General features: G+C 45.1%; 1 protein-coding gene and 1 pseudogene across 1 annotated transcript; both read left to right on the top strand.

Moving 5' to 3' along the window:
* The first annotated feature begins 30,514 nt into the window (after positions 1-30,514).
* CAT (catalase) lies at positions 30,515-66,500 on the top strand. The gene is made up of 13 exons (XM_056136040.1): positions 30,515-30,666; positions 43,631-43,802; positions 45,028-45,138; positions 46,357-46,487; positions 47,314-47,418; positions 48,450-48,575; positions 49,027-49,218; positions 52,794-52,946; positions 56,628-56,766; positions 61,035-61,165; positions 62,844-62,951; positions 64,850-64,933; positions 65,795-66,500. Exons 1-13 carry the CDS (start codon positions 30,601-30,603, stop codon positions 65,858-65,860), a joined length of 1,584 nt encoding a protein of 527 aa, XP_055992015.1. The 5' UTR covers positions 30,515-30,600; the 3' UTR covers positions 65,861-66,500.
* Positions 66,501-69,775: 3,275 nt separating this feature from the next.
* LOC130017334 (uncharacterized) lies at positions 69,776-70,009 on the top strand (annotated as a pseudogene).
* Positions 70,010-72,089: the final 2,080 nt, after the last annotated feature.

Here is a 72,089-nt window from a genome sequence, read left to right as displayed (position 1 = left end):
GCCCAGGTCTCTGAGGTATATGTTAATGCAGGAAGAACAGTGGAATCAAAGAGATGTGCCCGGAGCTGGAGGTTCTTCGTCCTCTTAGCTATTTCTTCCACGTTCTTGAAGGCGTTCCAAGCCGCTCTCTTCCTCCTGCGCAGCTCGGGTGCCAGATCATTTGTCATGTTGACCTCTCGACCTAGGTACATATAGCTGTTGCATTCAGAGATGGTCGTTCCGTTGATTGCGAATGGGGTGTCAGGAACGAGGCTGTTTCTCATAAACATTGTCTTCGATATGTTGTGTATTCGATATGCCAAAACCAGTAACTACAACTGGTCTCATTCACTTTTCACTATTTAAATTTTTTTTTATTTATTAAAAAGAGGCAATTATCCCCCCCTGCCCTGTGACATTCCATTCTTTTTGCCTTTGCTGCTGTGATGACACTTGGTGGTAGTGGTGGTGGTGTGGATACAGTGGGGCTGAACTCAAAAGTCTCCTGGGCATGGGCAGGTGCTCTGCCACTTACTGAGCTCCTCCCCCTTATTTTAATGGAAGCAACATTGCATCAGAACCTGACACAAGCTTCAGGTTTGCACAATTAAAAATCAACATGTGAAGGGCCAGATCAATCATACAGTGGATAGGGTGTTTGCTTTACATGCAACCAGCCAAGGTTTGATCCTTGGTACCTCATAAGCTATTTCTTTTGGGGGGGGGAGATATATCCCCCCAAAAATCAAATTTGTTTGTACAATGTTAAGCTCATCCCTAGAAGCCCATTTTGCCCAGTTTCCACATTATGAGGGTTTTCTTATTAGTGGATTTAACTTTGAAAAGGTGCTAACGTTTCAGAGAATCATGAAGAAGCTTATTCAGAGACGGTTGATGTAATCTATGTCGTGCCCAGTTCAGCTTCCATCACAGTCTTCTCGCACCCGGCCCCCAGCCTGCTTTCTTTGCAGTCTGCTGGGATTCCTGAAAGCCTCTAACTGGTTTTCCAATCTTTTCCTATCTCCTATCTTAGCACTTTTCCCCAAGTTTATAAACTTAATATAAACAAAATATAAACCAAATACAACATTTAGAAGCCTGGGCTTCCTGATTTATCTACCCTAGAATAACTTTCATCAATCCAAGCAAACGGAGTGATCCTGTACTCTCCAAATAATATTTTACTCTTTTCCTGGATAACTTCACACCTATTCTTACCTTTTGACTTATCTATGGGCTCCAAAGTGTTACAGAATCTAAAAAAAAAAATCAGATTAAAATTTAAAAAACAATTTATGTGGGACTGGAGCAATAGCACAGAGGGTAGGGCGTTTGCCTTGCATGCGGCTGACCCGGGTTCGATTCCCAGCATCCCATATGGTCCCCTGAGCACTGCCAGGGGTAATTCCTGAGCGCAGAGCCAGGAGTAACCCCTGTGTATCGCTGGGCGTGACCCAAAAAGCGAAAAAAAAAATTTATGTGATAGGACTGGCTCTCCTTGGAATTGAACTCACATACAAGGCTCATATCAGCTTCCCAGGCTGTATTAGCAATTAGCTTTTCTCCCTCATAACTCAAGATTTTGTCTTGGGTCCTGCCAAGCCAGTTTCATTCTTCTATTGGACTGGCTATTCTAGGAGAGGCTTCTCAGTCAATGTAAATATTGACTTGCGCCCTGCATTTTGGAAGGGACACACCCTGACTATACACTCAGGGATCACTGCTGGGGAGGTTCAGAGGGACTTATGAGGTTCTGGTTCTGGCGATGGAGAACCCAGGTTCCCAGCCCTGCCAAAAAAAGAACCCAGGTGAGCTGCATATAAGGCAAATGTCTTACCTCTTTACTAATCCTCCTGCCCTGAATTTTTTATGCCTTTTCTTCTTTGCAGCTCTCTCTCTCTCTCTCTCTCTCTCTCTCTCTCTCTCTCTCTCTCTCTCTCTCTCTCTCCTGAGCCCTGAAGAGCACTTATTTATATTTGCCTTCTTTTCTTTATCTTAACTGCCTCTTCTGTGATCTTACTTCTACTTCCTTCCTGATTGTTAGTTTCTTAATTCAGTCCTTGTGAATTTGTTTTTCACTTCTGTGGGCTACTTAGACAGTGTTTGACAGTTAAGTTTTTTCCCTTCCTGGAATGGTTTCCTTTCTATATTAGATGACTCAATGTTAGATCAGCTTGCCTCTGCATGTCTGATGTTTTGAGTTTGTGATGTTTGATAAAGGTATAATTTTAGATATCTTATTTTATGGACTATTCTGTTAACTATTAAGGGAACTGGAATTATGGTGGGGTTTTTGTTTTAATTGTTCAAAGGAATTTATTGAATTTTATATTCAACACCAAAGCGTCGAAAGTCAGATGGGCTGGACACTGTAATGCGATTTGGAGATGACCACTGGACCAGAGCCGTTACTGAATGGATTCCACAGGATGTTAAAAGATTGCGAGATGGTCAGACTTCGTCGTCAAGATCCTGAATGATCGGTTTGAGACTCTTTGTGTTCCTGGAGAGAGCAGATGCCATTGAACTACATTAGTACGCAACAGGGACAAATGGAGACATTATTGGCACCCAATCGAGCAAATCGATGAGTAACGGGATGTCAAGTGATCAAGTGATTAAGTGATATTCAACACCAATCCTACCACCATTACACCTTCCCACAACCATTATTTCTTATTTTCCCAACCATCACCCAAGTCTGCCCCAATAGCAGACCTTAATTAATTGATTTTATATTGCTTGTTATGATTAATTTGCTAAAAATTGATCAAAAAGGATTTCCTTAGAAGAAAGTTCATGAAGATTGTTGCATCTCACCCTGGAGCCATTAAGCTTTTGTATATAGTACTGACCTGTAACAGAGTAAGCCTTATATGTTAATATTTTCTTGATCGAGATTTGTTGCCTTCTACTTTACATCCCACCCAGTGTGGTGTGCTACTCCTGGTTATCAGTGATCACAGAATAGGAGATGTCACGCAGGAATTCTAAAATTTTGATGGGGTGATACAGCTGGGGTTAATTTTTTATTTTATTTTTTATTTTTATTTTTATTAGTGAGACAACATGGGGTGTTGACAGTTGACAGTTGTAGACTTATAGATTTTGTGCTTGGGTTTCAATTATACAATGATCAAATACCCATCCCTCCGCCAGTGTCCATTTTCCTCCACCACGGGTCCCAGTATCCCTCCCACCCCCTCATCCCCCCATCCAACCCTGCCTCTGTAGCAGGGCATTCCCCTCTGTTCTCTCTCTCCTTTTGGGTGTTGTGGTTTGCAAAAGAGGCATTGAGTGGCAATCATGTTTGGTCTATAGTCTACTTTCAGCATGCTTCTCCCATCCTGGGAGGATCTTCCAACACCCTTTATTTGGTGCTCCCTTCTCTATCTGAGCTGCCTTTTCCCCTAGCATGTGTGGCTGGCCTCGAAGCCATGGAGCAAAATTCCTGGTACTAATCTCGGCCATTCTTGGGTGTTAGTCTCCTATTTTGTTACTTTATGTTCCCCAGATGAATGCAATCTTTCTATGTCTATCCCTCTCTTTCTGGCTCATTTTGCTTAGCATGATACTTTCCATGTAGTACCACTTGTATGTAAATGTCATGACTTCATCCTTTCTAACAGCTACATAGTAATCCATTGTGTAGATGTATCAAAGTTTCTTTAACCAGTCATCTCTTCTAGAGCACTCAGTTTTTCTTCCAGATTCTGGCTATTGTAATGTGATGGTGACTTTGGGATCTGGAAGCATCTCTGTAGCTTGCTGATCTCTTTCGAGATTTATTTATGAGTCTCTGGATCATGGCATGGCAAGTTTTTAATAAATCCAGTACTACAGTGAAATTGATACAGCTCTTAAGGAAAATGCCTTTTGGGTTATTATTGATTTTGGCTGGGGGGGAATCACACCTATAGTGGTGTTCAGAGACCATAGCCACTTTGGGGGCATTCAAAGGCTACCAGAGCCATCCAACCAGCTCCAAACTGTGCTGAGGCTCATAGAGCTATGGGGTTGAACCCAGGACTTTGGGCATGCAAGACACATGCTCCTTGAGTCTCATTATCTGCTCTGGAAAACTCTTTCTTTAGGTGGGAGTTGGGAGTCACACCTTGTGGTGCTCAGAAACAGCTAGTCCTGATGTTCTCAGGAGTCATTCCTGGAGGTGTGCAGGGGACCATGCATGCTGGAAGCTGACCCAAGGTATCCTGCATGCAGATCAGGTGTTGGGCCCTTTGAACTATCTTCTTGCCCTGGAAAGTGTTTTCTTAACCTCTTCTCTTGGGATATCTCTATTTCCCCTTCTCAGGTTGAAGAATGCCTAGAGTAAACAGGCATGTAAGTTATTATGGAACACATGTAGCCATTAAAAATAAGAATTCAGGGCCCAGAGGTATGACTTAGCAGTAGAGCACTTTCCTTGCATACATGAGACCTGGGTTTCATCTGTGGCTTTGCTTTTTAAAAAAATCATTATTTATTGACATAAAATGATGTTCATTAAATATTAGTAAGTGGAAAGAACAACTTATGCTATAATATAGAAAACTATTTATATATAATGTATGTGCTAGAGTGATAGCACTGCAGATAGGGCATTTGCCTTGTGTGCGGTTGACCCAGGTTCAATTCCTCTGTCCCTCTAGGATAGCCCGGCAAAGCTACCGAGAGTATCCTGCCCTCTAGGTAGAGCCTGGCAAGTTCCTTGTGGCATATTTGATATGCCAAAAACAGTAACAGCCCCCTCCCTTCCTTTCTCTCTCTCTCTCTCTCTCTCTCTCTCTCTCTCTCTCTCTCATTTTCTTTCTTTTTCTCTCATTTTCTTTCTCTCTTTTTCTTTCTCTTTCTTTCTTTCTTTCTTTCTTTCTTTCTTTCTTTCTTTCTTTCTTTCTTTCTTTTCTTTCTTTCTTCCCTTTTATTCATTTCCTCCTGGCTCTGCTCAGGGCTTACTCCTGTCTCCACACTCAAGGATCAATCCTGGCAGGCTCTGGAGACCATACAGGTGCCGGGGACTGAACCCACGTCCAATACATGCCTCTGTACTGACTCTCTGGCCCTATACTTTCTCTAATTTTCATTTTTCCTCCTCACTCCCTCTTCCCCCCCCCCCTTTTTTTTATGAAGGTGTACTTCACTTACGCCTCTCTCTTAAGTTTCCTTTGCTTCCTCATAGCCCCGTGCCCACTTCTGCCTGTGCTCGGGCCCACTCTGTGGCTTGAACTCTTTCTGGAAGATCCACTTAGGTCCCGAAATTGTTTCTTTCAGTTCTACAAGACAACAAAAGAATAGCATGTCCCATTTAATTTTGATTCAGTCTTCTCTGCTCCACATTCCACATTTCTAATATTTTGGAGGGAAGATTTATTTGCTAAAAATATTGACCCTGGTGACAATGTTTCAGCTGCTTTTCATTTTCTACATAGAGCCACAAACCCAAGCAGAGGGACAAAATAGGTGTGGAGTGTCTGAGCCACTGGGCACGGTGTGGGTAGGGCTATCTAAAGGTCCGTATGCAAGAGAAAAATCTGTTTTTATTTGTCTTTAAAAATAGGACTTGTCTTTTCTTCTTTTTTTTGCTTTTTAAACTTTGACACAGAACAAATAGGACTTTGCTTTGGTTTCACAATTTATGTGGCTGACTTCATAGACTATCATGTTTCAGGTTGTATAATATTTTTGACAGTTGCAAGTAATATTTTTTACATCTTTAGGGCTTAGGGCTTTCATATTGGTATATTTGGAAGGGGCCAAATATCCAAGCAAAGCATATGATTTTTTGGGGGGGGAACCAACAAACCACACATCTTCCTTGCTCCCGGCCCTACACGATGCATTTGATTTCGTGAAATAATTCAGGCCAGAGTCAAATGAGTCAGAACTTCACTGGCAAGTGAAAACCAGGCTTTCCTTTGAGACCATTAGGGAATTATAATTTTGCAATGTTCCTGGGCAGGCCTTTGCAAAGTGTTTCAATGTGGGAATAATAATGCAATACCTGCGTCCAGGGATGTGACATTAGATGGTGGAGTACATGACTTACCTGTATGGGCCCCTGGGCTTGATCCCTGGCACCATATGCCCTCTGGCCCCCTGCCCCCTCCCTGGCTTTGGCCCTGGTGATCCCTGAGCAGCCCTGAGGGAGTGCCCCATTACCAACCAAATACCAAGCTTATAGAAGCAGCTCTGCTTTCAACAGGGCAACTAATACAACTCCTTAAAGGGGGTGGGAGTGGGGGTAAAAAGCACTGGGAGGACGGAACGTCTGCAAGGGCAAAATTATCCTCTTGGAAGCAGTACTCTGATGGAGTTTGAGAAGGTGTGGCATGGTTTTTCCAAACATCCTGTTTGGGTTGCTGAGATGCCGGTTTATTGAGCGTGAACTTAATGGAGCTCCAAGTCTGTAAACTCTAGTCACCAAGTTAAGTTCTGGGGGGTGCTAAGGGTTTGGATGTACTCTTGATCAGTTAGGGATTGACTTCACAACCGCCCCATCACCTCCCTACTGACCAGGTTTGTGTGGCATTAGTTCCATGCATCCTGGCGGGCCCCCGTTGCTAAATTCTTCTGGCTCTGTGATGATCCCCACCCCATCCCCACTCCGGGAAAGGGAGCTCCTGTAGCAGGGGGAGTTTGGGCACTGTAACACTGTCCTCCCGTTGTCCATCGGTTTGCTCGAGCAAACCCAGTAACGTCTCCACTGTGAGACTTGTTGTTACTGTGTTTGGCACATTGAATACGTCACGAGTAGCTTGCCAGGCTTTGCTGTGCAGGCGGGTGAGATACTCTTGGTAGCTTGCCAGGCTCTCCAAGAGGGGCAGAGGAATCGAACCTGGGTCGACTGGGTCGGCCACGTGTAAGGCAAACGCCCTACCCGCTGTGCTATTGTATTGGACCTAGCTGCCTCCTCCCCCGCCCCCCACCCCCCTTCCCAGCATCGCCTTTGTTTTGTTCAGATTTCACTTTAGGACTGACTTTGACCAGGGTCACATGGGTATCAGAAACTCAACCGCTGAAGGTATGCTTGTGGTTATAAGTAGGGTGTTCTCCCCACACATACTTAATTAACTGCAGATTTAAGACTCTTGTTGTGGGCGTTCCTGCCAACAGAACTGTCTATGGAATCCTCTCAAACCTAACAACGTGGTGTTACAGCAAGATAGAGCATGTTTCAAACATCACCAAAGGCGGCCATGAACATCAGGTTCTATTTTGAAGACAATGGCTGATATTTCTTAAACTAATGTCAACCAATTACGCAGCAACAAATGTTCATTGTCAAGTAATTACTTACCATAGGATAATAATGGAAGACAAGCTGATAATACCTAGTCCTTGAGTATTAATGGATGTATGCTGGTTAAAACAAGACCTGTGAGTTGTGTCAAACGACCTCAGGGTTTTGGAGCTATTTTGATAATACTAATAGCTTAGATCTTATAATATATACAAGAATAAGAAATATAATATGGTTTCTTCTCTGTGTAGCCTCCTCGTTGGTGTTTACAGTTATCTCATCACATCAACACATGTCTTTGTGTCTTAAATTGCTCCTCCTAAAAGAAATTGCAATATTGTTACACAGCTGAAGTTGAATTTAATGGTTGCCTCTTCTTTCTTTTACTCCCTCTTGCTGCTTCTTCATCCCCCAGAAGGCCGGAATGAAGACTCATTCAGGATCTTAGTCAGTTACTGAATAATTAGGATCTCATCTAAGAAAGCGTTTCTATATAACACCTTTTTGGAATATGTTTACATCTATAAGGTAAATTTTTACCTTGATGTAGTATTAAAATTGCAGAAACAGGGGCTGGAGTGATAGTACAGTGAGGGGGGGGACGTCTGCCTTGCACGTGGCTGACCTGGGTTCAATCCCCATCATCCTATAGGGTTCCCCCATGCACTGCCAGGAGTAATTCCTGAGGGCAGAGCCAGGACTAACCCCTGAGCATCACTGAGTGTGATCCAAAATAGCAAAAAAAAAAAAAAAAAAAAAAAAAAAAAAAAAAAAGCAGGACATTATCATTATGCTACAGACAGAGGCCAGGAAGAGCGATCAGGGTACTAGAGAGTCTGCCTTGTTTGTGCAAGGCGTCAGGTTCAGCCCTCAGCAGTACATGTGTTTTTGAGGGATGTGGGAGTGACTCTGGCAGTCTCAACTCTGCTCATCCTGTGCAGCATTACTTCACTGGACCCAAGCATTGAACTATCCTACCCTGTGGGAGAATATCGCATGACCCTTGGCCCCTCAGAAGACTTTTCGGGAGCCCTCCCCCAGAGGATGCAGATTAAGTTTACCTCTTAACCAGAGTACTCCCTGTCTGATCAGCTCCCCTCTCTAATTTATTCTATTTAGATGCGCATACATGGACAGGGGTCCGGGAACTCTTGACACTTTCTCTCCTCTCCCAGGACCTTTGTACGCAGTGAACACGCTGTGTCTCTGATCTTCCTTAGGTGGAAAGGCTTCTGTTCTTTTTCTTTTTTGATCTTGTTATTTTGAAATATCAGACCATTTCAATTGTAATTGGTCCCTTGATTTGAGTTTGATATGGTCTCAGGATTGGGTCCCAGTGAGGCACATTCTGCAGGAATACTCCAGAAGTGCAGCTTCTTATCAGGGATTATAACTAAGTGGGTAAGGGGGGATATATTCCCTTCTTTTTACAAAGACATATGAGAACCTTTTGAAGTCCTAAATGTTTAGGTATTTAAAAATAAACCAAGCCTTTTGGTGACGGCATCAGAGCCAGCAGTTACCCTGGGGCTGAAGGCGTGTCAGTATCTGTATATTTATTTCCCAGCTAGAGTCTTATGGCTCTTCATGCCAAAACAAGAATCATGAGCCCAGCTGGACTCTGAAAGATGTTTTTCATTTCTCCGAGACAAGAGGCCACGCATAGGTGGATGAAGCCCACACCAAGGGCTCAGAAAGAGTCTGGGTTCCTCAGGAAAGCACCTCCAGCTGGGGCTTTTATCACCTCCTGTCTCTGGGCAGGGCCAGAGGTGAAGTCGGGCCTCAATCTACTGCCTGGTGCTGTGGGCTGGGCTGAGACAGATAGCAAGAACCACTCAGGTTCCAAACTCCCAGTTCACTGGGAGGGGCAGATAGCACAGTGGTCTGAGAACATGCTTTGCAGGAGGGAGGCCATGGTTTGATCCCTGGGAATGATCTCTGAATACATACATACACACTGTAGGGAGTGACCTCCGAATCCATAGCTGGTTAATAACCTCCAAGCACCGTCTGGGTGTGGCCAGGAAACAAAGCAAAGCAAAAACTGAACCAAACCACTCATGCACCGCCTCCACCCCCAAAACAAAACAAAAATGAAAACTCCTCGTTTGCTTTCCTGCTCTGACTGGGGGTGCTTGTAGGTGGGAAGTTGTGAGCAGGAATTTAAAAGGCCCTTTTCGTCTCTTGCCCAGGAGATGGCAACAGCAAAGGCAGAGACAGAAGTGGTTTGTGTCTAATAGAGTCCTGGGCCCTAGCTCTGGAGAAATGAGAAGAAATATAAAAAGATATTAGCAACAATGACATAAATAAGGTAAAAAAGATAGTGACACTAAAAGCAGGACAGATGTTCAGAAAAGTTTTTTCTCCTCTCTGACAGAGTATTATAATGGAAAGACTTGGAGTAGAAAGTATAACCGAAGCGTTGTTATTCTGTTTCCAGAAATAGCTCTGGCATTGCAAAAGTGGTAGCTATTGCATTAAGCTCTAAAGGAAAGGAGGAGAGGTTAGCTCCATGTGAAAGTTGGAGATTCTTATCCAAAATACGAAGGCACCAAAGTTATTCTCAATGACAAGGACTTTTTTCTATTAAGACATGGTGATTTTCTTGGAAAATATGTAGACTGAAATAAATTGCTATTATAGTGATGCCATGTGATCATTTCCTTGGTGCCCTGAAATCTTCCAATATCTCTCTTTTTATTTTTTATTTTTTGGGCCATAGCCAGGGATACTTGAGGTTTGCTCCTGGCTCTGTGCTCAGGGAGCACTCCTGGCAGGAATCTAGGAATCATATGGGGTGCTGGGGACCAGAACCAGGCTGGCTGCATGCAAGGCAATGACCCTGCCCACATCATTATCTCTCCAGCCCTGTTCATTCATCATTTTTACCTAACATTGCCTGGATACCTACTGAGTGTCAGAAAACTTCCAGGTACCGAGAAAAGAGAGGAAGGACAAAACCCAAACCATCCAATTTATTGTTTCCAAGTATGAGGAAATACACAATTAACAGAGTCATTTACAGAAAGTGTTCGCAGCTCCTCAGGGAGAAAGAGCAAAGCAGGGAGGATAAGGAAAGGAAAGTGGGAGGAGGGGCTGGAGTGATAGCACAGCAGGTAGGGCATTTGCCTTGAACGCAACCGACCTGAGTTCAATTCCCAGCATCTCATATGCCCACCCCCCCACCCCCCCAGCATCGCCAGGAGTGATTCCTGAGTGCAGAGCCAGGAGTAATCCCTGTGCAAAGCCAATGTGGGAGGAGACATCAATGTTAAAATAGGAAATGGGGAAGGTTGTTCTGAGAAGGTCACAAGGCAAAAGGCCCCTTCCCCAGTGATTCTCGTATCCTCCAGTTCAATTAACAGTATCTACCTGCAGATAATGTCAAACCCCAGAGGCTCAGTGTTCAGTCCCACAAGGATGCCTGACTCCCTTTTTAGAGGTCAGAAGTTGAAAACCCAGTTTGTCACCTGAACATCTGACCAAGTAGCTGTAATTGGGAGTCCCAGGGACCTCCTCCTGGGATGCTATTAATTTTCTAGAGAGGCTAACAGACTCGGTAAGTCCTGGAGGTGTTTGCTACCTTACTAAGGGATAGGATAAAGCACACTAGATGCATGTTCAGGTGAAGAGATATATAGAGTGAGGACAGGGAGGGTCCTGAGCACAGGAGCTTCTGTACCTGTGAAGCTGGGGTGGGTCACCCTCCCAGAAGGGATGTGTTCTCAGACTGGAAGCTTGTTGAACCCCACCCTATAGGGATTTTTGTGGAGATGTCCTCACGTAGGCATGACAGTCTATCAGCTCCATCTCCACCCTCATTGCTTCTCAAGCACGGGGAGGAGGCTTGATTGAAAATTCCAGGCTTCAGTCATTCCAGTGAACCAGTCCTCCTCCAAAACTTTTTGGGAATCCCACCCACAGTCACCTCCTTGGAACAAAAGACTCTCCTAATGACCGAAGAGATTACATGGTTTCAGGAGACCCATGGCAGAAATGGTCTTAGAGGTAGATTTTAGAATAAGAGATGACTCAAGTGCTCTTAGCTCTTAGGATACTACAAGGATTTTAGGAGCTCTGTGCCAGAAACTGGAGGTAGTGATCAATTATGTTTCTTTCCCTCTTACATCACAGGTAATTTGCAAATTTTCTTACTCCATCAAGTTGTTTCACATGCTATAGGAAAGAAAGGAGAAAGATAGCAGATCAGTATACCCTGGCATTTAGAATATTGGGTGGGATGGGAAAGATGCTATCCCTGGGTAAGTTTCTGGAGAATTATGCTAGTACACATTAAGAAGAATAATGAGGGCACAGTAAGGGATAAAAATTGAGGTGCCAGGTGGAATAAGTGTGGCAAAATTTGGACAACCATTGTCCAAAAGTAAGCTGGAGCATAAACACAAAATGCACATCTTTTACATGGTAGCCTAAGGTTTTCTATTTTAAGAAATTAATAGAATTTATTTTGTTTTCAGTCTGCATGCGAGAGCTGTTTCTGACACTTGGCACCATAACGTCAAGTGGCCATATGGGCACAGTAGGGAAATTTCGCAGGCCACCGTGTCTCAGAATTGAATGTACGCATGTTCACATTCTATAGCAGAAGTCTCACAGAAGTTGAGAATTTTTAGTGGACATACTTTACCAGGGAATGTTCATCTTACTATCTTAACACTCTAAGACTCTAACTCAGTGGTCTTCAACCACCTGTCCCTGGACCAATGCTGGTCCACAGGTGTAGAGAGGTTGAAAACTACTGGTCTACTGCCTTGGTTATAACTTACAGCCTGTCGACCAATAAACAGGAAAAGGTCTGGTCTGCAGCTGTAAAAAGTTTTGAGAACACTGCTCAAACTGTCTAGGTAGGGAAATGATGAAGGATCTCCCTTCTCTTCCTCACAGCTTTGCTGCTGCCATTGCTCTGGTACAAATAATCTCCTTCGATGTCCCCCAACTTCAGGCTGGTGAGAGAGTACAGCCTTGTACAGAGAGTACAGCCTTGTTTGGGAACAACTCTAGTTCAATCTCAAGATCCTCTGGACAATGCCAAGTATGATTCCTGAGCATAGAGTCAAGGTAAGTCCTAAGCACGACCAGGTATGGGCCCCAAACAAAAATACAAAACCATATTCTTCTGAATATTCCCAACCTCATATGCTTGCAATGCTTTTTTTTCTTATAAAAGTGACACTCAATAGTGCTCAGAGGGTGATGTGGGGGTGGGGATCAGACTCAGGGACTTGCACATGTTAGGCATGTGTTCTTCCACTTGAGCTATTTCTCTATCCCTAACATTTTATTACATTTTTTATATTTAATCAACCATCAATGCTTTGCTTGAGGAACTAGAAGACAATAAAGCAGAAAATCACATAAAACAAATAGATATTATAAATGGTTAAGGTGGAATAAACCTTAGTTTGAAAGATTATTATATCATGTGTGCTTCCTTTCAGGTTGAAAAACCAATGAATAGGACCAATGAATAATTAATAGCACTAATTCAATTCCAAAATAAAGATCTAGATTTGCAAATATGCCCTGAAACAAACTAGTAAGGATATACATATACTTTCCATATTGGTAAGAAAATGAAGATAACACATAGAGTGGACAGATTCTTTCTTTTTTAATCTAGGAATATTGCTATTTATTCAGCCATTGATTAGGCTGATTGAATTGGGCATGAACTCCAACTTACTTCCCCCTGCCCTTTTTATAATTTTATTTGTTGAATCACTGTGAGAGCAGTTACAAAGCTTTTGGATCTAAGTCTCGGTCATACAATGATCAAATACCTGTCCCTTCACCAGTGCCCATTTTCCACCACCAAAAACCCCAGTATACCCCCCATTCCACACTCTCCCCCTATCTGTGGGGCAGATGATTTAGTGGACAGATTCTTAATGTTCCATTCCCTTCTCTTCCCCATCTCTCTATTTCCTTTATTATTTTTTGGTGGGGCAGAGTCTCCTCTCCTGGGCCTGGCTGTCCTCACCGGGGCCCCTTGGAGGCGGGCAGGTTGAGTTTCCCTTCCCCCGTCCCTAGCAGAGCCCCAGCAGCTGAGGACCTCCAGAGCTAGCCACGGCCATGCTGGGACCACTCTCCACACGTCCGGACAAGCCTCATACATGAAAGAACTGGCAGAGGAACCCAGGCATGTGGGTCCTGGGGCTGAGATCTCCAAGCCTGCTCGGATTGGGACTGGGCCTTCTCTACCCAGACCCCCCATTTTCCATTAGGTAGGCGTCACACCCACCAGCTGCCGCCAGCGCCAGCTTGGTCCCATCAACGGCCAAGACGCAGAGACTATAAAACCCAGCTCCTGGAAGCATGCGGCCACATCTGTGGCTGCATGACATCTTATTGTCTCATTTTTCCTTTGGAGAACCTGGCAGGCTACCAAAAGTATCCTGCCCGCATGGCAGAGTCTGGAAAACTTCCCGTGTCGTACTCAATATGCCAAATACCAGTAACAATGATGGGTCTCATTCTCCTAACCCTGAAAGAGCATTGAAATGGCTCTTTTAAAATCTCAGGGCTAGGAAGAAGGAGACATTACTGGTGCCTGCTTGAGGCAATCGACAAACAATTGTGATCCTGTGATTTTTTTGGTGGTGGGGGGAGGAGGGAGTGGTAGCCACATCTGGTGACGTTCAGGGGTCACTCCTGGCTCCTCTGTGCTCAGCAATCACTCCAGGAAATCACCTCCCAGGCCATAGTTTGTGAGTGGTCCTGCAGGAAACCAAATCCAGAGTCCTGATCATGGGATCTTTTTAAAAAATGTGCATCATATTGATCTGGGTTTACGAGAAGGAAAGAAAGGAAAGAGATAACCATTCCAGTCCTAATTAATCTACCCTCCCAAGTGATGCCCCTTGATTCCACACATAATGTGTGCATTTAATAGCTATTCACTTCTCCCCTAGACCCATAATTGTGCAGTCTCAGTCCATATTGAATGTGTTATATATTTTAGTGGTGCAGGGGGTGGGGATACTCAGCAGTGCTCGGAGTTTATTTCTGGCTCTGTGCTCAGGGATCATTCCTGACCATTTTCTTGGGCTATCAGAATTTGAGAACCCATGCTTTTAAATATGCAAGCACATTTCAGCTCAAGATCAAGGACAGATGTAAATATGCTATACCCTATTAGTTGACCATCAAAAATACCTCCAAGACAGCAGCATTGGCCATATGTGTGGGAAGCTGGCCCTTTAACTGACCAAGGGCCTACGTGCCTGTGCTACGTATGGTTATCTTGGCCTACATGACCCTGAACAAGTGGGTCCTGACTTGTGCAAATCTGGTACTGAGTCTGCTCTGACCGCAGCCTATGCATATCCTGAGCTATGTATGGTTATCTAAAAGAAAACATTTGTCACAGCTAGCCCAAGAATAAGAAGTAACTGACACTGACTAACCAAGCATATGAAACATGTAGTCTTTGTAACTCTCCTAACCATATATGATATGACCTAATGATGTACTTGCCTTCTGTGATGTAAGCATAGTTTCCTGCGTCGCAAAGTATATAATACCCCTGCTGGCCTGAATAAAGTCCTGTCCTGTCCTGTCCCTTTTTCTCTCTGCTTCTAAACTGCATTATGTCTCTTGTGTCTTATGTTCATTCGCTTGGTCTCTCCTTGCACCTACGGACCCTAGGGCCACCTCTGCAGGCCGGAGTGCAGGCCGGAGGAGTGGTTCGGCGTGCCCCCCCCCCCCCATACACACATATGAAGTCAGGCATAGCAATACCGGCACTACACAGGCAATGCACACATCTTGCAGAGTCCCAGATGAGAGGAGAAAAGCGGGTAAAGGGCAGGAGTGAAAGCCAGTTAAGTCAGACACAGCGTCTAGTGTACTTGGGCAAACCTAAACAAGGTTCCTGTGGGTTGCCAGTGTGAACTTGCCATCCCAGACCGACCCAAGCCATGAGAAAACCATGAGTAAGGCCATCTGATTTGTAAAGAAAACTAAAGAAATTCCTTTGGATTTCTGTGGTCATGGGGTGGGTCACATAATACTTACTCCTGGCATTGTACCTCACAGGGATTCATCTGCTATTTCCTTGAGAAAGCCTCCCGTGAGCCTTGGTTTGGTCTGATCAATCTCAAGTACTCCTGCTCAGCACTTTTCAAACAATGTCGCTCTCTGCAGTGGGTTTTCCTTTCACCTACACACATCTCCTTCGCTTTAGTGCTCTTTGTTCTTAGCACATAGAGTGCCCAGCACATAAAAGACCTCCAGCAGATAAAACTGTTTCTGATGACTTACACATATAGTGAGAAAAGAGGCAGCAGCCTTGAGGGGGAGGCTTCCTATTTCCTCTTTATACACCTTGGTCTCCTGAAAAGTGTCCAGAAGGTTTAGGACTGGTAAAAGTTTGCACAGTATAAACCTGATGTGTCACTCGTCCCACGTCCACACTGTGATTATCAAACTGCACCTGAGTTCCTTTTGATCTTATGAGACCCACCGTTGTTGAGAGAGAATTAGTTATTGCCACCCAATTTATTGGAAAGCCATGAAACTCAGGCTTAAGTGAGGAATTGCTCTTGGTAGGAGTAGGGTACCTTTGGAGGAAAAAAGTTTATGAAGGAAACAGTGAGGTAAGGTATGTTTATTTTGGCAAATATCAGGGGAGAGGAAAAGAGTTTCATGCAGAAGAGAGAATGCAGGTTTCTCCAGAGTACAGAGAGCCCAGTGCAACTAACCAAGTAGAACTGTGGGTGATTCTCACTGCTTCTCCATCCATCCAGCGCCTCCCACGACACCCCGAATGGGGAAAGGAATATCTTTATCTTTGAAAAGTTAGGGTTTTTTTTCCTTTTTGAGTCACACCTGGCGATGCTCAGGGGTTACTCCGGGCTCTGCACTCAGGAATCACTCCTGGCGGTGCTCGGGGGACCATATGGGATGCTGGGGATCGAACCTGGGTCGGCCGTGTGCAAGAAAAATGCCCTACCCGCTGTGCTATTGCTCCACTCCAGAAAAGTTAGGGTTTTAATTTTTAATTAGAATTAAAAAAAAACAATTGTATGCACATTTGGCTTTCTTCAGGGTTTACTCCTGAGTCTACACAGGGATCACTCCTGGAAGACTCATGAGACCATGTGGGATGTTGGGGATGGAACCTGGGTATTGGGGATGTGCAAGACAAGTGTCCTACATACTGTACTCTAGCCTGAAAAGTTAGTTTTTAGATAGTTTCCCAAACTGCCCCCAAAGTCTGTACTAGGGTGTAGTCCAGGGAGAACTGTCTTCAATGAGATGCTTAGCATGACCACCATTCCAGTGGCGGAGCCTCATCCTCCAGGGACTCCAGCTGTGTTCTGGGCCTGGAAATCTGCACCTCAATTTTTTTCTGGCTCTTTAGATGGATCCTTTATTTATTTATTTATTTAGCTGGAGCGATAGCACAGTGGTAGGGTGTTTGCCTTGCGCACAGCCGCAGGGCCAAGCCAGGTTCAATTTCTCCGCCCCTCTGGGAGAGCCCGGCAAGCTACCGAGAGTATCTCGCCCACACGGCAAAGCCTGGCAAGCTACCCGTGACACATTCAATATACCAAACACAGTAATAACAAGTCTCACAATGGAGACGTTACTGGACCCGCTCGAGCAAATCAATGAACAACGGGAGGACCATGACCGTGATTTATTTATTGGGAATCCATGCCAAGCTGTGAGGCGGGTGAGAGCCCTCCCCACCCCAAGGGACCCAGCCCCGGCAGCTGACCTTCACTGCCTAACCACCACCACGCTCCAGGATGCTTTCTGGATCATGCAGCCGCACATTATTTGACACTTCCTACTCATTTATGCCTCTTGGAGAAGCCCAGCAAACTACCGAGAGTATCCCGCCCACACGGGCAGAGCCTGGCAAGCTCCCCATGGCATTATTCAATATGCCAAATACAGTAATGAGAATAGGTCTCATGCCCCTAACCCCGAAAGAGCCTCCAATCATTGGGAAAAGACGAATAAGAACAGGTTGCTAAAATCTCTGGGCTGGGAGGAATAGAGACGTTACTGATGCCCGCTCGAGTAATTTGATGACCAAAGGGGTGAAAATGATATACAGTGATTTATTTATTGCTGTTTTTTTTCTTTTTGGGTCACACCCGGCGATGCACAGGGGTTACTCCTGGCTCATGCATTCAGGAATTACTGCTGGTGGTACTCGGGGGACCATATACGATGCTGGGAATTGAACCTGGGTCTGCCGTGTGCAAGGCAAATGCCCTACCTGCTGTACTATTGCTCCAGCCCTGAACCCTATATTTAAAAGAGCTTCATGTCTCTGGGCTGGTTTGGGGTCCAGATAATGTTTTCCCCAGTCCACATTGCCAGGGTCTCCATCTCTCTGTCTGCAACACAACGCATCCTGTGATGGCTTCAATGGTGGAGTGTAGCTGAAAAGTGTTGTCTAGGCTAAAGAATCATATAAAATATGTGATGCATTCACCTCCGGACCTTATATTCATTAATATTTTTATTTTTTCTTTACTTTTTTGGAGCTCCAAAGAGTGAGTTGGCTCAAGTTTTGCAGAAACCAAATGTAAGTAAGTCCTAAGAAACTACAAATGATTTGAAACAAGTATGACTTCTAGAAATAGAGCTGAAGAAATGAATTTAAATATAGAGGTGTGAATTTTCACTATGCTATTACTTCTCTGTATCACTGTATCACTGTCATCCCATTGTTCATCAATTTACTCCAGTGGGAGCCAGTAACATCTCTATTTGTCTCAGCTCTGAGATTTTTCCAGTCTGTCCTTACTCTTCTTTTCTAACAAGTATTGGAGGCTCTTTCAGGGTCAGGGAAATGAGACCCGTTATTGTTACTGTTTTTGGCATATTGAATACTCCACTGGTAGCTTGCAGGCTCTGCTGTGCGGGCAGGATACTCTCTGTAGCTTGCTGGGCTCTCCTAGAGGGATGGAGGAGGACCTTGGTACATATGTAATACTATTACTTATAGTAGAAAAATTTAAATGTTCAGATCATGCGGCTCTTTCTCCTGGAAGGGAGCATATCATGAAGCCTGCCACAGCTATGCCACCGGACTCCACGCCAGGCTGTTTCACCCAGGGCACCCCAGCCAGGGGCAGGTGAGAGCCCTCCCCGCCCCAAGGGACCGAGCTCCGGCAGCCGAAAACCTCCAGAGCCCAACTGCTGCCACGCTCACAGCTGTTCCCTACACAGTAAGGCCGAACCTGATGCATTAGTGAACATATTCTTGGATACATCGTAAGACACTCCCTACCCATTCTTCCTAAGTACCACACCACATTTGATGGGGTTCAGATAGTAGGCAACAAATCATATAGGGAAATACATATATATATATGCGTATATACATATATAAAGGTAAAGGCCCTCCCGTTGATCATCGATTTGCTCGAGCGGGCCCAGTAACGTCTCCATTGGAGACTTGTTGTTACTGTGTCTGGCATACCGAATACTCTCGGTAGCTTGCCGGGCTCTCCGAGAGGGGCGGAGGAATCGAACTCGGGTCAGCCATGTTGGCCGCGTGCAAGGCAAATGCCCTACCCGCTGTGCTATCGCTCATTTTCATATATATATGAAAGCTCACATCACTCAATCTTTAACAACATGTTAGTGATATCCTAAAGAATGTCTTAATGGCCCCTGCCAATATAGAACAATCTTCACACTGTTTCCTATATGAATACTTTTTTGTAAGCATTTTCAGCGGTTCTTTGTAACTGACAATACGAAATATATTATTTCGGTTGTGTTTTGGAATAGAAATCGGGGCTTGAGATGGAAACATTCCAAATTTGGTGGTAGGAAGGTATAATGGTGGTGGGATTGGTGTCTGAATATTAAATATAATCAAATATTTTGAACTACCTTAAAAATATTTTTTCCTTAAAAAATGAAAAATTTAAATGTTCCAGGAAGGGAATATGCAAATAAGGAAACAGTACTTTGAGTACTGTATAGCCATGGGAGGGAAGGGAGAGAGGGAGGAGTCATATTTTAGAAAAGTATTTTATTGACTAATGACTTGGAAAAATTTGTACCCCATAAAGTTATGTGAAAAAACAAGTACCCACCCAGGACTTGGTTGGCATGGCATGGTGCCATGATCCATCATGTGAGGGGTAAGATTTTGTATTTTAGAGACAAGTAAAGATTCAGCAAGATTATAAGAAAAGGAGTTTCAAACATCTTATGAATCTATGTATAGATCATAGCCCAATTGCCTGAAACATTTCTGATGAACTAAATAGGAAAGACTCAGAAAGCACATTTAGCAAACTTGTGCCAGAAGAACCAGTTGATCAGTCTTTTGCCAGAAGCACAATGTAACACTTAGCAGGCTTTGTTTGAAGAACACTGAGGCCCTGACCAGCGTCAGCTAGAAGAACAATGTAGTAGAAGAATAAACTCCATTATGTACTATCCAAAGGAAAAGAAAAGGAAAAGAAAAAAAAAGAAATAGGAACAGCTAGAAGTCTGCTGCTGAGACAAGAATTTGAGAAGAGAAAGTGAGAGTAATAGCTCAGGACAGCCTCCAGAAAGTTCCAGCTATGGGCATTGCCAGACCTCAAGGGAAAATGGGGCTACCACCTCCTAAGTACTCCGCTTACTGTGTGTTACACTACATATTCTAATAAAAAGGATGTTTACATGCTCAATTCATGAGGCTATAGGGAAATGACTGGGTAAATGTGATGTACCAGGAGCCTGAGTAAGAGGTTAGAGAAAACTAGTCATCTTCTTGCTCTGAGTACATTCTCTTGGGGTCAGAGAGAGTACAGTGGGTAGGGCATGTGCCCTACTGACTTGGCACCGCATGTAGTTTGTCAGCCCTGCAGGAGTGATCCCTGAGCATGAATCCAGGAGTAACCTGTTACCACTGCCTAGTGTGGCCCCCAGACAAACAGTTTTCTCTTACACAGAAAACTACTTCTTAAAAATTTCACATATTCAGTGTAATTAGTAATTAGTAGTCAAAAATTAGTAATTGTGACTTTTTGTGGAGTTAATATTTTATAGATGTTAGACACCCCAAAAGGCAAGGACAATGAAGTTGAAAATTCATTGGAATCTAAGCCTGTTTGGAGCAAAGAAACTACAAGATGGTGTGTGTGCGTGCGTGTGTGTGTGTGTGTGTGTGTGTGTGTGTGTGTTGGGGTAACCAAGTGATGGATCCATGACTTGCAGCCCAATATAATACTTTTGCATAGTAAAATATCACCATGGCAACCCCTGACTACCAAGTATGTTGAGAATCTGGGTAGTATCTCGATTCTTGGAAAAATCTTCACTCCAGTCTTCCTTCTTCACTGAAAAATTGTGAACTATTCCTAATTAATTCGCCCTATTTCTATATCATAAAAACTAGAAATTTGCATAGAAATGGTGCTAGTCCTTGGGATCATGCCCACGTTAGGAATCTTTGAGTATCTATATTTTAGTAAGTTGTTTGTTGTACTTATAACAAGGTTGCTAACTCTGAGTACATTAGCATTCTTATTTAAATTTTTTTTTTTTTACTGAATCATCGTGAAATACCCTATTACAAAGCTGTTCATGATTGGGTTTCAGTCACACAATATTCCAACACACATCCCTCCAACAGTGTACATTTCCCAGAACCAAAGTCCCCAGTTTCCCTTCCACAACCCCCAAACTCCTTCCACCTCTGCAGCCTACCTCTATGGGAGGCACTCCTCTCTCTCTCTCTCTCTCTCTCTCTCTCTCTCTCTCTCTCTCTCTGTGTATCTCTCTCTCTCTTTCTCACTTCCCTCTCTCTCTCACTCCCTTCTCCCCACTCCTTTTGGGCATTGTGCTTTGCAATACAGGTACTAAAAAAGTTATCATGTATATCCCTTTACCTATGTTTAATACTTAGCTCTTACTCAGTGTGATATTTCCAACTATTCTTGTCATACTGGTCCCTTCTCTGTCTTACCTACCCTTCTCCCCCCACATACTTGTGGTAGATTCCAACTATTGATCAGTCCTCCTGGCCTTTCTTGGCCTTGGATGTTAGTCTCATACTATTTTTTTTTTATATTCCACAAATGAATGCAGTCATCCCATATCTGTCCTCCTTCTGACTCATTTCACTCAGCATGATACTCTCCATGTCCATCCATTTATAGGCACATTTCATGACTTCATTTTTCCTAACAACTGTATAGTATTCCATTGTGTAGATGTACCATAGTTTCTTTATCCAGTCCTTTGTTCTCAGGCACTCGGGTTGTTTCCAGATTCTGGTTATTATGAATAGCACTCTGCTTTTCTTAGTGCACATTATTCTTCAGTAACTTTTTCTCTCTTTTTTATTTGTGTGTATGTGAAGCAAGGCTGATTTTACCGAAACTTATTTAGGAAGATGTGAGGGGCAAGAAAGAGAAATATATGTTTGAGAGAGAATGCAGGCTTCTCCAGAATAGAAGTAGGCAAACAAAGAAACATAGAGACAAGCAAGTGAAATGCATGTTCAAGGAGGAACACAGGTTTGAAGAGCGAGCCTTTTTATTTATTTCTCTGATTCATATTTTTATTTTCTCCTGTGAGGACCAAGATGAATCTGGATCCAATGGACTTGACTCTTCCTGTGATGCTTATTGTGATCTACCTCTTCCACACTACCCACTTAAAAGACAAAATTCTGCCACCTTCTCTTGCCAGCTCCGCCATGAGGTTGAATCACAGAGTTGCACTGGTTCACTGGCCTTCTCTCAAAGGGTATTCTGTATTGCAGTACAGCTCTTTTCTTTTATGTTGTGTTCTCTTTTCTCTCTCTTGCCCCCTAAACACAAATTTACCTTACAAGATCATCATGAAGAGAGTTAAAACTGAAATAATGCAGAAGAGGGTAGGTGGAACCAGGACAGAAATAAGCAAGTATCTCTGTTATTCCTCTTTTGCTTTGTACATTTCTAAAAGACATAGCTCATGCTTCACATTTTTTTCTTCCAAAAACCAATGGGGAAAAAATTGTCTATTAAGGTTCCTAGTTGAGGGCATAACCTCTTCTCTTGATTAGTCATGATATGGTCCACTTTATAAGTTTATTTTATAGACAGTTATTTCTGGACTAAATAATTACCATTCTGTATTGTTTCAGTATATCTCATTTTGCTGGGATCTGAATTTCATGAGACCCACATTTTCTAAATAATTTTATTCATTACTAATAAAAATAGCCTGTGTTTATGTTAAGAAGATAATAAAAACCTAGGATCAGATGTGTTTATTGAATCAGAATTTAGGATTATCTCTAGGGTCCAAATAAATTTGGCTTACATTTTAAGAAAGATCTGATTTTCAGAAGTGCTTTTGCTTAGACTGTGATATTTAGTCATAAAACCAGTGACTAATATCTTCCAGATATAGCCAACATAAAGCTGTTGTGATTATTTGAAAACACATACCTTATTTTAACATACAAGATATGACATGATGTGAAACTTAAGAGTTTTTCTATTTCTCTACCACTGAAAACAAACTCTTAGGAATAAAAACAATAGTAAAGGAATCAGGGAAATAAACCCCACAGGAGGATGTTTATAGAAAGAATAGAGGTTAACACACGATGCCACTTCTTTGTTTAATTTGCTGGTACTTGTTAATAAAGTTAATACGGAATCAAACAAATAACTTTGTTAATAAAGAAAATGGGGCTGGAGCAATAGCACAGCGGTAGGGCGTTTGCCTTGCACACGGCCAACATGGCCAACCCGAGTTCAATTCCTCCGCCCCTCTCGGAGAGCCCGGCAGGCTACCGAGAGTATCTCGCCCGCACGGCAGAGCCTGGCAAGCTACCTGTGATGTATTCGATATGCCAAACACAGTAACAAGTCTCACGATGGAGACGTTACGGGGCCCGCTCGAGAAAATCGATGAACAATGGGAGGACCGTGACCGAATAAAGAAAATGATTTATTTGATGTCTTCAGCATACATTTAAACAGCTTTGTGTATGAATGGCCCTCCCGTTGATCATCGATTTGCTCGAGCGGGCCCAGTAACGTCTCCATTGGAGACTTTGTTGTTACTGTGTCTGGCATATCGAATACTCTCGGTAGCTTGCCGGGCTCTCCGAGAGGGGCGGAGGAATCGAACTCGGGTATGAATAAATGGACAAGACTAAAATCCTAACTCTCCCTTGGGCATTCTTGGACAAATTATTTATTTTGCTTTTTGTCTGCCTCGATTTTACTAAGTTTTAGGGCCACTCTGAGGTACTCAGAACTTACTTCTGGTTCTGGCCTCAGGGCTCACTCCCGGTGGGCTGCACCATTTCTTCAGCACATCTGCCTCAATTTTGTTAGGTAGAAAGTGAAGATAATATCTTATTTGTAGAGTTAACCAAACAAGTGCACATGATAAACTGAGACCAGCCTCTGGCACGGTATTTGCCTTGCACATGACCAACCGAGGCTCGATCCCAAGTGCCACATATAGACTCCCGGAGCCCACCAGAGCCAGGAGTAAGGTGCTGTGTACCAGAGGATGTGGCCACCAAGCGAGCAAACAAACAAAAAGTGTATTCAAATATATCAAGCTATTTGTAGATAAAGCCTAGTTCCTAAAGGGGAAATTTTTCTATTTTATTAAAATGACAGGCTAGTCAATGACATACTAAATATTTTACTTTTCAACATGGACCTTTAATAGAGTTTTTCAAGAATTTTTATTCATCTGAAACTAAAATCCGGAAATCATGTTGTTGCAGTTAAAAAAAAAAACTTCTGGCAAAAAAAAAAATACTCCTCCCTTGGGGCTGGAGCGATAGCACAGTGGGTAGGGCGTTTTCCTTGCACGCAGCCAACATGGCCGACACAGGTTCGATTCCCAGCACCCCATATGGTCCCCTGAGCACTGCCAGGAGCAATTCCTGAGTGCATGAGCCAGGAGTAACCCCTTAGCATCGTTGGGCGTGACCCAAAAAAGCAAAAAAAAAAACCCCAAAAACATAACAAAAGAAAAACTCCTCCCCCAAAATCTTTTGGTAGAACCCCAATATTGTAAATTGTGAATCCACATTCCAAACACATACCAAGCTATGTCAAGTTGTTTTGATTCTGATGCATCAAGAAGTTAACATCAACTGTAATGGGAGAAATATATATATATTTTTAAAAATATATATTAATTACACTAGTCTTGTCAGTAAAGATCCATGAATAAGTTTGAAAGTCCAGAGAGAAAATATAAGAAAAAAAAGTATCACATAAAAATAATTAAGAATATCATGGAGAGTTTTGCCAACTTTGTCTTCAATAAACATTATGGATTCCAGTCCGATGTTGAGGTCATAAATCCATTTCAATCTTACTTTTGTGCATGGCATTAGGCAGAGATCTGAGTCCACTTTTTTGCATGTAGCCATCCAGTTTTGCCAGCACAATTTATTAAAGAGGCTTTCCCTTCTCCATTTCACTTTTCTTGCCCCCTTATCGAAGATTAGATAATCATATGCTTTGGAGGATATGTCAGTATATTCAACTCTGTTTCATTGGTCTGCAGCTCTGCCTTTGTTCCAGTACCATATTGTTTTAATTATTACTGCTTTGTAGTAGAGCTTGAAGTTAGGTAGGTTGATTCCTCCCATTTTCTTTTTCCCAAGAATTGCTTTAGCTATTCATGGGGGCTTATTGTTCCATATAAATTTCAGGAGTGTTTGCTCCATTTCTTTGAAGAATGTCATGGGTATCCTTATAGGGATCGCATTGAATTTGTACAGTGCTTTGGGAAGTATTGCCATTTTGACAATGTTGATTCTCCCCATCCATGAACAGGGGATATTTTTCCATTTCCTGGTGTCCTCTTTTATTTCCTGAAGTAGTGTTTTGTAGTTTTCTTTGTACAGGTCCTTTACTTACTTAGTTAAGCTGATTCCCAGGTACTTGATTTTCTGGGGCATAATTGTGAATGGGATTGTTTTCTTCATGTCACTTTCTTCTCTTTCACTATTTGCATATAGGAAAGCCAGGGATTTTTGGGTATTGATTTTATAGCCTGCCACTTTACTATACGAGCCTATTGTTTCTAGGAATTTCTTGGTAGAGGTTTGGCAAAACTCTCCATGATATTGAAGCTAATGGTATCTTCAAAGATGTCACGGCACCGGCCAAGCAAGTGAAAACAGAGATAGACAAATGGGACTATCTTAAACTAAGAAGCTTCTGCACCTCAAAAGAAACAGTGACCAAAATACAAAGACAGTCTGCAGAATGGGAAAGGTTATTCACCAAATACACATCCGACAAGGGGTTGAAATCAAGGATATACAAGGTATTGGTTGAACTCCACAAGAAGAAATCACCCAACCCCATCAAAAAATGGGGCGAGGAAATGAACAGAAACTTTCTCAAAGAAGAAATCCGAATGGCAAAAAGGCACATGAGAAAATGCTCTACATCACTAATCATCAGAGAGATGCAGGTCAAAACAACAATGAGATATCATTTCACACCACAGAGACTGGCCCACATCCACAAGAACAAAAGCAACCGGTGCTGGCGCGGATGTGGTGAGAAAGGGACCCTCTTCCACTGCTGGTGGGAATGCCGGCTGGTCCAAACCTTTTGGAAAACAGTATGGATGATTCTCAAAAAATTAGAATTTGATCTCCCATTTGACCCAGCAATACCACTCCTGGGAATATATCCCAGAGAGGAAAAAAGTATAGTCGAAGTGACATCTGCAATTGTTTGTTTGACATCTGCAATTGCAGCACTCTTTACAATACCCAGAATCTGGAAAAAACCTGAGTGCCCGAGAACAGATGACTGGTTAAAGAAACTTTGGTACATTTACACAATGGAGTACTATGTAGCTGTTAGAAAAGATGAAGTTATGAAATTTACATACAAGTGGTACTACATGGAAAGTATCATGTTAAGCGAAATGAGTCAGAAAGAGCGGGATAGACACAGAAAGATTGCATTCATCTGGGGAACATAAAGCAACAAAATGGGAGACTAACACCCAGAAATGGCTGAGATTAGTACCAGGGATTTTGCTCCATGACTTGGAGGCTAGCCACACGTGCTAGGGGAAAAGGAAGCTCAGATAGAGAAGAGAGCACCAAATAAAGGGTGTTGTGAGGATCCTCCCAGGGTGGGAGAAGCATGCTGAAAGTAGACTATAGACCAAACATGATTGCCACTCAACGCCTTTCTTGCAAAACACAGTACCCAAAAGAAGAGAGAGAGAACAAGGGGGAATGCCCTGCCACAGAGGCAGGGTGGGATGGGGGGGGAGTGGGGGGTGTGAGGGATGCTGGGACCCGTGGTGGTGGAGGATGGGCACTGGTGGAGGGATGGGTACTTGATCATTGTATAACTGAAACCCAAGCACAAAAATTTATAAGTCTCTAACTATACCTCATGGTGTTTCACTAATAAAAAAATAAAAAATTAATAAAAAAATAAAAAAAGAACTTAATTAAAAACCTGTTCAAAATAAATGGGTGTTTAAACACACTTTTGACAATATTTAAGGCTGTTTTGATGAATGCATTGTGAAAATCATTCTCAATGAATGATTTTAATTTATTAATTTATTTAATTTATTTTAATTTAATTTAATTAATATATTTAATTTATTTTTAATTGAATGTCGAGAATGTAATATAATGAACATAAAGCACAAGTTATTCTTACCACTACATAGACTTCAATAAAAGTTTAAATGCAAAAAATTGTAAAAAAAAATTAAGAATAAAGTTTCTTCACAGGATTTGGGGTTTCACAGATTTCTCAGAAAAAGTTTGAGGGAGACTCTGTAGAAGAATAGGAGGCTATGAGATGAGAAGAGGTTGAAAGGGAGAGAAGAGGAATAGGTGGGAAGCACTGTGGCAGGTTGCAGATTAGGTACAATGAAAGTTTTCATTCGCCAGAGTTTAAAGCTGTATGTATCCCCATTAATATTCCATGATACAGGGTATAAAACCCAACCCTAAACACTTAATCACTTCACTTAATCCCCGTTATTCATCGATTTATTCGAGCGGGTGCCAGTAACGTCTCCATTCATCCCGGTTGCGTGCTAGCGTAGCCCAATGGTATCTGTTCGTTTTAGGAACATGTAGAGCCTCAAACCGATCATTTAGGGTCTTGACGAAGAAGTCTGACCATCTTATAGGTGGGCGTCCACGTGATCTTTTGATGTCTCGTGGAATCCAATCAGTAATGGCTCTAGTCCAGCGGTTGTCTGTAAACCTCATTACGTGTCCAGCCCATCTGATTTTTGATGTCTTGGCAAATGAGACAGCGTCCCTGATTCTTGAGCGTTGACGAAGATCAGAACTCCGGATTCTATCTCTCATTTGAGTGAATTGTGATATTCCAAGCATAGTTCTTTCGATTCCTCTTTGAGAGACCCGAATAGTGTTCTCATCCTGTTTTCGTAGGGTCCAGGTCTCTGAGGCATATGTTAATGCAGGAAGAATAGTGGAATCAAAGAGATGTGCTCATAGCTGGAGGTTTTTTGTCCTTTTAGTTATTTCTTCAATGCTCTTGAAGGCATTCCAAGCCGCTCTCTTCCTCCTGCGCAATTCAGGTGCCAGGTCATTCATCATGTTGATTTCTCGACCTAGGTATATATAACTGTTGCATTCGGAGATGGTGGTTCCGTTGAGAGTGAATGGAGCGTCAGGAACAAGGCTGTTTCTCATAAACATTGTCTTCGTAAGATTCAGCTGTAGTCCGACCTTTCCACATTCACTGTCAAAGTCATTCAGCATTTGTGCCGCTTGGTTGATGTTTGGTGTTATTAGAACGATGTCATCAGCAAAGCGGAGGAGGTGTAGTTGCTGACCATCTATCTTCACTCCCATGTTTTCCCATTCCAGTCGTCGCATGATGTTCTCGAGGGTGGCACTGAAGAGTTTTGGTGAAATGGTATCACCCTGCTGAACCCCTCTCTTGATATGGATGATTACTTCTTTGTAGAATGGTGAGATCTTGGTAGTGAATCCACAATAGAGCTCACGAAGGATCCTGATGTATTGAGTTTGTACGCCCTGATTGGCTAGGGCTTCCATGACCGCTTCCGTCTCAACAGAATCAAAGGCCTTCTTTAAATCAATGAACGTTAGACAGAGTGGCATCTTGAACTCCCGAGATACCTCAATGAGCTTGGTTATTGTGTGGATATGGTCGATGGTACTGAATCCTTTTCGGAATCCAGCTTGTTCACATGGTTGTCCTTCATCTAGTGTTCTGCTAATCCTATTCAGGATGACTCGAGTGAATAGTTTGTAGATGACAGACAATAGGCAGATTGGGCGATAGTTGCCAATGTCGTGGATGTCTCCTTTCTTGTATAGTAGTACAGTCTTGCTGGTTTTCCATTGGGATGGAACCTTGCATTCAGACAGGTAGCGTGTGAAGAGTCGAGCCAATGTATTGATGAGTACTGATGGTAAGTTCTTCAGGTGTTCAGGTCTGATCTTGTCTGGGCCAGGTGCTCTTTGTTTCTTTACTGACGAGATGGCATGTTGGATTTCGGAAGGGAGAACATTGGGAACGACATATCCATCATGTGGTATGTGGTATGTGGGCAAGTGGATGTGACTATTAAAGAGATCTGAGTAGAAGTCATGAATAATCTTCTCCATTGCCCTTCTGGAAGATGTGATAGATCCATCATGATGTCGGAGGGCAGTCATCTTGGTTTTGTAGTTGGTGAAGGACAGGCAGGCATTACGAATGTTTTTCCCAGCTTCTGCTGCATCTACCAGTACTGCTTCTCTCCTGTTTTTGAGGTCATCCTTGATGGCTTCTCTGCACTGTTTTGCCAGTTCGGATGTTCGCTAAACACAGAGAGGCTAATTAATTTGCCCAAGTTTACATATCTGAAGCAGGGTAGAAAGTAAAGGTGCATAAGCACCATATTCTACCCTCCCCTACATTCAATAATGGAAATAGAGGTAGACAAGAGAAATTGTGCTCTTGTTTTAGGAAAATGAAGGAACAGGAAAGACTAGCAATGGCATCTAAAGGAAGTGCAGTGATGTGGGACTCAGGAAGAGATGGAGCAAGCAATAGACATGGGGAATGAGATTTGGGAACCTGGAGAGTTCAGGGTGAAATATATACTCGGCAAGGGATATTTTGGTACATAACACTGCTCTTTCCACACAGAGGCATGTAAGTTCTCCTGATTCTAAGCTATGCTTGGCCTCCACTCAATTCCAAGGTCCTTCATTCTCTGGGGGAGATTGAGGGTTAAAGCAAAGGTCAGAGAAAAGAATAACTGCTTTACCTAATTCTTGGTAATAAAACGTTCCCCCAAGGTGGTAGCAGGTGCTCTGAATCATAAAATATGTTGACCTGTAAGGTATCTTCTCAGATATCTAATAATTATGCAGGATAATATAGTAGGGATTCAGTAGGCTAAGGGCTAACTCAAAATCAGTAGGTTAAGGATCTGGGCTCCCTGATTAGCATTTAAGTTTTTGCCAGCTCCCTCTGCCTGTCTTCAGCTTCTCCACATTTAAAATGCGGTGTTATGAAACCACCTTCATTGTGAGATTGTTGTCAAGGCTAAAATGACACGAATAAATAACTTCGGGGCAGTATCTAGCATGCACTGCCAGATATTTAGATACTGAAATTGAGGTAAGCCTAAACAAAAGAGTTGGAACTTTTCTTCCTATGAATTTTAGACTATTAAAGATTTTTTTTCATCGTCCTGCGTTGTAAAGCAAAGGCACGATTTTCTGTAGAGAATGCCTCATGAGATTAAAAAGAAAAAGTCACTGAGCTTTTTTTTTTTTTTTGAGCGTAAGATTACTGGTTATATTTAACTGCCAAATCCGTGTAAGAATTTATTTGGAATTTCATCTGTTGTTCACTTGCTTAAGTATGGTTATCAGGGAACTTTATTGGACCCCAGATTTCTAATTTCTGCAGAGCTGAGCGCGTACTGGCAGAGTCCAAAGTCCCAACTCTGCAGACATTCCTTTAGCAAAACGAACCAGCCAGAAGTCACATCTCCCAAGGGCAGCCTGGGGTGGTGGCAGATAACGGAGGCCCAGAGTCAAGCCCACTCACCTCCCCCCCTGTAGGCGGAGTCTTGCTTTGGGACCTTTCATCAACTCGGACGCGACTCGAGGGGCGGGACTCCCATTGCTTTCCCGTCTCCCAATCCCCGAGCCCCGCGCCCCGCCCCTCTACTCCCGCCTCCACTAAGCTGCCGAGCTCACACAAGGCGACCAATCAGGAGCAGGGGGCGTGTCGGGGGCGGAGCCGACGGGCCGAGTCCGAAGTCGCCTATTTCAAGCCTCCGGGCTGGGACGCAAATCCGCCTATTGAGGTGGAGACTCGGGAGCGGAGCTCTCCTGCAACGTCCTGCAACGCCGAGCGGACACCATGGCGGACAACCGGGACCCTGCCAGCGACCAGATGAAGCTCTGGAAGGACCAGCGGGCGCAGCAGGTACGCTCGGCCTTGTTCCCGCCGTGCAGAAAGCTGGGGAGTCGGCGAATAACGGCCTCACTTCCGGGGAGGGTGTACCAATGTGCCTGGGGGCTGGGGGCTGGGAGGGGTCGCTGGAGGTGGACTCGGGGGCTTGCTTTGGACGCCATGCACCATTGCATTTCGCAAGGCGAGGAGACTCGAAGGTTCTGGGCGTGCAGGGCTTGTGGGCGTCAGCGCGCGGCTGTTTGGCTCCCATTCTTTGCAGTTTTGCCAGCTGGGACAGAGGTCGTGGACGGCAGCGGGTGGAACGCAGGGCCTGGGAGAAAGGGGCCGCTGCGAGAAAGGAAGTATGGAGGGAAGTGGGAACAGGCTCAGGCTTTGTTTGACCTTGCTCTAGCTCGTTAGCTGCAAGCCTTCCTCTTTGGGGGTGTCCTGGGCCGTTTGTTTGATCAGCTCGATGTCCCCAGCGCACGTTGCTGCTGTGACTGGGTGCTTCCTTAGGGACAGCAGTAAAGGATTAAAGAACCATCCTTTCACCTGCACTTAAAAAGCATTTTATTCATTTATTTTATTGAATCATCGTGAGATAGAGCATTACAGAGCAGTTCTTGATGAGGTGTCTGTCGAGTAGTGTTCCAACACCCATCCCTTCCCCAGTGTAATTTCTCAGCACCACTGTCCCCAGTTTCCCTCCTACCCCTTCAAACCACCCTCCCACCGCCGCTTGCCTGGATGGCAGGCACTTCTCTTCTCTCTTTCTCTCCTTCACTCTCATTTTAGGCAGCATGGTTTGCAATACAGAGGCCAAAAGGCTATCATGTATATCCCTTTCCCTACTTTCAACACTCAGTTCTTGTCCAGAGTGATCATTGCCATGATATTGTCATAATAGACCTTCTTCTATCTTAAATACCCTCCATCCCTTACACCCTTGTGGTAATTCCAACCACTGATCAGTCCTTCTGGCCCATTTTCCCTGGCCTTGGATATTAGTTTCATACTTGTTTTTTTTTTTTTAAGCATGTTAGAGGAAGAAGAGACCGTGGGGATCAGTGACTGCTCAGTGGCCAGCAATACTCTCTACAAAGGTGGACAGATTAACAGGTGGCCAGTCCTGTGCCCTTGAGAAGCCCAAAGTCTAGGAGACAAAACTGTCAGTTGGAGGAGGGTGCTAATATTGGTCATCTGTAAAATGTCGAGGGAGGTGACCTGCTAGACTTGACAGGCACGTGGCACAGAACGAGGGCTAAATCTGAAGCGGATTCCAGCCCAGGGGTGGGGGAGGAGGCATTCCTGGCTGGTGCCCAGGGGTGTAACGTCTTCCAGGGCGTCTTTGAGGAGGTTGCAATAGATGAGAGCGCATCTGGGCAGAGTGTTCCCGCAGACTGATCCAGAAACTCCAAGGGACTTGCACAATCTCGCGTCTGCTGGTTAATGGCAGACTGGGTTCCGCCCCGCCCTCCCCAGTTTTCTCTCTCAAAACAGGTGCGCGTTCCTGAACTTGGATGTGAAATGGGATATCCACATGGAACGCTTTATAATTTACCTGTCTGGGCAAATGCTGTCTTTGTCCCTTTGTGTTTTTTGTTTCTGGTGCCACACGGGCAGTACTCAGGGCTTACTCTTAGGTCTGCGCCTCATGGGCTCAGGGAACCATATGGGGTGCCAGGGATTGAACCCAGGTTGGCCATATACGAGGCAAATGCCTTACCTGTTGTACTATCGCTATGCCCCCCCCTCCCCGCCTTTGTCTTTAAAGGATGTTGTCTCAATCATCCTGTATTCTGTATCCTTAGAATAGATCAAATTTTAATGGGCTCTTCATCAGAGTGAAACAGAGAGACTCTTAGTTAAGGGCTTACCATTTTCCTAGTGGCCAAATCAAGATTATTACGATTCAGCTTCTTGGGGACCAGGAATCTTTCTTTAGGGCTGCTAAATCCTTCACCCTGGCATTTTGGTGAATGTCTGGTGAATTGAGAAATAATATGGCCAGTGTAGTAGAGCTTTTGGTAAAACATAATTTCTTTTGTTTTTCTTTTTTTTCTTGCGTCACATCCAGCGATGCTCAGGGATTACTCCTGGCTCTGCACTCAGGAATTACTCCTGGTGGTGCTCGGGGGACTATATGGGATGCTGGGAATCGAACCCAGGTTGACCGTATGCAAGGCAAATGCCCTACCCACTGTACTATCACACAGACCCCCAAAAACGTAATTTCTTAATTTTGTAAAGACCCCCCCTGACCCCAATCCCCCTTTTATCCTGAGACTAATTTCCTTACCTCTTCACCGGGAGTATCATGAACTGTTAAGTCATTAAGACCCTGCTGTTTACCTTACATACTGCTGTATGAGAAACAGTGGACTTCGAGGTGCGACTGTCATTGGGGTCTCGTTGAAACCTGCTGTCTGCTAGGTGGCCTCTCTAGGCACTCTGCTGACTGGCCTGCCTGACTTGCTGCTTTGAGGGAAAACTCACTTCATTTAATCAACTCCTCTCCTGAGGGCCTTCCTAAAGAATGTTTGCACATGTCATGTAGTCTATATCATTTTCCAGTGTTTTATGATGAAAAAAAATCTCTTGAGAGGTGCGTTTTAGTAAGTTTTAGGTATCACACCTAACCCTAGAAGGCAGCAGCGTTTCAACAAGACCCCAATGATAGAGGCACCTCGCAGCCCACTGTTTCTCATACAGCAGCATGTAAGGCAATCAGTAGGATCTCTGTCTGTCTGTCTGTCTGTCTGTCTCTGTCTCTGTCTCTGTCTCTCTCTCTCTGTGTCTTTGTGGTCCCAGGAATCAAACCCAGGGCCTCACACATGCCAAACAAGTGCTCAGTTACTGAGTTACATCTCCAGTCCTGATGATTGAAAAAAATATTAAAAAAAAATTTGTCCCATAACTGGTGCTGCTCAGGATGCCAGGGGTTATTCTTGGCTCTGTGCTCGGGGCACCATGTGATGGTAGGGATTGGCCTTTGACCTCCTGCCTCTGAAGTCTGCACACCAGCCAGCAGCTGAGCGTCTCTCTAGAGCCAATAATTTTTTTTTAAATTTAAAAATTATTGATTTAGGTATTTTAATATTTATCACTTTTTAAAAAAATGTTCACTTTGTATTCACAGAACCTGCACATAGCAGATTGTCGAAATACATTTGCTCAGTTAAGACATGAAGGACTCATTCTTCTAAGGTCTTAATTCTGACCCTCACCCTCATGTTGCTTAGCCATCTCTTCTGACATTACATTAAAAAAAACTCTTTTTATTGAATCACTGTGAGATAGACTCTTAATAAGCTGTTCATGATTAGGTTTCAGTCATACAGTATTCCAATACCCATGTCTCCAACAATGTACATTTCCCACCACCAGTGTCCCCAGTTTCCCTGCAATTACCCACCCCCCAACCTCCCAGCCTGCCTCTATGGAATATCCCTTTACCTACTTTTAGCACTCAGTTCTTGTCCAGCGTGATCATTTCCAGCGATTATTGTCAGACTATTCCTTTTATCTTACCTTGCATGTGGCTGACCCGGGTTTGATTTCTCCACCCCTCTTGGAGAGCCTGGCAAGCTGAGAGTATCCTGCCCGCACAGCAAAGCCTGGCAAAGCTACCTGTGGCGTATTTGATATGCCAAAAACAGTAACAAGTCTCACAGTGGAGACGTTACTGGTGCCTGCTTGAGCAAATCGATGAACAATGGGGGGACAGTGACAGTGACCCTCCACCCCACACACATTTGTGGTTGATTCCAACCTTGTCCCTGTTTTCCCTGGCTGTGGATAATCACAAATGAATGCAGTCATTCTATATCTGTCCCTCTTATTCTGACTTATTTCACTCAGTGTGATACGCTTCATTCTAACACTACTCTTTTTCAGCAAAAAAAAAAATGTTTTAAGATTTAAAAAAGAGGAGAGAGGCAGCAGAGTGGGTTGGTGCTTACCTTGCATGTGGTCGACCCAGGCTCTGTCCTTCTCATCCCATATGGTCTCCCCTGAGCACCACCAGGAGTGATTCCTGAGTGTAGAACCAGAAGTAACTCCAGAGCATTTCTGAATATGGCCCAACTCTGCACTCTCCCCCCAACCCCCAAAAAAGATAAAAAATGAAAAGATTGCTTTAAGATGTATTTACTTTCATCAATAGTTTGTCCTTTTTATTGCTTTTGAATGGGTATTTGTGTATTCATTTATCTTTTTGCTCTATACCCAAACTATTTCCAGTGTTTGGCTATTATGAATAAAGCTTCTGTGAAAAGTCCGATCCAAGTCTTTTCATGTACGTAAATGTTTTCATTTCTCTTGGGAAATACATAGGAGTAGAATTGCTAAGTCATAGAGTATGTAAGTGACTCAAGATAAATTGCTGTGACTTTGACTCATGACCAATTGCTGAGACTTTCCCAGACTGGTTGTGTCATTTAACACTTACATTAATAGAGTCTGAGAGTGCCAGTTGCTCTGCATCCTGCCAAGTTCTGATATTGTCCAGGTTTTGTTTTGTTTTGTTTGGGGGCCATACCTGGCAGTGCTCAGGGCTTATTCTTAGCTCTGTACTCACAAATCACTCCTGGTGGCGTTCAGGGGATTGTGTGGTGCCCTGGACTGAACCCTCAACTCAGTGCGTGCTAGGCAGGTGCCTTACCCTTGTACCATCTCTCTGGTCCAGATTTTTTAAATTTTAACCTGATCAGGCTGGCGAGTGTGAGGTGGTGCACCATTGTGGTTTTCATTTGCACTGCTCTGCTGACCAGTGATGTTAGAGCACCCTTTCACATCCTCGTAGTCAGTCTGTTGATCTAGGTTCTTCTATGTAGTTTTTTCAGATCTTTTTTCTTTTATTTTTTGACTCTTTGGGTCATACCCGGTGATGCACAGGGGTTTGCACTCAGGAATTACTCATGGCGGTGCTCGGAGGACCATATCGGATGCTGGGAATCGAACTGGGTTGACCATGTGCAAGGCAAATGCCTTACCCGCTGTGCTAGCACTCCAGCCCCCAACATTCTGATTTTTTAAAGGAAAAAAAAAAACCATTCAGACATGGGCATTTTAGCACTGATCACATTTCATAAAATCCCTCAATGTGTTAAGATTTCAGCATCTAGTGTCTTAATTTAAAAAGTTAGGAATACTTCAGGTATTTGCAGAATGCAGCACTCTGTTCACTCTATTACCAATAGGAGGGAATAGAGTTAATTGATTATAATACTTCGGTCAGGAAAACTTGATTCCTTTCCTTCTCTGTGTGTGACACTCGAATTTATCCATCAATTTTTTTTTCTTTTTGGTCACACCCAGTGATGCTCAAGGGTTACCCAGGCTCTGCACTCAGGAATTACTCCAGGCAGTGCTGAGGGGACCATATGGGATGCCAAGGATCGAACCCGGGTCTGCCGCGTGCAAAGCAAACGCCCTACCCATTGTACTATTGCTCTGGCCCCCATGTGCTACTAGTCTTAATAAAGTTTCAAGAAAGAAAGCTTCTATCGCAGTAGCCACTAATCTGCATTTTAAAGGCTTTATTTTTGTTCGGATGATATACCAAGTGTTTGCTGATTATTGAAAACCAGTGTCCGTATTTTGACTATTTCTGGAAACATTGACAACCCTCCTGCAGAAAGCTGTTGGCAGCTACTGAACAGCTTGACTTTGTCCATAATCCTAGGAACTGGGTGGGTTTGAAATTTCGTTTCCCAGATGTGTGAGGAAGCAGGTGTGTTTGGCTGGTCCAGCTGTGTGATATTGAGGTCTCGCTTGGAACTTTCTTGTAAAATGTCCTTTTACTTTTTATTTTGTAGTACCATCTCCCTTATTAATTATCTTCTCTGGCATCCCGGGAATCATTGTTTAGTTTTCTTTTGCTCCCTCTTCTTCGGGAACAGGCAACTCTTAACCTCTCTCTAAAATCTTTCTGTTTTGCTGAGCTCCTAACTTCATTTTTTTTTTCTTTTTCTTTTTTTGGTGGGGTGGTCACACCTGGCGATGCACAGGGGTTTCTCCTGGCTCTGCACTCAGGAATTACCCCTGGCGGTGCTCAGGGGACCATATGAGATGCTGGGAATAGAACCTGGGTTGGCAGCGTGCAAGGCAAATGCCCTACCCGCTGTGCTATTGCTCCAGCCCTGAGCTCCTAACTTTGATAGTAGCCTAAAGCTATAGACTGAGTCTGCAACAGACAGAGTAGTTAGCACACCTCTGAGATAGTCTGTTGTAATACTTTCACTAAACTTGCTCAATACTAACAAGATTTATTTGTGGGTTTTTTTTTTTTTGGTGTGTGTGTGTGTGTGGTGCTGAGCATCAAACCCAGGTCCTCACTCATGCAAAGGCAGTGCTACATTCCCTGCCCTTTCTGCCTCCCCCCCCTCCATTTGTATACTTTTCTCTTTTTTCTTTTTGGTAAATTATAATTTAGGTAACATGTTTACAATAGTATTAAAATTTATGGGTTTTTTTTTCACCTATTAGTGGCAGGACTTGACTCAGTGTTCTGGAATCACTCCTGGTGGCTGGGGACCATAGGGAGTGTTGGAGATCGAACCCAGGTCTGCCACATTCCATGCAGACATGCTACCTACCGTGTTATCTCTCTGTTCCTTAATGTTTGTGGCTTTGGTGTACGTTTATTGTACTTCACCACCACCAAAATACCCGTTACCCTTTGCCAATACCTATGTGTTACTTCAACGTCTTAGTTCTTCTCATCCTGCCCACCTTGCCCAATAATCTCAGGTCTAGGCTTTGTCATCATGGGATACTGTCTATTGCCTTGTTTCTTTATATTCCACGCATGAGTGAGGTTATCTTGCATGTGTCCTTCTCCCTCTGGTTTATTTTCCAACTTAAACATGATGTCCTTCAGTTCCATTTGAGCTGTAGCCAGCTGCAGGATTTCATCTTTTTAATGGCTGCATAGTATTCCATTGTGTATCACTGCCATAGCTGCTTTATCCATGCCAGTGTCCATTTGCATTTTTTATCAGGGACACAACTGGCGTTTATCTTTTTTTCCTCACTGGATCCTGCTTTTTATGTTCAGGTCAATGTTTTATTGGGTAGCCGTACTTTAGGTGGAGGGGCAGGATTACTGAGGCAATGAGTGAAGGGGAATGAAAACTTAGTCTTGGCTGCTAAACCTGGGATGAGGATGGGCACTGACTTCTCCCTAGTCACCTAGAGGCATAGCCCTAAAAAGGCCACTACATGAGATCTATAATTGTGTCCAAGTGCTAAGGTAACATTTTTCAGCAAAGCAAGCTTAGTTTTCAGTCTTTAAGAATCTGAAAAATGTTGCAGAGAATTCATGTCCTTTATGCTTAAGAGGCCCCTGTTCTTGCAGTGCCATCTTTCATGGGGCATTGTAGGATAACACTCTTTTGTCCTTCCTCAGGTAGCTTAGGTTTGTCAGGTCACACCCATCAAAGAACACTGAACTTGTATTGTAAGCAATGTCCTTTCTGTGTGAACACAGGAAGACAGTTAATATTATGCTTTGTAACTTGGGAGTTGATTGACTCCGAATAATACTTACTCCTGGGCATCTGATTTCTTGACTCAGTTGCCCTTAGTTCCTAGCACCCCAAAAGCAGGGTCCCGACGAGGGACTGAATGGACCCAGGGCAAGCAGTGAGCTACCCTGGCATCAAAATGGGCCAGGCCAAAGAGCCACGATACTCAATTGCTTGACATTGCTTACAGTACAAGTTCAGTGTTCTTAGATGGGTGTGACCTGACAAACCTAAGCTACCTGAGGAAGGACAAAAGAGTGTTATCCTACAGGGCATCTCTGGTCTTAGAGTGTTATAAGATTTTAAAAAATGGGGTTGGAGTGTTAGTATAGGGGGATTTGTTTGGGTGCTTACCTTGCAGGTGGCGGACTCCAGTTCTATTTTCTGTACCCCGTATGATCCCCTGAGCCCTGCCAGGAGTGATTCCTGAAAGCAGAGTCAGGAGTAAGCCCTGAACACTACCAGGTGTGCTCCAAAACAACCAGAAAAGAAGCCCCACGCATTGCTTCTAGAATTGAGGACTAAATGGCCTCTGTGGAAATGAGGGTATCTTGTTTTTCTAATGATGTTAAGCACCCCGAGAAAGGGCCAGCATCAATTCCTGGGCAGAGGCACTGGCCTGATGTCTGTTTTAGGTCCAGCGTCTCCCTATCTTGACCCCACAGAACCAGTCTAGGTTCAGGTGATGGGTGAGTGACACTGCACATTTTCTACCTCTGGCTTCAGTCACCCCCAAACCCCCTACCCCCAACACCCACACACACACACACACACCTTGTTTGTTTGTTTGTTTGGTATTAGACATTTCTTAACATATTCTTCAATAATAAAACGAAAAACAAACCTCAAACCTGTGGATTATAGATGGTTTGCAAAGCAGAACTGAAGTGGATTAAATCCATCACCCAAAGGAAGAGGGTAGAAAATTGCCTGCTGCGGGGCAGTTGTTCTGTCGCTGTTATCTGGGGTTTAAGTGGCTCTAAAGTAACCCCTTTGGTCCCCAACTCACCACACCTGTGACCCTGCCCCAAACTAAGAGGATCGACTAGAACTCAGCAGGATGGGTGGGGACCAAAATAACCCACTCGGGACTGCGGGGCTTGGTTGGAGAAGGCAGCTTGGGGATGTGGGCTGAGACACATGCTGGATCGCTCACTACTCCTCAGAGTCAATTTTCTACCCTGCATCAGGCAGCTCTGGATTGGAGCAGGCCCAGGGGCAGGGTGGGTGGGGGCAGGAAGAGAAGGGCGGGAGGTCAGGGCCTTTCCCTGAACTATCTAGTCAGGGAAGGTTCTCTTTTCTCCTGGATCCAACCAGGGGAGGGGTTCTGGAGAACTCTGGCATCACCTCTGCTCAAGAAACATGAAGGGGTGGGGGTGGGCGGAACTGGAGCAATAGCACAGCGGGTAGGGCATTTGCCTTGCACGCGGCCGACCCGGGTTTGATTCCCAGCATCCCATATGGTCCCCTGAGCACCGCCAGGAGTAACCCCTGTGCATTGCCAGGTGTGACCCAAAAAGCAAAAACAACAACAACAACAACAACAACAACAAAACATGAGGAACAGACCAGTCTTGATGGACATTGTAGGCAAAGGATGTCTTTTGTGGAATAAATAGTGTTAGGCTATAAATATAAAGTGTATTTTATATATATAAATATAAATTTTATTTTATTTTATATATTTATATAAATATAAAGTGTTAGGCCGTTTCCCTATAAATATAAAGTGTATTATATATAAATATAAATTTTATTTTATATTTTTATATAAATATAAAGTATTAGGCCATTTCCCCAGGAGACATCAGATATATTCTGGGAGTGGGAAGGTAGCATTCCAAGTCTTTGGGATTGAGAGTTAGTTTGTATTCTCCTACATATATATATATATATGTATGTATATATATCTTTTATTGACATTGCATCACATTATAATGCTATGTAAGTTTCAGGTGTGCACCATCAACCTCTGACACGTCTGTAGCTTCTATGCTAGCGTCTGTGCTAGAATTCTGGCTTTGTGACCTCCACCCCACTGAACTCTCCTACTGCATACCTTCTCTCCTTCCCTGAGCAGGTTCGGTAAATTCTTGGAACTCCTGTGAGCAAAGGAGTTTGCTAGTAAGTGGAAACTATGTCAGTGAGATGGTTTCCCCAGGGGGAGCCAGCCAGCCTTACCTCTCCCGGGAAAATGGCTTCATGTCTAAGTTCTGACCAAAAAATATCAACAGTGCAGCCAAATGGAATTTTACTTGAACTTTGTACTTAGTACCAGCGTGGCCCTGGTCTTCACCAAGCCCAAGTGCATCTTTGCCAATTGCAGCAGTAGTTTTCACAAGTCTGTGGTTTCTAGAGGTGTTCGATCAGAATTTGAAGTTAGAGACTCCAATTCCTTTTCTTTTTCAGGGGAGAGAGGCAAAAGGAGTGATGGCCAGGGATTGCTGCTTCTTCCTCCTACTTGGAAATACTTTTTTCCTGGCATTTGAGTTTGTTCCTCAGTTTATTTATTCTCACATGGGATTCTCACCCACTGCACACGTGTTGGTATATTGGGCATCATGCCAGTTACCAAGAATCTAGATAGAAAAAGGAAAATCCTGCCTTGAGAGGGGAAAAATATTAGTGCAGAGAAGTATTTTGTGCTGTGGGGCACAGGAACAGACCTTTGGCCCAGTTGAGGGGTAGCAGAGGGTAGGGGCAGGTTGAAAGGGTCCAGAGCTGCAGGAGAAACACAGGTGCATGATCAGCAGTCAGAAAGATGTCCTAAGGCTAACACCCAAGGACAGTAGAAACAAGGGCCAGGACGAATGGCCCAGGGTTGGAAGCCTGCCTCACGGCCTGTGGGAGGGGCAGTTGGGATAGAGAAGGGACCATTGTGACAGTGATGGTTGGAAGGGATCCCTCTGGATGGGAAATGTGTATGGAAAGTGGAAAGTGGGTAAAGGACCAAACATGATGGCCTCCCAGTGTGGGGGGAAGGGGGAAAAGAGAGAGAGAGAGAGAGAGAGGAGAGGAGAGGGAAAGGAGGGTGTGGGGGTTGCAGGGAGGGATACGGGGGTGGGGGAATATTGGGATGTTGGTGTTGGGAAATGTACACTGGTGGAGGGATGGATGTTTGGATGTTGGAACATTGTCTGACTGAAACCTGATCATGAAAGCTTTGCAACTGTATCTCACAGTCACTGTCACTGTCACTGTCCTCCCCTTGTTGTTCATTTGCTCAGCAGGCCCAGTAACGTCTCCATTGGAGACTTTGTTGTTACTGTGTTTGGCATATCAAATACATCAAGGGTAGCTTGACAGGCTCTGCCATGTGGGCGAGGCTGGAGCGATAGCAGAGCGGTAGGGCGTTTGCCTGGCACGCAGCCAACATGGCCGACCCAAGTTCGATTCCTCTGCCCCCCTCTGGAAGCCCGGCAAGCTACTGAGAGTATCTCACGGTAATTAAAATAATTTTTTTTTTAAAAAAAGGAAGGTGCAAACACATTAACAAGTGTGCTTTCAGTGTGTTGAGTAAATGCTGCTCTCCCAAAGTGAGTGAAAAGAAAAAACTCTTTCATCTTCAAAACACATTCTTGTTGTAGAGTCCTCAGTAAGTTGGGAGAAATGCTTTTGCTCACCCAGGTTTGATCGATGCCGTGGATGAACACATGCCACATGGTCCTGTTACCTGTGCAGAGTTCCTTAAGTTCCCTGGAAGAGTAACACCATTTGCTAAGTGGAAATCATAATGTTGATCTCATTGGATAATTGAGACACTAAACCAGATAACATGAGGGAGAGCGGCTGGGATGAAGCCTTGCACATCTGGCCTGTGCTCCAGAAATGGTGCTTACAGTGGGAAATGGGAAATTACATACAGTCAATGGCACTGTTTTCTCCTTGTCTTTGGGCTAATTTTCCATGAGAAAAGTCATTTCCCTAGAGGAAACCTGGTAATGAAATCATCACTGGATCTTTGTTTTATTTTTTGTTGCTTGTAAAAATAAAACAAAACAAAACAAAATGGGGGGCATGGGCTCCCTCCTAGGCAGAGCTCTGCGATGGTTTTTATGGACATTCACTGTCTTGTGGAGAAAGCCTAGTACTTTTGCTTTGTTTTGTTTTTTGGGTCACACCCAGAGATTCTCAGGGGTTCCTCCTGACTCTGCACTCAGAAATCACTCCTGGCAGGCTTGGGGAACCATATGGGATGCTGGGGGTTGAACCCGGGTCAGCCTTATGCAAGGCAAACACCCTACCCACTATCCTATCACTCTGGCCCCAAGCCTGATACTTTTCATCTGAAATGATTTTATAAAAACTTTCTTTCCAATAACACCCAAGAGTGGCCGAGATTAGTATCAGGAATTTTGCTCCATGGCTTGGAGGCCAGCTGCACTAGGGGAAAAGGGAGCTCAGATAGAGAAGGGAGCACCAAATAAAGGGTGTTGGGAGGATCCTCCCAGGATGGGAGATGCGTGCTGAGAGTAGACTCTAGATTGAACATGATTACCACTCAGTGCCTCTTTTGCAAACCACAGCACCCAAAAGGAGAGAGAGAGGACAAGGGGGAATGCCATGCCACAGAGGCAGGGTGAGATGGAGGGATGGGGGGAGGGAGGGATACTGGGACCTGTGGTGGTTGGAAAATGGGCACTGGTGGAGGGATGGGTACTCGATCATTGTATAACTGAAACCCAAGCACAAAAATTTGTAAGTCTACGACTGTACCTCATGGTGTTTCACTAATAAAAATTAAAAAAAAAAAAACCAAAATCCTTTCTTTCCGAGGCCCAGGAACTGGGGTTGTGGTTGAAGTGGTTGAGCAAATGCCTAGAATGTGCAGGGCCCTGACTTCTACCCTCAGCATCACATGCCCTCCGCACCCCCATCCCCTCTGGGTATGTATGGTCCTGGGGCTCCTGAGCACCAGTGGGTGTGACCTCTCTAAGAACTGAAAATAAAAGATGTTTTCGTGACCCACTCTCTCTTCTTATTTAGTAAACTCTTTATTATATTGACCTTTTTTTCAGGAGGTGGGGGGGGGGGTGAGGGCACATCCAGCAGTTCTCAGGGCTAACACCTGGCTCTGCACTCAGGAATTCCTCCTGACTCAGGACCATATGGGAGGCCAGAGATCGAACCCGGATCAGCCACGTGCAGGCGTGTGCAAGGCAGATGCCCTACCCGCTGTGCTATCACTCTGGCCTTTATGTTAGGCTGGGGGCTGTATCCATTCGGGGTCAAGCAGACGGTCAGGCTATTTAGCTGTCTTCCTGCACGTGGGCCGTGTTTCTTAGCAGAGTGTTGCTGAGATCTGTCCAAGCAGTGGGTTCTCTTGGAGTGTCTCCGCCCTTTGGACACAGGAAATGGAGAGTGTTTGGACAGAAGGTATCAGAGTTGAATTGTGATGGGCCCCGTGACATGGAAGACGCCACGGTACTGACCTCCCTCTCTGGCTTTCCCCTTTCATGTTCCCTCAGAAGCCTGATGTCCTGACCACAGGGGCTGGGAATCCCATCGGGGACAAGCTCAACATCATGACAGCGGGCCCCCGAGGGCCTCTGCTGGTTCAGGATGTGGTTTTCACTGATGAGATGGCGCACTTCGACCGAGAGAGAATTCCCGAGCGCGTCGTGCACGCTAAAGGAGCCGGTGAGTGGGCATCAAGGTGCCTTAGGGCACATGGCTTCAAAACACCAGGGCTGAATGTTGCACTTCAGGGGCCAGAGGGGTGGGACAGGAGGGAAGGAGGTTGCCTTGCATGGTGTGGGGCCTGGTTTGATCCCGGGACTGTATAGATCTCCTGAGCTATGCTTAGGGCTCAGTCCTGGACACCGAATGAGGAATTGCCCCTAGCGCACCATCTGTTTTTATTGCAAAAATAACAAACTATAGGGGATGGGAGTGCTGCTTTTTTTTTTTTAATATTTATTTGTCCTTTGTTTTCTTTTTTGTTTCTGGGCCATTTCTGGCAGTGCTCGGGGTTTATCCCTGGCTCTGCACTCAGGGATCACTCCTGGTAGGACGAGGGGTAGGACTAGAGATAATTGCACCCAGCTAGGCTCAAGGCAGGGCTGGGTGGTGTCTTAAACAAAGAAAATAACTTAACTCAGTAGGAAAAAGAAAGCATGATAGAAAGGAAGAAAAGTTTTTCTCTCCTTCTTATTTATTGAGTTTTAATTCAGTCTCCTACTGTATCTCCTCTTCTTCTCTTCTTCCAAAAGAGCCCTTGTAGCTGCCCCAGCTTTGAGGTTTTTTTTTTCTTTTCTTTTTTTTTTTGGAGTGGGGTGGCTTTCTCATCATGAGGTTTACGGTGCTGTTTGCTTGGCGTTCTTTGTTCATTGCATGTTCTACTTTTTCTTCTTTTTTTTTTTTTTTTTTTGGCATTTTGGGTCACACCCAGTGATGCTCAGCAGTTACTCCTGGCTCTGCACTCAGGAATTACTCCTGGTGGTGCTCGGGGGACCATATGGGATGCTGAGAATCAAACCTGGGTCAGCTGTGTGCAAGCCCTAACCACTGTACTATCTCTTGGGCCCCAATGTTCTACTTTTTTTACTTGTTTCTTTTCCTCTTCCTTTGCTCTCAGTTCTCTCTCTGAGTTTCTGAATATGTTTGAAAGCCCTCTGAGGCCGAGGACCTTGAGTCACCCGTGGCTAGCTCCTTCCAGCTTCTTCCAGCTCCTCACTCATGCCCTCATCCTTTCAACCCTAGAAGTTTCTTACTCAGTTGAGCACTTGATGATGGGGGCATTGCCCTCCGCTCCCACAAGCCCACAGCCAACCCCTCATGTTCCTTTGTGACCCCTGTGCCTCTTGAGGACCCGATGGTGTAAGTGAAGGTCTCCTGATGCGGGATTCTGTGACTCTCTTACTAGGGGCCTTCGGCTACTTTGAGGTCACACATGACATCACGAAATACTCCAAGGCCAAGGTGTTCGAGCATGTTGGGAAGAGGACTCCCATCGCCGTCCGGTTCTCCACTGTCGGTGAGTCCCCTATGTGTGTGTGTAGGAGGGCTGGGGACTCTCCTGTGGGGACCAGAAAGAATCTGTTCCTAAGAGCTTTAACATTCGAAGCTTAATTTCAAGACAAACTTATCAAAAAACAAAACAGAAAACAAGCGCTTCTCCAAAAGTCTTTCAAATAAGGAGAAATAGTTTTCTGAGGCCGGTAGGAAGTTACTGATTGAGGTCGTGAGAAATCAGACTGATACTTCCACCCCTTTGGGTCATTCTGTGATATTTGGAAAGAGCTTTTCATTGCATCACGGCTTCACAGGCAAGCATGGTGTGGAAATCACAGTAACGTCAGTGACAGCTGTCCCTCAGCAGAGCCTCCCACCTCCCACGTTACTCATTGTCGGGGAGAGATATTACTGACAGCTAATCACCAATGGTTTGCAGACATTATTGTAATCCATAGATCTACTTTGCTAAGTGGGATTACTGCTGTTTCAGAGATGAATGGATTCAGCGTTAGTGTGTATATGTTTTTAAATACCATGAAGTATAACTGTAGCACTGTCCTCCCGTTGTTCATCGATTTGCTCAAGCAGGCCCAGTAATGTCTCCATTGTGAGACTTTATTGTTACTGTGTTTGGCATATTGAATATGTCACGGGGAGCTTGCCAGGCTTTGCTGTGCGGGCGAGATACTCTTGGTAGCTTGCCGGGTTCTCTGAGAGGGGCGGAGGAATCGAACTCGGGTCGACCAGGTCGGCCGCGTGCAAGGCAAACACCCCACCCGCTGTGCTATTGCTCCAGGCCACCATGAAGTATAAAAATAAGTGAAATTAAGAACCTCTATTCTGACTTACTTTCTTAGTATTAACTTCATCCTTCTGACAGTTCACCTATTCCCATATTCACTACCTTAATCATCATAATTATTCTCCTCCCTTGTTCTCATTTAAATTTTAATTGCCCGTTTGAACAAAGCTGTCTTTTTATGGTAAATGGATAATCTTAGTCAGCTGTTATTACATCCACTGCCTTATTAGCCTCTGTGAATTCTTTTGTTTAATTTGTAGCCTAAATTATCTCATGGGTGGTAGAAATAATAGCGCAGGCACGCAAATCCCTAATTTACTTCTAGGAAATGAATGGATTGGCAAGGAGAGAGCTCTAGGGTTTCTCTGTGACGAGACTTCTTGGATGCAAACTGTTCTAACAAAGGCTTCATTTCCCGCCTTTTGACTCTTCCAGCTGGAGAAGCGGGCTCAGCAGACACCGTTCGGGACCCTCGTGGCTTTGCGGTGAAATTTTACACAGAAGATGGTAACTGGGATCTCGTTGGAAATAACACCCCGATTTTCTTTATTAGGGACGCCATACTGGTAGGTGGTGTGGTGTTCTGGAAACCACAGTGTTTGCTTGTCTCAGATACCCTGTAGAGCGTGGCCTTTGAGGGGAAACACTGAAAAGCAGAGAATCTGGGTTGGCAAGATTGCCTTTCTACTGCATATTGTGTATCTTTCTGTAAGATCAAATGACCACAGTTACTGTTGGTCTTAGATTTGGCATTCCAAGATCTTTTTATTGGCCTTCATGGGAATGGTCTGTTTTTCTTATCATGGGGCAAGAAATGAATAGAGAGAGGGGGGCCTAGAGACAGAGAAGAAGGTGTTATTACTTGTTCCCAGTTGGTAGGAGTTTGTGAGTTTATGTGGGCTTTGTGTGTATGTACATTTTTTTTTATTCAGGTAGATACTAGATCTCTGATTCTATTTGAAATACTCTGAGGGGTACCAGTTATGTCTGTTGAACACATATCCTTTTAAAGTCAGGCAGTTTAACATTCTAGAGTTCAGGGTAGGAGTGATAGTACAGCAGGTAGGGGGCTTGCTTTTGCACATGACCTACTGGGGTTCCATCCCATATGGTCACCCCGAGCACTGCCAGGAGTAATTCCTGACTGCAGAGCCAGGAGTAAGTCCTGAGCATTGCTGGGTGTGGCCCAAGAACAAAACAAAGAAAACAAAATTCCCAGGAAAATACCCAACATTCTAGAGTGTGATTGTTCCAAATTACAATTCCTAAATGTAACAGTAGGTGATGTGTAATATATATGTATGTATGTATGAGTATGTGCATATATGTATATATAAAATGCCATAATTCCTGTACACTTAGTTTCTTTTCTCTCTTTCTTTTTCCATTCAGTTTCCATCTTTTGTCCACAGTCAAAAAAGAAACCCTCAAACACACCTGAAGGACCCAGACATGGTGTGGGACTTCTGGAGCCTGCGACCTGAATCTCTGCATCAGGTGGGGACATTTCTGTTCTCTCTGCCCTGGCCCTCCTGGGCCAGAACTGATAATTCTTCTTCCTGCTATACGCGCCAGTTCTGGTTCTCCTGCTGGAATTGGTTCCTGGATTGTTTCTCAATGGGAGGCTTCCTCAGGTTTCATGATCCTAAAGAGGGTTTTATAATGATGGATTTTGTTGCTGGAGCAATAGTACAATGAGTAGGGCACTTGCCTTGCACATGGCTGACCTGAGTTTAATCCCCGGCATCCCCTATGGTCCCCCGAGCTGTGCCAGGAGTGATCCCTGAGTTCAGAGCCAGAAGTAAGCCCTGGACACTGCTGGGTGTGGCACAAAAACAAAACACGCACATGCAGAGTTTATGATGATGGACTTTGTTGTGCTTCCCCCTCCTTGGAACCCTTCAGTGATGCTATCTTAGTATCTGTGCTCAGCGATATTAAAGGTTAAAGTCTCTGGAGTGCAGAATAGTTCTTTGGGTAAGGGGAAAGTGATATTTTAAAAAATTTAGGAAAAGTAAACAAATTTACTATTAAAATGAAGTGAGTTAGGCTAGTTTTCAGATTTGTTTTAGCTTGCTTTTATTGGATTTTTTGAGCCATGGGATTAAGGATTTGTGTATTATTCTGCTTTAAAATGCTTATGCGAGGGGCTGGAGAGATAGCACAGTGGGTAGGGCATTTACCTTGCACACGGCCGACCCGGGTTCTATTCCCAGCATCCCATATGGTCCCCTGAGCACCGCCAGGAGTAACTCCTGAGTGCAAAGCCAGGAGTAACCCCTGTGCATCGCCAGGTGTGACCCAAAAAATAGAAAAAAAATAAAGGAAAAAAAAATAAAATGCTTATGCGTGTGTATGTGTGTGTATGTGCGCGCACATTAAGTAATAATGACAGCTATTCTTGTGGGTAATCGACAAGATTGTTCTCTGTCGGTAAGGATTTTTCTGGAAATGTAGAATGTCTTAAAATTATAGGATGCTTAACTTTAAAGGGAAACTTTTCAGGTTTTGTTTTTCCTCTTCCTTAGGTGTCTTTCTTATTCAGTGACCGTGGGATTCCAGATGGGCACAGGCACATGAATGGATATGGGTCCCACACTTTCAAGCTGGTTAACGCCAGTGGAGAAGCAGTTTATTGCAAGTTCCACTATAAGGTAGAGTGAAGCAGGAGGCTCCAGGCTGTTACCCGCCTCATCTTCTTACTTCTCTTAAACACTGAGCAGGGATCAAGAGCCCCTCTCCTTTCTCTTTCCTTTCCCAGAGATGGGAACTCCCTATCTAGTTGATGAGTACCCATGACTTTTGTTGGCTGACCCTTCCCACCACCCCCAGTGAATAGCTCTCGGGTGGGACCGTGTGTGATCTCTCTGGTTGTTGGCCAGTGTCTTGAGGCTCAGAGCACTCGGCTCAGTCAGACATTCTCTTTGGGAGCCCGGGAGCTTCACCTTCCCTGTGTGGGAAATGTTCCTTTTGTGCTGGCTCTTAGGTTTTATGTTTCAGGTGCTGGAGGGACTCGTTGAAATGCTTTTCTCCATGCAAGGGGAAGATCTAAGGTATCACTATGAGGGAGACTATTTGACCTCCTTTCTTTCATTCTGTGTTTAGACTGACCAGGGCATCAAAAACCTCTCTGTGGAGGAAGCGGCCAGACTTTCCCAGGATGACCCCGATTATGGCCTCCGGGACCTTTTCAATGCCATCGCCACCGGCAACTACCCTTCATGGACCTTCTACATCCAGGTCATGACGTTCAGTCAGGCAGAAAAGTTTGAATTCAATCCATTTGATTTAACCAAGGTGAGCTGGTTAATAATTGAGTTGTTTTCTTTTAAAGAGTTTCTTGGTCCACCAGGTTCATTGATGATGATGGGAAGGGCATGTCCACAGGATAGAGCCTCTCTTTGTTTCCTAGCTTGGGAGTTGGTACTCACCAGGCTGAACTTACATATTCCTGATGGATAAATTTATCGATCTCCTCCCAGTGACTTGCTACAGTGTTATTTGCAAGGATCAAAGTCTGAAAAGCTGATGTCCATTTCATTTAGGACAAATATTGACTGTTAGGAAAGATTGAACTCACCTTTAGTTCTTAATCATGTTATGTTGTTTTTAAGATAATGAACTTGCTTCCTGTTTATCCCCAAAGCCACGCCTGGTTTTCACTCTCTCCCAGGTCTGTACCACCCTCCCCCCCGCCCCCCCAAAAAAAACAGGTACCTGTAGGGGACAGGGACGTGGCCTCTGCAGAAGTGGGCATAGTCTCTGCAGGAGTGGGCGTGGCCTACTTTGGGGCCACTGGCCGCAGTTATATTACCCATACCCAGCGATCTGGTGTCACATCTCAGTCTCCATACTACCACAACAACATGAAGAAACAGCGCAAATCCCCACCACAAGCAGAGAGTGATGAAAAGAGTCCAGAAGCCTCGACAGGCGTTAATCACAAATGTGAGCTCTTCGATAAAGATTTTGGAGATGAAGTAATGAAGATGTTCAAGAACTCAAAGAAACGGTGGGACAGATATCCAGTAAATTAAAGGAGGACATGAAAGAAACAATGGATCGGACAATCGAGAAAATACAGGAAGAAAAGAGAGCAGAAATAGGAAAGCTATGCACAGAAGTGTCACAAATAAACGATTCGATAGATGAAATAAAGAACTCAGTGTGTGCCCTCAAAAGTAGAATGGCTAGAGCCGAAGACAGAATCAGTGAGCTTGAAGATGAGCTGCAAGAAGCTTATAGGCAACAACAAACAATGGGAAGAGACCTCAAAATAACTCTAGAGCGAATCAGACTTCTACGGGATGATTTCAAGAGGAACAACATTAGAATAACTGGAGTACCAGAAGGTCAGGGAAGAAATCTCAATGAAAAAGCCACAGTTAAAGAAATCTTTGCTGAAAAGTTGCCAGAGCTGGAGAATGCAGGAATCCAGATTCAAGGAGCCTGAAGGGTGCCAACTAAAAGAGACCCTAACAAAAACACTCCAAGACATATCATAGTTAGAATGATGGGTGCCACAGATAGAGACACAGTACTGCAAGCAGCAAGGTCAAAAAAGGAAATAACATACAAAGGAGAACCCCTTAGATTCACAGCAGACCTATCAGAGGAAACCTTCCAAGCCCGAAGGCAATGGTAGGATATAGTAAAAAAACTCACTGAAATGAACACTTCACCAAGAATACTTTATCTGACTAAACTCTCACTCAAACTCAAAGGAACGGTACATTATTTTGTGGATAAACAACACTCAGGAACTTCATAGACTCAAAACCAAACCTAAAAGAAAGGCTAAAAGGGCTACTGTAAGACAGGTCAAACCCCTACAAGCACAGAAGTGTCACAAATAAACGATTTGTGACAAACCCTTACAGAAAGATGACACAAAACCCCATAACAATAATCTCTCTCAACGTCAATGTAGTCTAAATTCACCAATTAAGAGACACAGAGTGGCAAGTGGATTCAGAGACAGAACCCAACATTCTGCTGTCTATAAGAAACACATCTGAACTATCAGAACAAACACAGACTCAAAAGATGGAAAACAATCCTGCAATCAAACAACCCCCTCAAAAATGCAGGGATGGCCTTACTAGTATTGGACAACATAGATTTCAGGTTGAAAAATATTAGAAGGGACAGTGAAGGCCATTTTTTGTTAATCAAGGGATATGTACAGCAGGAAGAAATCACACTCCTAAACGTATACACACCCAATGAGGGACCAGCCAAATACCTACAACAACTGCTAATAGACTTTAAGAAGGACATTGCGAGCAACACAATAGTAGTTGGAAAGTTTAACACTGCCTTTTCACTTCTGGATAGATCAAGAAGATTAAAACTCAGAAAGGAAATAATGGCTCTGAAGGAAGAAATAGAAGAGAGAGAAGGCTAATAGATCTATACAGGACTTTATATCCCCCCAAAAATTAATACACATTCTTTTCCAGTGCACATGGAACATTTTCCAGATTAGACCATGGGCCACGAAGCATACCTCAACAGAATCAGAAAGATAGACATTGTATCAACTATCTTTTCAGACCATGATGCACTGAAGATAGAAGTTAATCATGTACAGACTCAGAAAACCAAATCAGACACCTGGAAATTAAACAAGTCAATGTTGAACAACAAATAGATCAGGAAAGAATCAAGGAAGAAATCAAAAGATACCTGGAAACAAATGAGAATAAAGACACGAGCTACCAGAACCTATGGGATGCAGGTAAAGCTGTGTTAAGGAATAAATTTATAGCTCTGCAAGCTTCTCTCAGGAAGGAAGAAAGGGCCCACATAAACAACTTGACTTCACAGGTCTTAGAAAAGGACCAACAAAAGGAGCCCAAACCAGGCAGAAGGAAAGATACAATAAAACTTAGAGCAGAAATCAACGACATGGAACCCAAAAAACAATCTGAAAGATTAATGAAACCAAGAGTTGGTTCTTCAAGAAAATAAACAAGATAGATAAACCACTAGCAAGACTCACAATGAAAGAGAGAGAGAGAGAGAGAGAGAGAGAGAGAGAGAGAGAGAGAGAGAGAGACAACCCTAATAAACCAAATCTGTTTACAATAGCCAAAATTTGGAAAAAACTTGAGTGACCGAGAACTGGTTAAAGAAACTTTGGTACATCTACACAATGGAATACTATGCAGCTGTTAGAAAAGATGAAGTCATGAAATTTACAAACAAGTGGTTCTACATGGAAAGTATCATGCTACATGAAATGAGCCAGAAAGAGAGGGACAGACATAGAAAGACTGCACTCGTGTGGGGAATATAAAGTAACATAATGGGAGACGAAGACCCAGGAATAGTTGAGATAAGTACCAGAAGGTCTGCTCCATGGCTTGGAAGCCGGTAGCACATGGGAAAAGGCAGCTCAGGTAGAGAAGGGAACACCAAGTAAAAGATGTTTGGAGGATTTACTCGGGATGCGAGATGCATGCTGAAAGTAAACTATAGACTGAACATGATGGCCACTCAATACCTCTATTGCAAACCACAACACCCTAAAGGAAAGAGAGAGCAAAAGGGAATGCCCTGCCACAGAGGTGGGGCGGGGTGGGGGGGAAGGGGTGAGGGGTGAGGGGTGGGAGGGCTACTGGGATCATTGGTAGTGGAGAATGGGCACTGGTGGAGGGATGGATACTCGATCATTGTATAACTGAAACCCAAGCATGAAAGTTTGTAAGTCTACAACTGTACCTCATGGTTTTTCACTAATAAAAATAAATAAATAAATAAGTTAATTTTCATTGATTCCATTATATTTGAAAGCTGGTGTATTTGTGGGTGCTTTAATTTCTATTCTGTTGGTTGCCCGGTAACTGTGAATGTATCATTGCTTTTAGATATGGCCTCATAAGGACTACCCTCTTATCCCAGTTGGTAAACTGGTCTTAAACCGGAATCCAGTTAATTACTTTGCTGAGGTCGAACAGATCGCCTTTGACCCAAGCAACATGCCACCCGGCATTGAGCCCAGCCCTGACAAAATGCTTCAGGTAAGTCTCAGGTATTGAGTTGCTCTAAAGTAGGCGTGTGGAGTGGGAATGGACACACACACACACACACACACACACACACACACACACACACAAAATGGGTAGTTTGGCATGGTCTTTGTAAGAATGAATGAGGGCATCACTTAAACTTTGATTAGTCTTGGGGCTGGAATGATAGTACAGTGGGTAGAGCATTTGCCTTGCACGTGGCCAACCTGGGTTCCATTCCCAGCATCCCATATGGCCCCCTGAGTACCACCAGGAGTAATTCCTGACTGCAGAGCCAGGAGTAACCCCTGAGCATTGCCAGGTGTGACCCAAGAAGCAAAAAAAAAAAAAACCCTCAAAAAAAACCCCAAAAAACACTTTGATTAATCAGGGTCTTCAATTCCTGTAGTCCTGATAAAAACATCCAGACACGGGGATTATAGCACTGACCACATTTCATAAAATCCCTCAAAATGTTAAGATTTTGGCATCTAGTCTCTTAATTTAAAGAGTTAGGAATGCTTCAGGTATTTACAGAATACAGCACTCTGTTCCCTCAGTAACCAATGGGAGGGAATAGAGTTAATTAATTATAACATCTAGGTCAGGAAAACTTGATTCCTTTCCTTCTCTATTACCCTCAAATTTCCCCATCTATAAGAAGCGTCTGGATATGATTTTCATGAACCCAGTTTATGTTGCCTGTGAATCAAGGTGTGGATTAATGTGACCCTTTGTCTCAGATGGTGAGTTTCTGAGGCATTTGGTGTTTTTCATGCCTACTCACTATGTTCTTTTAAAAGTACAGAGAGTTAAAAAAATAAAATGTTCTCTCTGTATGTGGAAATATTCTTTTTGTGGAAATAATTGACTGGATAATTACTGGGTGAATCAATCTGTGTTTTTGAACACTGGCCACGAAACAGAGGTAAAAGATTAACCACAGGGTCCAAGCAGAGGGATTCAAGTGGCTTCTTGTATAGAAGCGTCTGGCTGACGTTCCGGACTCCCAGAGTTGAACTGAGATCCCCTGGCTTTTTAATAATAATAATTTTTTTTTTGCTCTAACATTGGAAATATTGGGCACTTTTGATAGAAAATGAGTGTTTCCCTTTGATTTTATTCAACTTCACTAATATAAAATGAGTTGCTTCCCTCCCTCCTGGGTGAGACCCACAGTCCCAGGTGCTGACAGGGACATGTACAGGAGGGAACCCTAAGGCCAGGCATTGCCCATACCAGGCACCAGGGAAACTCTCTGTCCCTGAGTCAGCGGAGATGAGATGGCACAGGCAGGCGAGCCTGTGGTGGAGCCGACCTTTTTAAATAACAAAGGGGGGAAACTTTGGGGTAAGGGTCCCTTCTAGGAAAAGAAAAGTTGGCTTCTGTTTTGAGAAATAGGATCTGCAGAATCATGCAGCTCGCTCCTGTGGCTGAGAGAGAGAAAACGAAGGAAGGCTATAGTGTGGGTGCAATCAGGAATGAAAGAGGGACGCAGGCTGGTACTAGAGGATCATCAGAAATGTCTGCAGTGATTCCGAGGAGCAGAGGAAGCCAGGACACTGGGATCCTCCCCTGCCTGGGGTTGAAAGGATGTGATTATGCCAAGAACGGGTTAATGGCTGGGGCCGGAGCGATAGCACAGCGGGTAGGGTGTTTGTCATGCATGTGGCTGACCCAGGTTCGATCCCCAGTATCCCTTATGGTCCCCTGTGCACTGCCAGGAGTGATTCCTGAGTGTAGAGCCAGGAGTAACCCCTGTGCATCACCGGGTGACTCAAAAAACAAAACAAACTGAGTTAATGGCACAAAGTTACCATGTTGGAGAGCTCAGAGGGTAGAACTGTGGGATCACTCCTGCTGGGGCTCAGCGAACCCAAGTGGGAGCCGGGGATTGAACCCAGTTGGCTGCATGCAAGGCAAGCGCCCTCCCTACCATGCTGTAAATTCTGAAACCTTGTTCCCCAGAGCAGCCAGCCAGACCATGGCTAGATGGACGGATGGTATGAGGCAAGTCACAGATCAGAGGGTCCCCAAGTACCTGTGGGGACAGTGATAGCTTTTCTTCTCTCCCAGAGAGCATCTGGCTAGGTCCAGGGGGGAGGGTTTTCTTCTGCTCTCTCTGCCCAGTCCTCAGGGGCACAGGGCCCCGTGCCTCCTCGGTCTCACTCTGCCCATTTGCCATCCTTGGCGTGTGGGGCCCTCCCATGAAGGTAGCGTGGGCTTGTCTGATAAACCTTTAGGAGGCACAGAAACAAGGTGGTGGGACAGAGTCCACCAGGAGCTGCAGATGGCTCCCTCGGACCCCGGGGTAAAGGCCGAGCTCAACTGAGGCTGTCTTGAGTCATAGGAGACCATCAGCTTCTAAATTACAGCCGCCCTGAGTCACGACTGCAGGACCAGTCGCCTGAGCATTGCCGTGGATGATTTGAAGCGATTATTGGGAGGTGTGAGAGCCTCAGCCAAGAGCAGGTTGTTGACAGAGAAGCGAGACTGTGGGGAATATGCCTGAATCATTGAACCCTGCATCCAGGGCCCCATAGCCTGTGTCTGGACAGGAGTTTCCCTTTGCCTAGCACTGGGCTGACATCTAGAAAAGTCTCCGAGCTCCAGGTACGCCTGGCCTGGCTCCTCACACGATAAGCGAGGCTCTCTTTCAAGTCATTTCTAGGCTGGGGATTTGGGTAGAAGTTTGCTGCTGTTTGTTTTGAGTCTGAAGCATGGATTCCCCCGACCCCCAACTCCGGAAGGGGAGGGGTAGGAGGACAGGAATGAGTTCATGGTTCCGGTTCATTAGGTTCTAGCAAACTTGTTTTACCCCGAACTGTGCCCGTAAGGACTCACATAGAAGAGGACACTGTACTGTGATGTAAGAAGACAGTAGATGATCTGGGACGGAGGAAAGGTTTTTGGTGTGTGTGTGTGTATGTGTGTTGTGTGTGTGTTTGTGTGTGGTATATGCTACACGTGCTTTCAGTTCAGGGACGGCGGAAAGGGTTTTGGTGTGTGTGTGTGTGTGTGTGTGTGTGTGTGTGTGTGTGTGTGTGTGGTATATATGCTGCACGACAATCAGTGATCTGGGATGGTGGGAAGGTTTTGGTGCGTGTATGTGTGTAGTGTGTATGCCGCAGTATTCAGTTTGGTGTGTGTGTGTGTGTGTGTGTGTGTGCATGCATGTATGTGTGTGTATGCCTGTGCATGCATGCGTGCATGTATGTGTGTGTGTGGTGTATGCTGAACATATTTTCAGTTCTGGGATAGCAGGAAGGTTTTTGGCTTGTGTGTGTGTGTGTGTGTGTGTGTGTGTGTGTGTGTGTGTGGTGTGTATGCTGCACGACAGTGATCTGGGACAGCGGGAAGGTTTTTGGTGGGTGGGTGTGTCTGTGTGTGTGGTGTGTGTGCTGCATGTATTGAGTTCCGTGTGTGTTTGTACGTGTGTGCATGTGTGCGTGTGTTTGTATATGCGTGCGTGCACGCATGCGCGTGTGTCTGTGTGTGTGGTATATGCTGCACGTGCTCAGTTCCGGGTCACCAGTTTCATCTGAGAGGAAACTAAAACTAAAACTGCTCCTAGCTGCGAAGGCCAGGGTTTCATGGTATCTGTGTCCAGCACGCACCCCATGTCCTCCCCTCCGCCCCTCCTCTATTCTCTGTGCACACCTGACATCCTGCACCTCTTCTCTATGACCCTAGGGCCGTCTGTTCGCCTACCCCGACACCCACCGCCACCGCCTGGGCCCCAACTATCTCCAGATCCCCGTGAACTGTCCATTCCGGGCTCGAGTGGCCAACTACCAGCGCGATGGGCCCATGTGCATGTACGACAACCAGGGTAGGTCCGGGATGGTCTGTCCTGTGGGGCCGGCGGGGTGGAGAGGATGGTGGCAGGCCAGGGATTTTGGCCCGGCCCGGGGGGACCCCACGCTCCCAGGGACACCAGCCTGTTCTTGCCCCAATTGCTGTCACACTCCCCCGCTGGGGCAGGTGGGGACAGGGTCTCGCCCACTGGCAGGAGTAGAGGAGCACCCGCTCTAGGCTTAGCTTCTAATGACAGTGGACGCGAAGGTGGACAGTTCGTACTGGCCTCTGTTTGTACCCAGCCTTCTGGGAGCCACCAGCCAAGAGCTGAAGTCTCGTTTCTCTCTGCACTTCCGCCGGGGCCCTAGTGGGGGGTGTGGGGGGCGACTGACTAGAATCTGGAGTGGGGAGAGGGAGGGTAGAGGCAGGGAGATGCTGTGGCCCACAGCACGTCCTCTGTGCTCTTTGCTAAGTGAATAGTGGAAGTCGTAGAAATCAGCCGTTGTTCGGCTCTTTTGGTGCACATTTATGGTCTATGAGAATAGAACATTCATGGTTTTACTTCCTTTGAACTCCTCTTAGTGTACACATAGCATGTTTCTAACCATCACACTTGATTGATACCGTTTTCATTGAATATCGCAAAACTTAAATATCGGATTATTTCCCCCCTCTCCTATGTGAGACACATAATAGTTATTTTGAATATAGACTACTCTTTTCAGAAGTTGGACTGTGAGTTTTATATTTAAGGCAGTAGATGTCTGTGTCCAACCAGGCCGACCCAGGTTTGATTCTTCCACCCCTCTCGGAGAGCCCAGCAAGTTACCTAGAGTATCCCACCCATATGGCAAAGCCTAGCAAGCTCCCCGTGGCGTATTTGATATGCCAAACACAGTAACCATAAGTCTCACAATGGAGACGTTACTGGGCCTGCTCGAGCAAATCATGAACAACGGGAGGACAGTGCAGTAAGGTACAGATGTCTATATTCAGATGAAGTTCCTTCCTTCCTTCCTTCCTTCCTTCCTTCCTTCCTTCCTTCCTTCCTTCCTTCCTTCCTCCCTCCCTCCCTCCCTCCCTCCCTCCCTCCTTTCTTTCTTTCTTTCTTTCTTTCTTTCTTTCTTTCTTTCTTTCTTTCTTTCGTCCCAGCCTGTCTTGCTTTGGGGTGACTCCTAGCTTTGTGCTCTGGAGTTAGATGCCCAGGGCAGTGTTCATAGTCCAGCAGTGCTGGGGTAGAACCTAGACTTCCAATACTCAGCCTGTTGAGCCATTTCTCTGGCACCAAAGTTTATATTTCAATGGTAAAAAAGAGTAAATTTGTCTTAAAGAAAATTTGGAAAATAATCTATGGAGAAAAGAAAGCAGGGAAATCCACTTATAGTCCAGTAACCAAAGGTTTCAGCTTTCTAACACTGTGCTATATACTTTTTTTTTTTTTGCCAGTATTATCTGTGGGTATTTTTGTATGCCTGTACTTAATTTTTTTAATGTATAATTTTTGAGTACTTTTTTGGTTACCATTATCATAGTTTTCCCCATGTTTTTTTTTGTTAGGTTCACATGCTTACCGATGAAATTACATTAGGTGGCCCCACAAAATTTCTCCACCCCATGGTTTACAGTATAATGGGAGTATTATTGTCCAAGTAATTGGTGCCTATCTCTTGCATTTTTATTCAACGTTTCTTGTGTTCATAATACTTGGTCCTTTCATTATTGAGAATGGACCTGTCGGAGTGGTTCCTGTATATTCTGGAACTTAATTAACAAGTGATTGCTTCATGTTTATACCACTGTTGCTAATCATTATAGTAGCATATGTATTTAAAAACTACTTAAGGATGCATTTTGACACACCCTTTGCTTGTTTGGAAAGTAGAGCGTTTGTGCGGTGTTCTTAAAGTTTGATGAAAGAACTTAATTGTTTCCAGGAGTTGAAGACAACTCCCACTTTAAGAAAAGGTTGGAACTTATTCAGAAACAAATTTTGAAATTACTCCAGCAGGTACATTTCAAAGAGCTCGTTTTGGGGGGAGGTGTGACTGGGGTCGGGGCACACCCAGCTGTGCTCACGGCTTATTCCTGGCTCCATGCTCAGGGATCACTCCTGGTGGGGATTGAGGATTGGGTCTTGGGGATGAAACCCAGGACCCAGTGGTCGCATGTGAGGCAAGAGCCCAGCCTGCTGTATTATCACTTCAGCCCCACAGATTTTATTCTTAATTTAGCAGCCCACTGCAGTGGCTGGCTGCTTTGCTTTCTACCTAGATGCTGCTGGCCTGGAATGAACTTAAATGGGCTAACACTGGGCTGTAGACCACTGTGGTGGTCTCCCTCTTTTCCACGCGTTTGACCAATGTGCTCAGTAGCTGCCTCTCGATGATTTCCTCTGGCTAATCCATTCTGGCAGCAGTAGAGCTGGGTAGAATTCCAGTCCCAGGCTGGTTTATTCGAACCCCTGATGGTGTTTCTCGCCACTCGGGCTGAAGTAGAGTGTGCGTATCCCCGAAAAACCCACCAGGGTGCGAAAAAAGAGGCTTCCTGATTTATTCCAGACAACAAAAGTGTTCTGATTCTATGTCATCCCCACCATAAATCTAGGTCAATGAATGTGGACATACTAGAAGGTCCTTTTTAAGGAATTTATTTGTAACATTACTGGCGCCCACTTGAGCAAATCAATGGGCAACGGGATGACAAGTGATACAAGTGGTGTGTTGAGGGCCAGGGGTATGGCTGGAGTGGCAGGGCATAGGCCCAGCATGTATGAAGCCCCTAGTTGTACCCTCACGGAGCAAGGTTCCATACGTTACCATCTGCTGTGATCTTGGGGGCCCCACGCACCCATCCCATCCCACCTGCCCCTGGGGGTGAGGGTCTTGCTTTCAGTCCCCTGCCTCCAGCACCCCTGGAGTATTTATTTGGTTTCGGGTCACAGTAAGGGGTGCTCGGGGGTCTATCCCAGTGGTTAGGGGACATGAGGTGCTTTGGCTTAATCCCAAGCTTCCAGCTAACAAAGCCTGCACTCAGCCCGTTCAGTGCTTGATTTCTCTCTCTCTCTCTCTCTCTCTCTCTTTCTCTCTTTCTCTCTCTCCCTCCCTGTCTGTCTCCATCTCTTTCTCTCTCTCCCCCTCTCTCCCTCCCTCTGTTTCTCCTCATTCTCTCTCCCCTCCTCTCTCTCTCCCTGTCTCTCCCTTTCTCTCTCTCCCTCCCTCTCTGTCTCCGTCTCTTTCTCTCTCTCCCCCTCTCTCCCTCCCTCTGTTTCTCCTCATTCTCTCTCCCCTCCTCTCTCTCTCCCTGTCTCTCCCTTTCTCTCTCTCCCTCCCTCTCTGTCTCCGTCTCTTTCTCTCTCTCCCCCTCTCTCCCTCCCTCTGTTTCTCCTCATTCTCTCTCCCCTCCTCTCTCTCTCCCTGTCTCTCCCTTTCTCTTTCTCCCTCTCTCCATCTCTCCCTCCCCCCCTCCCTCCCTCCCCCATCCCTCCCCCCTCCCTCCTCCCCCTTCCCTCATGGCCCTTATTAAAAAAAAAATGTGTCTTTAGAGGGAGTTAAAAGTGATGACTGATTGGTCATCCAAGCCTGCAAGGAGCTCAGTTCCAAGAATCCTCAGACCACTGAGAGCCAAGCTGGGGCAGGAGCACAGTTTGTGCGGGAATGGGGGTGACACCCCCCCCTCCCAAGCTCCCACCCCCGCATGGGACCCTATAGGACCCACCCATGGCAACACTCAGTTGCTCCCATGGGAGCTACTGACCACAGAGAACATGCAGTCGCTCCCAAGTAGCTCCGGGATGCAGCGTTTGAACTGAGAGGCTAGGTCTGCGGGAAGGAACCCTTCAGATCTGAGCTGCATCTGGGGTCTTCGTCTAGGGAGGGGCGGGGGCCGGAGCAAACCCTGGGTGTGTTTCCTGGTCCCAGTCAGCATCAGAGTCAGCCGGGAGGGTTTTTTCCTTTTCTTTTTCTTTTTATGTCACACCCGGCGGTGCACAGGGGTTACTCCTGGCTCTGCACTCAGGAATTAACTCCTGGCGGTGCTCAGGGGACCATAAGGGATGCTGGGAATCAAACCAGGGTCGGCCGCGTGCAAGGCAAATGCCCTACTCGCTGTGCTATTGCTCTAGCCCGGGAGGGTTTTCAGGGCCCCGGGACCCTCTTGGCTGGGACTCGGGTGAGAGACCTCGGGCGTGTGGTGGGGGGGGGGGCTGGGACAAGACCACGGGCCTGCCGGGTGCCCCTGTGCGGGCCAGTGGGATGGGCTCTGCCATGGGGGGCCCACATGACCCTGTGCCGGCTCCCTTTGCAGGCGGCGCCCCCAACTACTACCCCAACAGCTTCAGCGCCCCGGAGCAGCAGCCCCGGGCCCTGGAGCACGGCGCCCGGGCCTCCGCTGACGTGCGGCGCTACAACAGCGCCAACGAGGACAACGTGACCCAGGTAAGGCTGCCCAATCAGCTGCCCCCACCTCGGCCTACCTCGGGCCTACCCTGTCCCTTCCCTTCCCATATGGGATGTCAGGGATCAAACCTGGGTTAGCCCTGTGCAAAGCAAATGCCCTACCCACTGAGCTATTGCTCCAGCCCCTTTAGTGTTCATAGTCACGGTCCTTCCGTTGTTCATCGATTTGCTCGAGCGGGCCCAGTAACGTCTCCATCATGAGACTTGTTGTTACTGTGTTTGGCATGTTGAATACATCACGGGGAGCTTGCCAGGCTTTGCCGTGTGGGCGAGATACTCTCGGTAGTTTGCCGGGCTCTCTGAGAGGGGTGGAGGAATCGAACCCGGGTCAGCCGGGTTGGCTGTGTGCAAGGCAAGAATGTAATTTTCTTTTAAAAAAAACTTTTAAATGAGTGTATGTACACACTGCAGGAAGCTATAGACAGGAATACTTTCCCTGAGGCACAAATAGGATGTGTGGGTGGGAGGGAGGGAGTGGGGGGGGGGGCTGGGAACAAAAAAGGTTATTTTGGAAAGTCACCAAATAGAAATTTCTAGGGGCCAGAGCAATAGCGGGTAGGGCATTTGCCTTGCACGTAGCCGACCCTGGTTCGATCCCTGGCATCCCATATGGTCCCCTGAGCACCACCAAGAGTCGTTCCTGAATGCAGAGTCAGGAGTATCTCCCATGCATTGCTGGGTATGACCCCAAAACAAAAACAACCTCTCTCCCCCCACCAAAGAAATTTCTAGAAGCAAACAGTGCAATCTTTGAAGTTAAAACAACAGAGTGTCTTAATGGCTGTTTAAACAGTACATTAAATACAATCAGAGAGGAAATGAGCAAATTAGATGGTGGGCAGAGGACACGATCATTACTTTGATTGGATTGTGTTTACTTCCCAAGTCTGGGTTTTCAACTTTGGCATCAGATTTAAACTTTGAGTACTTACACCCGGGTCTCTGACAACTTAGTAACGCGATGGTTGTCTTGATATCTTATTTAAAATGTGAGCTGTCCGTCCTTCACGCCCTACCGAGGTCACGAGTTGCCCCCCCATGAGCGGCTCTTCAGCGCAGCCGTAACAACAGACGCACAGAAACCCATCTCGTAATTATCTGGCTCTTTGCAGAAATCCAAAATCATTATGTGATTCTCATAACCAGCTATAGAAAACAAAGTATTTCACAATGCCTTTTCAGCAATTCTGATTGTTGGGGGTGGGGAGGAAATTCTAAATAATAATGGTGCATCTTTTGTCAAAATAATGAACGTAATCAATGTAGAGAAAAGTTAAGTAGAAATCATCTGCCTCACAGGCATTGGGAAGGGTGGGAGGGGGGTATATTGGGGTTCTTGGTGGTGAAAAATGAGTACTGGTGAAGGGAAAGGTCTTTGATCATTGTATGACCGAGACTTAAACCTGAAAGCTTTGTAACTTTTCCCACAGCGATTCAATAAATAAATATAAGAAGAAAAATAAATAAATAAAATTATGGAAAAAATGTGAGCTATCTCAATGAATACATAATGACAGTTATAATCACCATAAAATATTGCTATCTAGACGAGAAGTCTCACGTTTTCATCCCTCAGGTGGTTCTTTGGGGCGGGGGCAGCCGTGCTTGTGACGAGCTGGTGGTTTGATTCTCCGCCCGCTCTCTTGACCCGGGGCAGGTGCGGACCTTCTATACCAGTGTGCTGAATGAGGAGGAGAGGACCCGCCTGTGTGAGAACATTGCTGGCCACCTGAAAGACGCGCAACTCTTCATCCAGAAGAAAGCGGTGAGTGGTGCTGTGTGGGCGGTGGGGCGCCATCTGCTGGTGCGAGAAGAGATTGCAGCCGTGAAGGGGAGAACCTAGCAAGTGTCCCTTCTGGTGAGCTCATGAGACATTGAAGAGTTAGAATGAATCCCCCAATCAACCTCTGTTTATATAAGACGTTTGTCTTATCTGCTGTGACACATCATGAATCCTTGTGCTCTTGGTCTGAGGTGCGGTCCCTTCCTTGAGGTCAGAGTGAGAATCTTTCCTTGGTTTGTTTAATTTGGTGCCAGCCGTGTTCCGGACAGTTTGTAGCATCAGTGACAGGATGCCACCTTGTTTTGAGTGTAGGTGCTGAGAAAGACATGTTTAGTTTTTGTTCTTTTTTTTGTTTTGTTTTTGGTGGGTGGTTTTAAAAACTGATAGTCAAGACCTGATTTGCATGCTTTCTGGGGTAAGAACCGGGCTGCTTTCAGAAGTCAGGCTGAGGTCCCGGCATATTGGTGACAGCATCTCACTGACTGCACATGTCTTTCTCACTGCTGGGTTCTTGACCTGTCAGAGAGATGAGCTTCTTGCAGGCTTGAGGAAACCTCACTTTTTCCTGGGCTAATCCTAGGCCCAGCTGGAGCAGCAAGTATCTGGGAGGCAAGTACTAGCAGACTGAGTGCTTTCTTTGTAGGCTGAATTCTACAATTGGTATGTGTGTGTGTGTGTGTGTGTGTGTGTGTGTGTAAGTATGTGTGTAGATGAGCCCCTCAGCACTGTTTTCTTAATATTTCTCTTTAAGCATGGAGCCTGATAGCCAGAGGTCTGTCAAAGAGGTGGGGAGGGTTTAGTCTCTTGCTGATAACCATGAGCTTGAAAACGGTTTGTAAGTTGCCGAATTGGGCTTGGCCCCCTAGCATCCTTCTCACCCATACACTGATACTGACAGGCTTCCTGTGAGTTTATGATGCCCCACCCTCCCACTGTTCAGACACTGCCAATCCTGTTCATTCATTCATTCATTCACTCACTCACTCACTCACTCATTCACGTGCTCATGTGTGCTTCTCTCCCTTTCTGCACAGCAGTGCTGGAGGCCTGGGGGCTATTCCTGGCCATACTCAGTTGGGCCCTGGCCCAGTGGTGCTGGAGGCCACTGGGGCTACACCTGCCAGTGCTCTGGGGGGCTCTGCAGTCCCCAGGATTGAACCTGGGGCAGCAGGCATGCAGGGTGTATACTTGACACACTTGAGCGCTCTCCTCAGCCCTCATTCTGCTCTTCTAGAGCAAATTGAGCTTTAGAGCACTGATTTTCCTGACCAGAGCCTCCCTCCCCTGGCTGTAGAGGCGAGAGTCGGCTTGTGTATATCGGACCCAGCACTTACTGCATTGCATTTGGTGCCCGGAATTCCTGCTTGAAGAATGTGGGGCCCTCCAGCAGGCCAGCATCTTGGCAAACAGGGCTTAAAATCTAGGCGGTATCTGGGCCCCATTTCTGAGCCCCCGTCACCAGGATCTGTTACCCCGAGCTCACCCCGAATCAGCTTTTTCCCCTGCAGGAAGGTTAGTTAATGCCCCATGTGTGCGTTTTTCTTAGTCTTCTATGAGGTGAGGTACCTTTCCATCTCGTTGTAAGGAGAGTGGACGTTGACACTCATAGGAGTGATCTATCCAAGGTTACTTCCCCAGTAGAGACCAGGGTTTCAACTGGACTCCCAAGTCTCTTTTTTGAGGGGGTCATGGCGTGGTTAAGATTCATGTTTCACCACGCCAGACCCTGCGGGGCTCAGGAGCGGCCCCTGGTGGTGGTAGTGGGCACCCCATGTCTTGCTGCTTGCCCTGTGAGACTCTGTAATTCTCCCTCCTGGCTTAACATGGAGACAGACCTGGGGCGGGATTCCTGCTCTCATATCCTGCCCGTTTGGTTACAGGTGAAGAACTTCAGTGATGTGCATCCTGACTACGGTGCCCGCATTCAGGCCCTTTTGGACAAACACAACGCGACAAAATCTAAGGTGAGGCCCCAGCAACCTGGCCATGGGAGTTGGCAGTAGATCTGGATTTCATGAAGATGTTCTCCCTGGGGGCATGACTACTGAGTTCTGAAACTCACTTGAGATATAAGTCAGTGGTCTTTTTTTTTTTTTTTTTTGCTTTTTTGGGTCACACCTAGCGACGCACAGAGGTTACTCCTGGCTCTGCATTCAGGAATCACTCCTGGCGGTGCTCAGGGGACCATATGGGATGCTGGGAATCGAACCTGAGTCAGCTGCGTGGAAGAGAAATGTCCTACCTGCTGTGCTATCGATCCAGCCCCTAAGTCAGTGGTCTTCGGTCAGCCAGCCCATGGACTGCCTGCCTGTGTGGGAAGGCTGAAGACCATTCATTGACCATTGGCCGTCGCTGCCTTGGTTGTAACTGCTGAACCGTGGACAGGTGTCTGTCCATGGGTGTAAAAGGGCTGAAGAATGCAAATTCGAAAAAACATCATCTGCAAAACATAGACTCTTAGGAATTTTTTGTTGTTGCTGTTGTTCTGAACAGCATCAGACTGCTTGAGAGGAGACGGGGTGGAGGGGGTGGTGAACTGTTATTTTCTATTTTTGGGGGGGGGGGGTCACACCCAACGATGCACAGCGGTTACTCCTGGCTCTGCATTCAGGAATCACTCCTGGCGATGCTCAGGGGACCATATGGGATGCTGGGAATCGAACCCGGGTGGGCCGCGTGCAAGGCAAATGCCCTACCTGCTGAGCTATCGCTCCAGCCCCACTATTATTTTCTTGTGTGCGTGGATTCAGGCTAAGGCAAATCTTGCCACGTGGCCGCTGCTGAGTCCATGAGTTAGTACGCTGATCCTTGTTCTTCCAAAACAGGGCGCAATTCATACCTTTATGCAACATGGGTCGCACTTGGCGGCGAAGGAGAAAGCTAATCTGTGAGAGTCAGAGGCCAGCGCGGCTTTCACCTGCAATCCACCCATCAACTCACTCGTGCCGGATAGAAGATGCCCCTGTGCTAGACGCACAGATGCAAGCTAATGTCTGCGGATGATGTACCCAGTTCCTGTAGCAAATGATGTGATAACAGCTTCTGCTGCTGCTTCCCTAGGGGACAATGAAGGTTAAGGCTTAACAATCATAACAATCATTTAATACAAAGTATTTTTTTTTTTTTTGCTTTTGACAGTTGGGCAGCTTATTAACTTGAAATGGTTAGAATAAAAACGTTAGGCAGATGTTACTTTCATTCATAAGAGAAAAATCACTTTGTTGAAATTGGTCTTTTTCTGTCAGAGGATGGCCAGTTATATGAAAACATGGCTATAATTGTATCCGCAGAAAGGATAAAGATCATCTACTTAGAAATGTTAATTTTTCTAAGTTCTTAGAGGAAAGATCAGTGTCTCTCTAGAGTAACATTAATACTTTGTGGAAAAGGCTTATTCCTGCTTGGAATTGATCGGATTTTCTTTTTCAAATTTGGAATTAACGTTTATGCTGATACAGCATTGATTTTTTTTGCAAGACTGATTTGTAATTGCTTACCTTTTTACAATAAAATAATCTGTACGTAAGAATAGTATTGCTTTCCTTTGGTCTCATTTATAACTTGAAATTCCTCCCAGATTTTGGGGGGTTGGGGGGAACATACCATTAAGGACTTGAGGACTCTCTGTGACTCAGTGCTTGGGGCTTGTTCCTGCTAGTGCTTGGGGACCATGTGGTGCCAGGGATCAATTCTGGGGCTCTTGTAGGTAAAGTTTTCACTCTAGCTCTTTAAGCTGTCTCTGCAGCCTCCACGTCATCAGATTCTTCTTTTTTTTTTTAAATTTTTTTTATAAAGTAGCACTGTAGCACTGTCCTCCCGTTGTTCATCGATTTGCTCGAGCAGGCCAGTAACGTCTCCATTGTGAGACTTGTTACTGTGTTCGGCATATTGAATACGTCACAGGTAGCTTGCCAGGCTTTGCAGTTCACAATATTTCATTACATTTAATATTCAAACACCAATCCCACAGCCATTACACCTTCCCACCACCATATTTAGGATGTTTTCATCCCAAATCCCAATCCCTGCCCCAAAGCAGAACCGAAATTATATAATTTGTATTGTTTGTTATGAAAAACCACGGAAAATACTACAAAAAAGTATTCTTAGAAGAAAGAATGTGGAGATTGTTATATTTCACTCAGGGGCCATTAAGCCCTTCTATAAGAGATCACCAACATGTTGTTAAAGATTGAGCCTCGTGTGCTTTACGTGTGTGTGTGTGTGTGTGTGTGTGTGTGTGTGTAAAAATGTATATTTCCCTTTAAGATTGGTTGCCTCCTACTTTGTTTGCTCTTTTTGGGTCACACCTGGTGTTGCACAGGGTTTTCTCCTGGCTCTGCACTCAGGAATTACTCCTGGTGGTGCTCAGGGGACCATATGGGATGCTGGGAATTGAACTCTGGTCAGCCTTGTGCAAAGTGAACGCCCTACCTGCTGTGCTATCTCTCCAGCCCCTGCCTCCTACTTTGAACCCTATCAAATGATGTCACCAAATTCTTAATCTGAACATCATCCATTATCAGTGCTTATCCTTCACGGCATCACGGTCCTTCCGTTGTTCATCGATTTGCTCGAGCGGGCCCAGTAATGTCTCCATTGTGAGACTTGTTATTGTGTTTGGCATATTGAATACGTCACAGGTAGCTTGCCAGGCTTTGCCGTGCGGGCAGGATACTCTTGGTAGCTTGCCGGGCTCTCTGAGAGGGGCAGAGGAATTGAACCTGGCTTGACCGGGCCGGTTGCACATAAGGTAAACGCTGTACTGCTGTGCTATTGCTCCTGCCCAGTGCTTATCCTTAAAATGTAAAAGTGAAGATCATGAAGAAACTATGTTATTTGTTTAAGCCAGTAGATGTGAATACAGTCTTCTAAGACCCTGGGGACAAGAGCTTCAATTCTGTTGGGGAAAGTAGCCAACTTCCCCAAATTGAACATTTAAAAAAATTCTTGCTGACTTGATTATGACTTTTAAAAATAAGAACTCAGAATCTCTATTTGCTTAAAGTTATTTATTTTTTGGGGAAGGGAAGGGGACACACCCAGCTGGCTCAGGGCTTACTCCTGGTTCTGCTCAGGGACCTCTCCTGGCTCTGTGCTTGGGGTTACTCCTAGCAAGACTCAGGGAGCTATATGAGGTGCCAGAGATTGAACCTGGGTCAGCCATGGGCAAGGCAAGTGTCTTACCTGCTATACCTTTGCTCTGGCACTTCATCCAGTTCTGATTTTGTTTTTGAGCCACATCATCTAAAATATATCATTTAGTGTTTGTCAGTATAGAAAAATATTTTTAAATATTTAAAATATAAAAAAGTATTAAAAAGTATAGTATAAAATGTATCATTTAGTGTCTTTCAGTTTTTCAATACACAACTATCACCACAATCGATTTTATTACTGTCCTGTGCCCCTACCCAACACCCCATCCTCTGGGCAGTCACTCATCCCTGACTCCTTCCTACCCCCAGACCCACTTTCCAGTTGTAGATTGACATACTCTCCACATGACATCCAAATGGGGCGGGGCGCTGAGATAGGAGAGTGGAATAGGGTGTTTGCCTTGTGTGTGGCCAACTCAGTTTTGACCATGTGCAAGAACCCTGGGATCTCCCTCTGGTCTCCTGAGCACTATCAGGAGTTATCCCTGAGCTCAGAGCCAGGACTAAGTCCTGAGCACCAGTGAGTGTGGCCCCCAAACAAAACACAGCAAAGGGGGTCATACAATGTGTGGACTTTTGAGACTCAGCCTGTAGGCACAAGAACATGTCCACCCTCTTAGCAGCCTTCTTTCCAAAGAACCCCAAAGTAGAATCAGCCTCGTGTCTATTAAATAAATAAGAAGTGGGCCCATAAAACAGCATGCACCAGGGTTGTGTCTCAGAGGTAAAGTGCCTTGTGTTCACGAGACCTCAGTTTGGTCTGATCACCACAGAACAAATAAATGCAATAACCCATTCAATGGAGTGTCTTTTGGCCACTGAAGGAAATGAGTACCAACAGATACTACATCTAAACCTGGAAACAAGCTGTCCCTTTTCAATGTCAGGGTAGCTTGTGGCTTGCCCTGGGTCCATCCAAGTCCCTCACTGGAAACCTCCTTTTGGGGCTGTTAGGAAGTAAGGGCAACTGAGGCTTACGTCAAGTGAAAATATGATGGATACCCAGGAGTAAATATTATTTGGAGTCAGTTAACTCCCATGTTACAAAAGCATACATCAATTGTCTTCCAGTGTCTATACAAAAAGGGCATTGCTATACCATGCAAAGGACATAAAGAAAAGAGAAAAGCAATATAGGATTATTAATGCCTGATGGTATTGGGTGTGCCTCGGGAGCACTGTGGTGGGAGTAACTCAATAAACCTAAACTCCCTGTGGGAGGAGCAAGGACAAACCAGTGTTATCCAACAGACCCTTACAAAGCTGTTCATGATTAGATGTCAGTCATACAGTGTTCCAGCACCCATCCCTCACCAGTGTACATTTCCTGCACCAGAGTCCCCAGTTTCCCTCCCATCACCCCTACCCCACCCCCGTCTGCCTCTACGCAAGCACTTTTCTTCTCTCTCTGTCTCTGTCTCTCTCTCCTTTTGGGCATTGTGGCCAAGACTAGTCTTGCTCCCCCAGGTTATCCCAGCACCCCTAGGGGGCAGTATCGTCCACTGCGGGGAACACAGCAGACAGTAAAAAAATCCCGTATATACTACTTTTAAGCTCACTTCTGAAAGTTCAATTTTCCATTCCCACTGTACATTTTCCTCCTCGGCCCCAAATGGCACTTTAAGTCATCTGATACAAGAGAAATCAAAGATTTTTAAATCTTTGCCAAGTCTTGGTCTGAGTTCTACTTGTTAACTTTGGTTTCTTGTAGTTCCAGTGAAAGAAACATCCAGCAACTTTTTGGGTTGTATAGTCAAAGGTGCTTGAGTCATTGGCATGTGAGATCAATATACCTGCATGTTAGTCTTAAGTTCTGATAGAAATGACATGCAGTTATGCTGCCATTCTTGACTATCAGGACGTGACTGGTGTGAGGATACTAATGATGAAAATTTCTGCTTGGCAATGGCAGAAGTTAAGTCTCCCATATTCTATAGAGGGATTATGTAACGTAAAAGAAATAGAGTTTAGAACCTCACGAAATAAATGCTTACCTCTTTACTGAAAAAAAAAATCTTTGCCAGAACTTTAAAAGGTGTGAAGGTTTTTTTGGGGGTGAACTCAAGAAGTTCTACATACTTTGAATGGTTGAGAATTTTAAGTATGTATATTGAAAGCTCACAATGGAAAGTATTATTGCATTCCTTTTCATAAAGGAAAGATTTCCCCCCCCCTCACTTGTTTGATCAGTGAATTTTGCATGTTTTCTTTGAAATATTTTTTTATTTAATTAGATCATGGTCACGGTCACAGTCCTCCCGTTGTTCATCAATTTGCTCAAGCGGGCCCAGTAACATTGTGAGACTTGTTACTATGTTTGGCATATTGAATACATCACAGGTAGCTTGCCAGGCTCTGCCGTGTGGGCGAGATACTCTCGGTAGCTTGCCGGGCTCTCCGAGAGGGGCGGAAGAATCAAACTCGGGTTGGCCATGTTAGCTGCGTGCAAGGCAAACGCCCTACCCATTGTGTTATCGCTCCAGCCCTTAATTAGATCATAATTAACAAACTTATTGATAGTTGAGTTTTAGGCTTGTAATATTTCAACACCGATTCCACCACCATTGCAAAGTCCCTCCACTTCCATCCCCCCCCTCGCCACCTTAACAAACACGTTACAAAGTTCTATGGTTGCGGCTTAGATCTCATGTTTATCTGTTATTTTTATTTTTAGCTTTGATTTTGTTTTTTTTTGCTTATAAGTGTAGTATATTGGGGCTGGAGAAATAGTATAGAGATTAAGGTACTTGCCTGACATGGGGCCAAACCCGGTTCAATCCCGCCGAGCACCCCACCCCTCACCCCCACCCCCACAGAAGTCTACTGTCTTAAACCATCTTTATTACTCAGTGAATTGTATCATGAAGAGATGTGTTTAAGTAATACTCATATTTTATTTACTTATTTATTTATTGCTTTTGGGGGGGGGGCTGGAGCAATAGCACAGCAGTAGGGCGTTTGCCTTGCATGCTGCCGACTCGGCCGACCCAGGTTCAATTTCTCCGCCCCTCTCAGAGAGCCCGGCAACTTATCAAGAGTATTTCGCCCGCATGGCAAAGTCTGGCAAGCCACTCGTGGTGTATTTAATATGCCAAAAACAGTAACAAGTCTCACAATGGAGACGTTACTGGGCCCGCTCGAGCGAATCAATGAACAATAGGAGGACCGTCTACCGTGCTAATTTGGGGATCACATCTGGTCATGCACAGGGGTTACTCCTGACTCTGCATTCAGAAATTATTCCTGGCAGTGCTCGGAGGACCGTATGGGATGCTGGGAATCGAACCTGGGTCGGCCAAGTGCAAGGCAAACACCCTACCTGCTGTACTATCGGTTCAGCCCCTGGCCATGGATTCTTACTCGGGCCCCTTGAGACCGTTTTTCCCCAGGGAACACAGAGCACCTTACCTGCTGTGCCATCGCTCCAGCCCCAATACTCATATTTTAAATAGTACAGCGTGTTGGAACTTGGAGCTTCGGTAGGAGATGCCATGTCCAAACTTTTGCAGCCTGTGAAAGGTGAACCTTGGGGAAAAGATCTTTGCACGTATCTGTAAGTTAAAGATCTCCAGCATCCCTAGCTAGACCAAACATGATTGCCACCCATTGCCTCTTTTGCAAACCACAACACCCAATAGGAGAGAGAGAACAAAAGGGAATGCTACAGAGGCAGGGTGGGATGGGGGGGATGGGGGGTGGGAGGGATACTGGGATCCATGGTGGGGGGAAATGGGCACTGGTGGAGGGATGGGTATTTGATTATTGTAGAGTTGAAACCCAAGCACAAAAATTTATAAGTCTACAACTGTACCTCATGGTGTCTCACTAATAAAATTTAAAAAAAAAACCATAAAAAAAAGATCTCCAGATGAGATCACCTTGAAGCATGCAACGTGCTTGACATCTGGTGACAAGTGTCCCTGTGAGGGACCAGGGAAGGGTGGGGGGAACAGTTCCATGA

Source organism: Sorex fumeus, unplaced genomic scaffold (assembly GCF_029834395.1).
Source record: "Sorex fumeus unplaced genomic scaffold, SorFum_2.1 ptg000007l, whole genome shotgun sequence".
Classification (NCBI taxonomy): Eukaryota; Metazoa; Chordata; class Mammalia; order Eulipotyphla; family Soricidae; genus Sorex; species Sorex fumeus.
Note: the sequence above shows the minus strand (reverse complement) of the source record. Positions and strands in the feature narration are given on the sequence as shown.

Coding starts and splice junctions, on each gene's coding strand:
- CAT (XM_056136040.1), top strand. CDS start 30,601: ATGGCGGACAACCGGGACCCTGCCAGCGACCAGATGAAGCTCTGGAAG. Junction 49,219..52,793: donor ATCCATTTGATTTAACCAAG/GTGAGCTGGTTA, acceptor CATTGCTTTTAG/ATATGGCCTCATAAGGACTA. Junction 52,947..56,627: donor GCCCTGACAAAATGCTTCAG/GTAAGTCTCAGG, acceptor CTATGACCCTAG/GGCCGTCTGTTCGCCTACCC.